The sequence below is a fragment of the Ruditapes philippinarum genome, unplaced genomic scaffold, assembly GCF_026571515.1.
Source record: "Ruditapes philippinarum isolate M1 unplaced genomic scaffold, ASM2657151v2 ctg10118_1_1_1_1, whole genome shotgun sequence".
NCBI lineage: Eukaryota > Metazoa > Mollusca > Bivalvia > Venerida > Veneridae > Ruditapes > Ruditapes philippinarum.
Window position 1 is genome coordinate 500 of NW_026858818.1, and position 72,089 is coordinate 72,588.

The 72,089-nt window shown below is 32.2% G+C and overlaps 2 long non-coding RNA genes and 1 pseudogene across 2 annotated transcripts; 2 read left to right on the plus strand and 1 right to left on the minus strand.

Annotated features, from left to right (window-relative positions):
• Window positions 1-22,528: 22,528 nt before the first annotated feature.
• LOC132754368 (uncharacterized) lies at window positions 22,529-36,376 on the minus strand. Its single transcript, XR_009629076.1, has 3 exons — window positions 36,228-36,376; window positions 30,772-30,853; window positions 22,529-24,932 (listed from the first exon to the last, which is right to left on the minus strand). It is a non-coding gene; the product is annotated as an uncharacterized LOC132754368 (long non-coding RNA).
• A 202-nt stretch (window positions 36,377-36,578) lies between these two features.
• On the plus strand, window positions 36,579-49,188 carry LOC132754369 (uncharacterized). The gene is made up of 3 exons (XR_009629077.1): window positions 36,579-36,710; window positions 43,593-43,685; window positions 46,416-49,188. It is a non-coding gene; the product is annotated as an uncharacterized LOC132754369 (long non-coding RNA).
• Window positions 49,189-58,618: 9,430 nt separating this feature from the next.
• LOC132754370 (uncharacterized) lies at window positions 58,619-69,463 on the plus strand (annotated as a pseudogene).
• The last annotated feature ends 2,626 nt before the right edge of the window (window positions 69,464-72,089 follow it).

The window sequence follows — 72,089 nt, forward strand, 5'->3', positions numbered from 1 at the left end:
ATTGAGCTGTGTGAGTGTCTAAACATTAAATGCATATATCTTACAGTAACAAATACTGTCCCTCTTTTAACCTTCCATTAGACTTTACTATATAACTAACTGCATATATATCAAGTGTTAAAGATGTTATCCTTTCTCTGTTTTAATATATGTACATGAGCACCTATATGCATAGCTTTAATTTTCAACCTTTTCACCAATGGTTATTTTATTAAAAATTTATATACAAACACATGGAAAATCATAATAAGTTTCACATACATTGTAGTGTTTAGAAGATTCCTGTAGCAGAATAGAATACCTGTAGGTATGTACTAACTGAACAAACTAGAAAAGTCCAGTCTAAGGTATATAAAGCCATTATTTTTTTTATAAATACTCACTTCTCAGGGCCTCTATGCTTTTGATGACCTTACAACTGTTAAAATTTTGCAATAAAAATAGTAAGTATTTAATGACTAAGATAAACAGAAAAGAACACCTTATTTAGTAGACATGAGTTACTTCCCAAACCTGAAACCCAAAAGAACACCCTAAGCAGCAAAATTATGAAATGTTGCAGGCTCAGTTTTTTTAAGCCATGCAAATAATGGTCAAGTATTCATTAAAAGTTACATGGCCATGTGACAGCAGTAATTGAAGAAAATCGGATAGCTTTCAACATCCGGAAACTGGTACACTTTGTAAAACCAATCATTTTGTGCAATAGATAAACGTAATATGGATAAAATCAATAGGATAATCGTTTACAACAGTTCCATTATCTATCCTTATACTCATTTGCAGGTGAACGTTCTTCTTGTAGGAAAATGTTAACAATATATAAATGAATGAAAAAGAATACGGCATCAATGTAGACCACACTAAACGATATTCGAAATTCGGGATTTAGTATTGCCAATAAAGCTAAGGGACAAGCTGTTAAACTGAGCCTGCAACTTTGTGAAAAAATATCACAATGCACATGCTTTTTACATAAAGTTATTAAATACAAATATAACAACATTTTAACGAATCAAAATAAAACTAATTAACACAACATGACATTAACTGATAATAACAACAGCTCCTTCCATAGGCCAAAATAAAAAGCATTCCATAAGAGACGACGCCGCTCACCGGCGTCGCCAATCATAATGTTTCTCAAAATAATCAGTCTATTTTTATTATTTTATTATCAATGAATGGTAGATATTTTTATTGTCTTTCAAGAGCATAAATGCCTGTTACTGTGCCGCTATGATAATGTGAGAGTGACGTTGCATTTTTTGTGTACACAAAAGTTTACAATCTTTGTCTGAATAGGTAAAACAGGGTATTTAGAAGTGAATATGATTCAAAATCAGAAATAGAATTTGAAAAGTCTCGATGGCAAAGTTGGTTAAGTCACTAGGATGCCATACAAATTAAATTGTATCATGAGTTCGAGCCACACAAGTTGTCAAACCTTTTTTTCCCTTTTCTTTCCCTATTTTTATTTTTACATGAGATGCAAATTAATTGGAATATAAAGGCAGTTTTGTTATAATTTCGAATAATTTATATATACCGGAAATAATAATTTTTATTCTGTGCAGTGTGTAATATATATTAGTAGTACCTTCGCAGTGCATAATTTTTTCGTGCCAACTTAACTATGGTTGAAACAATTTATGTACATGTATGCATTCCGTATCAGGTTGCACCAAATTGCTAGATAAAGCAACATTTAAAAACAAAAGTGAAATGAGAAATTAATAGAAAATAATACAGCACCTATAATATTTACAAGGAAAAAAGATATTATTACTCGATTGATAATTATACAGAAATGTTTGGGATCGAACCTAGCTGTCTTGCATTGATATGTAACTAGAAATTTACCAGACAATTTTACCTATTGCGTTACGCTGACAGTTGGTAAATTTGTCGATATTTTAATTTATAAGGCAAGCCTTATTAACACAATATGAGAACTGTTTTAAACCGTTAAAGTGGACTTGACCACCGCGTCACTAAATAATTATCCTAAACGCACAGTACCTTCTTATACATATGCATTGTAAACAAACAAACAAACAAACAAACATCAAATAGATAAATACAGAATCCCTAAAGAACGCCCAACACGACAAAATTGAAAATGTTTCAGGCTCGGTTTGATTGAGCCTGTTCATGGACGGTACTGGAAAGTGCAAGTTACCGTCCACGCCCCCTAGCACCGGCTTAAGCAGAATTCAACATTAAAACGTGAAATAGTAAAATTTTGAATTTAGAAACATCCGCAGATGTGTTCATACGGCGGTTATCATGGAACCTTCAATGTGACACTTCCGTGCCATTCCATGAAAAGCGGCGTATGGCCCCTAAGTAATAAAAAGCGTGTGCCCTAAACGAGAAAACAATGGGCGGAACTAAATAAAATGGAATTTTGAAAGGGGATCAGAGGTTATGAAGCCTGCGTATCACAGATAAGACGTCAAAAGACAAATTTAAAAAGCAGGCAACATATCCTAAGGTGATTCAACATTATTCAAGAAGGAATATTGGAACCACCCAAGTAGAAAATGTCGAAAAGTTGAAACTAAAAATACCACAAGCACAACAATAATGTCGTGCTGAACGATCTTCAAGGATCGAAAATATAACATCATTGATTAAATGTACGGGGCGACTTTTTACAGCCGCCACACGGCACATATAACACGGATATGATCATAAAATAGATAAATACAGAATCCCTAAAGAACGCCCAACATAACAAAATTGAAAATGTTGCAGGCTCGGTTTGATTGAGCCTGTTCATGGACGGTACTGGAAAGTGCAAGTTACCGTCCACGGCCCCTAGCACTGGCTTAAGCAGAATTCAACATTTAAACGTGAAATAGTAAAATTTTGAATTTAGAAACATCCGCAGATGTGTTCATGCGGCGGTTATCATGGAACCTTCAATGTGACACTTCCGTGCCATTCCATGAAAAGCGGCGTATGGTCCCTAAGTAATAACAAGCGTGTGCCCTAAACGAGAAAACAATGGGCGGAACTAAATAAAATTGAAGACATACATCAAATTACGCAATTTTATCAAGTTACATAACCTTTAAAAAGAATGATCTTGTCTTTTGACAAACAATATGAAGAAATCAAAGAAACAGAAATAAACGTTTGCTCTTATGCTTTACGCTGCATGTAAATAACAACAAAATATATCTATTGTCTGTCCCATCAAATTTGAACATTCCATTTTTTATTTAATATGATAGTAAAATCATTTAAATTAATGTCATGTTTACCCTGACGTCAATATCTCTAGGCATATTTTTCTCTTTTTTTCATAAAATCAGTAATATGGTCAAAATTTTAAAATTATATTTTTTCCCGTTGACTTACGTTGTAACCTGACGTGACGTCCATTTCAAAATGGCGGCGCCCATATAGACGTCATTTAGGGTTCGTCTCACAATTAACGTGAATTCTAACACGACCCGCATTTTTCCCTATTGAACATAGAAGAACCGAAAGTGTGTGTTATTATGCTATAAAATCACTGTTTGACGTTCTATATTTAGACATGTGACGTAATCATTATACACGTGACGTAACCACTAAAAATGTGACGCGCTGACAATGAGTACGGAAACAAATCAGACGCAATTTAGCTAATTAACATGTACGGCAGCATTTATTTGTTGATGTCGTGTTAGAATCGAAATAATATATCCAAATCGATGATTTTATTGCTTGATAACATCACTGTTTGTCGTTCGGATGCGCATCATTATATCACTCGGGCTACGCCCTCGTGATATAATTCCCCGCATCCGAACTCCAAACAGTGATGTTATTGAGCAATAAAATCACAGTTTGGGATATATTATTTCTTAAATGTACTCGGTAATTTTTAAAAAAAATATATTATTATTTACTTACTGATCAATAATTAAATGTTATCATTAAAATGAAAAATGACAACAAAGTTGGTGTCAAAAAGGCAATTTTACTAGATGTAGCAAACCATTATTTAAAATATAATCAAAATTATTTGAAGTGAAAATATCAGTAAGCTTTATAAATTCAATTCTAACACACAAAGATTTAATTAATTACCATGATATACTGTCGTAATTTATATTTTTAAGAGAAAAAAGGACAATGAAGTGATTTGATTAGATAGCTTTTCAATCAAGCGCGTATCTTGAATACCGCAACGCGTCGTAGGGGGCGGGAACACTAGTCTAGCTAGAAGACTATAAAAATGATTCTTCGCTATTCAATGTTCAATTTACATAATTCTGTAGTTGTCTGAATTCTGTCCATAAGTGTGTATCACGTCTATTCAAAAATAAATAAATTGACAAGGTTCGACGGGATACAAAAATATGTTACCTTTCTTATTCCGGGTGCGATGTTCGCTAAAACTCTCCGTAGGTTTCAACTTTCACAAGAAATCGCCAACAAATACTAGTACTACATTATCATGCAAATCTGACAAAAAATATAAAGAAAGGAAAACTGATTCACCATACGTTCAGCATTGGTTTGCTTGTTACCACAGTGTCTACTTTGAATAAGTAACTCCCTCGCTAACGAGAGAACACAGACTCACGTTCAAGGAAAATGTACATTATAAGAATATAATATTATGCTTTCTAGTTTAAGCAATCACTTTCAGCTCGTAAATACAGATTTAACCTCGTCTCACAATTCAACAAAATGTCCAGAAATACCGGCAGTGATTTGAAATTATTAAAAGTAATTTTGAATTGGCGACAATACGTGTTTTTTGTAGACTCAAAATACATATAATAATTTTGTTAATATGAAGGGTAGATCGAGTCAAAGAGAAACAGCGAGTGACGTTCTCAATAATTTTAGCCTTCCTTAATTTTGAAAATATTCAGTGAAAAAACAATAGATCTAGCATATTTTTCGCGGGAGAAAAATATCGCGTTTTGTATATTTTGTAGCTAAAAGTGTAGGATTTACAGAAGTCTTGAACAACGAGGTAATATATAGGGACATCATTTCTGAGAAATATATAAAATAGTTTAAAAATATAAAATCAAAACGAATGTTATATGTAATTAATGGAAGAAGTATTGTAACGTAACTGTTGTAGATTCATGTCATTAAGTTTGTTTAAAATTATTTTTAAATAGAACTATTATCAAAAGTTTTATATTATTAATATATGAATTGAAGGTGTATTTTTTACAGTTAAGTTGCAAAATCTGGGTATACAAGAATTATTTTAAATGCCATCAAGGCAAGTTTATCTCAACGCTTAAAGTTATCTATTTGAGGTTACATAGATTCTATGCATAACCGCCCTCTGTCAATGCCGCAACTGGAATCATCCATATAAAGCGCGAGGCATTCTTGTTACATTCTTGCATTGTACTTAAACTCCTGCAACATTCCTTTTCTTATTAAAAGTGCTATATAATATACATGGCCATCACGTTTAAAGCATAGCACAATATATGGTATCATAGTACAAAATGAAGACAAGGAAACGAGGAATTGCCGATTTGACGTTTATTGTCCACGAATTATTCACATTTTCCATGCATTAACATCTGCAGAAGCCCTCAGACATTTTAAATCCCTCACTGGGCTGTCTCAGACTTTGATTTTGTCTTCTTGCCTCTGAGGATGTAAATGCATACAGAAAGGGGCATTAACCCTCTAATAGTACTTAGTCGAAATGAACAGATAAATCAGACCATTTGACCTCACATACTCTATAGATCTATAAAGCATCATAAAATAAAATTATATTTTATTTAGACTTATTATTTAAAAGAAATTTTCAATCAAATTGAACTATGCAAAATAAGATACTGCTATCTGTTTTGTTACAAAATTTTTACACTAAAATTAATGTGTCCCAAAATGCCCTTCTGTCTGTCCATAAATACCCGACGTGTCCCAAAACTGACTCCTCATGCTTTTCTGTTTAACAAGGTATATCACGTTTTTTTTGTATATGCTTATGATAGTGACTCATTATAGACAATAGTCAAACAGAGCTTAACCTAAGAATCCAATGCCAATACTGAAAAAAGCATATTTAAAATCACAGTAACAAATATACCTTAGATGTCCCAATATACCCGATATCTATAAGAAAAAATGAACTTTAAATTTTTTCATGTTTCAATTGGTCTTTTATAAGACAATTGTTTGGTGTTTTTTGTATCTCACAATGCCTTAGCGTGAATTTAACAGTGGAATATACTGAAAACTATGATAAAAATGTAAACAAAAGTGTTGTTTCTTCCTTTCCACTGATACATGCCTTTTGGAGTGTGCGTTTTTAAACAGTGAAGAAAATATTTTTTTAAAAAATAAGATCTTTCAAAGTTTGAAGTTTTCTGGCAGATAATTGGCCATATTGGCCAAAATAATGTATAATAAAAGTGGTTTATAAAGATGCCGTAATTGATGGATGATTTTTTGAAAAAATTAAAACGTTAAAAAAATTTTGCCGCAAAACATACGTTACTGATGCTACAGGAACTGATGAAAATGTAAAGAGGTAGACTTGTGTCTAGTCCAACTAATTGTACTGCGCGACGAGATATTGTGCTATTTTCGTGTCTGGGCAATATCTCGTTAAAGCGATATTCTGCCCCAGAACGAAAATATCTCAGAATCAAGCTTTGGCACATCAATATATTTTGACTAACTTGTGTCAAGCAGTTAAAGCTTCCCTCAATAAGAAGTTATGTGTTGAGAAATTGTTATAATTGCTCAAGACTGTGTCCAAATCTGCATTGAAAAGTGGTCAGAAATGTACGTTACCGAAACGAACGTTACCGCAATTTAAAAATATTCACTACACTTAAAATATGATACCTTAGGTAAGAAAATTTATATTGAGAGAAGAGTTTTGTAACATCAAAGCCTAAATAAATATTGCATTGTGTCACTGTGGATATAATTTAAGGTAAATTCATGTTTGATATACGATATCACAATATATATTAGAAAACATTTTATGTATATAAACATATATCTACTGAAAACATTCTGCTGGATTTTTAGATGTGATAGCATGTTATTTTCGCAATGTAAACAAAATTAAGGTAGTAGTGGAAAGTATGTTTCTGCTTAAAAGTACCATGAAATGTACGTTACTGTTGGTAACATACATTTCAAAACTAGTATTAGAAATTTCAATGAAGAGTATCTCCTGAATTCTTAAAAAATACTTCATGAATATGTTTTTCATCTACAAAAGTTGGGACTAGTACAATATGTGGTTGTTTAAGTTGAACAGTTGTGATGATATTGAACATTTTTAATCTTTTCTTTAGCATCTGCACACACAAATGTGCATTGTGTATGAACTATAAAGGTCTGCAAAACAATGATTTCTCACTTACATTAACATCAACAACAAGTAACGTACATTTCAATTGTAGTAACGTACATTTCAGAGACCAAAATTAAGGGCTGAGATTAAAAAGGCTACAGGTAGAGAACAAGAGCTGAAAGATACCGAAAGTTAACTTTTGAAAGAGCGTTATTGAAGAATTACACATTACAGAATCCGAAATATTTGACTAACAGAGCGAGAAATGAAAGAAACAATGTTTCATAAAATAAAAGCAAACAATATTTCAAATAAGCAATGTTTCATATAAAGTAAATTATTTTTTCCAGAATTTACCTTATTGTGTACAAAACACTGGAATATGTTGTAAAGCAACAAAATAATAAAAGTTAATGTGTCCCACTTCTAAAGCAGTTATATTTACATGCATTTCACAAATGTGATTTTGGTAATCATAATGTCTTAAAACATGCACATTTCTAATGAAAGATATTAACAGGACTTTCGACGAATCATCTTCAAATGTTACTTGCAAAGTTGCACATAAAATTGAAGTTTGCGATAGTAAAGCATGTTTTTATTATTTTTTAACACATAAAAATGCAGCAAATTTATCAATTACACCATAATGGGGCACAAAACATTTCTGGTTTGTAGATCTAGTGACGTTTATGAAGTTCATACAGTAGGGATTCTATTCATCTTAAAAGTAATTCTAGATCTACTCTGTGTGACTCGGTGTTCTTGTTGCTTATTTTACAAAAGTTTTCCATAATGCATTGCAACTAAACTGTTACATCTTGTAGATCCAGATTTGTAAAATAATCGTGAAACGACCCCGAGAACCTCATGTATATTTTAGAAACATGACACGTCCTTTCTCCCGTTCATCTTCAAATGAAGAGTACTTCGCCAATGGCTACGGAAAATAAACAACATAGATTTACCATAGAGAAACCAAAATTTGCTTTCACAAGAAAAGTAGACACTTTAGAGTAAAATCCTGAAAAATCTCGAGGGTGACTTTTTTTTAATTTACAAAAAAGTTTTATTTTTTATTCAACGTCGTTGTGTTAATTCATACCAGGAAAAGTTCATTTCCATTTTTAATGGGACGGACTATAGTTCATATAATTACAAATAAAATCTACAGGTATATATTGATTAAAACAAAAATATGCATCATGTGTACATGTATATGTGCATATCTGACAATGTTGTCTTTTGATTATTTAAATTCATAACAGTCAAATTAAAACAAAATATTATAAAAATAAATTACATATTTTTTATATCATTGTTGATATACATTAATTGGGACGGTATCACTGTGTAGTCGCTGTCTTTCAATAACTTGTCCCTCTACTTTTGTTTGAATCCCACCATCAGGGCATTTTGATTTGTTTCGTGTGAGAACGCTATTCAGCCAGTTTACGTAAGATCAGTTGTTGTACTCAGGTGCCTGTTTGAGCCTGACATAGTGTAAAGCTGGAAAGTCGACATATGACCTTTGCAATGCCAGTGTGACTACACCAAAAATATACCCTTTATCACATTCTCATATACAGCATCACACAGAAAGTGTTCTCACCTTGAGCAATTATTCATAGTTTACTGTCGTGCTATAAGTGATAACTTTTTTTTAAAAAAGGACAACGTACATATAGTTGAACATTATCATACAAATAGTGGAGGTTTAACATACAATTTCGTTCATAAACAGATGAAATGCTATAAAGCATGTAGAAAATGTGTGAAAGTGTTGAACAATCTTAGTAAATTATGATGCATTAGAAGAAAAATTTCACATAACGATGCGCAACAAGTTGATTTATGAATAAATTATTCACATTCAACTAGTTGAAAAATGTCATTAGGACGTATTAAAGTAGACGTTAATAATCTTTTTGGAAACATTTAAACTTTAAAATGAATTACAAACGTAGAAAAATGGACAGCAAATAGTGCTTTCTGATTGGTACAATCTGTATCTGAGTGAGTAAAGATAGATCGTTGGATGACTTGTCCCTAACATATGTAGCATTGATATCTTCTTCTAAATTACACTATTCTCATAATTATCTTTTAACCGGTGCCCAGGTGGTAAGTGGATGATAGTATATATTACTCTGCTTTGAACTTTCAAATGTCCAACTTTTCCTATTTGTTATGTAATAGGGTATGTAAGTCTCGTCATGTGACTTGCGAGATTTCACGATATTTTGCATTTCCGGGTACAAACAAATATCAACAACATTGCTAATCTATCTTGGGTAATACTTGTATGCCGGTAAGAAAGTAAAACTTACACGGAAAAGCAATGGATATGTGGAAATTGGCAGAGTTTTTTTTATTTTGTAACGAAATGCAAATGGTTTCATCTTGTGAACAAGTATCAATGAAAGACACCGTATAATCTTCAGGTGGGTGTGTCATTTCGAATTCAGTTTATCGCAATAAATGCTGTAATATTTTCATTTTTCTATGTAAATCTAATAAATTTGTTATTTGATACAAATTATTCGCATCTAACTTCAGACTGGTGGATTTGATTTTATCAATTTTCTATAGCGCAACCTGATTATCTCTCAGAAATATAATGCTTTTCACTTTTCTTGTGCAAGAAAAAGCAAAGGAACATTGTATAGTGGAATATCGACAGGTGAGGTGTAAAATAAATCCAATAAAACACGTACCCCATTTGATTTGTACTTTTTGTTCAGAGAGCAGTCGAATATATTTCTTCTTTTTTTTAACATAAACTTGTAATAAATTTTTAACATAAACATAAACATTTGATAAAATCAATAATATGCATATTATTTATTACCGTCCAAATGAGATATTTTGCACATCAGCTCTCAACCACACCTTTGAACATTTCGACATTTTGAACGAAAAATAGTGAACCCTTTGTGCAACTTTTTTTGTACTTTTCTTTTTCTTCTTTCTTTTCTATTATTCTGAATGATATTATTCGCATGTAATTGGTGTTTAGTCTGTATGATTGTAAATATAATTGTCAAAATATCGGAATCATAAAAGTAAATACCTTCTCAGATAGGAATAATCGACTTATGCCATGACATGATAACTAATTCACATTTACTCCGCCTAATACGTTATAACCGTCTCCTTAACTATTAAACATTTTGGTGTAAATTTCAAAATATATATTAACTGAATAGTGAAAAATGGCGGCTAGAATCAAACGGCACAGATGTGTCTGCTGGTCTTGGTCTGCACTGGTCACATGGACCGCTAGCAGGCTCAAAATGAAGATACTAGTGTTTAAATGAAAAATTTCGAACTTGAAATTCTTATTTAAAGGAACTCCACTGAGGTCAAAATGCCTAAAATATATAATTTTAATTTCTTACAAAGATCATCTGGGGGACTTAAATGTATTTGTATTTTTTGCTATTCTTAACCGAATTTGAGTGGAAAGCGTTGCAACCTTTTTTCAATTTTGACTCATTCTTCACAATAAGAATAATTGTTCTGAATAAACGGAGTGAGCGAACGATCTGAAATTTTACACATATTTGATTGGTCTAAGCCTTAATCAAATGAAACATTAATCTCGAAAAAATCATTTGCAGTTCCGTCATGTCAAATCACTTCAGTAGAGTCCCTTTAAATAAAATGGTACTCCAGTACTAAGTGACAAACCGATCTTTATATTTGCATAAATATACGTTTTATATATAGCAAATAACACAAAGCTGATTGTTAATTATATATATATTGGTTGACTGTATTATAAATATATTTATTTTATCATGCAATTAAATAAAATTATCATTTGACAAGTGCACGAATATTTATTTTTTCCAAATTGATTTATTATTGTTAAAATAGGTTAAAATTTAGTAATTTGTCTTTCGATTGACTTTCATGATTTGAATACATAGCAAAGTACATTTGAATTACCGATACATTTATCTTACAGGGACTTTTCAAAATATATCTTAATGGATTTTTTCTGAAGGTTTTCTTGTCTTTTTTAAAATACACCGGAAAGAGTTTCTAAAAAAGCTTTCAAGCTTACTACTCAATCCGTACTATTTATTATTTGTCATTTATCATGTAAATGTAATACTTATAAATAAAAATATTGTTTAAACTAAAATACATCGTTGACTAGTGTACTGAGAACTCAATATCTCAAACACAAATATTTCCTCACTAAACTCAGATCGACAGTCCTCAGAGTTACAATATTCAAACATATTAAAACATATGAACCACTCCTTGATTAAACTAAGATATAAAAAAAAGCCTGATTCGTATAATGGTAACATGTTTTTCCTGATGAATAATTACATAATAAAAACTATAAAACAATAAAAATACAAGTGATATAGGTTAGTGTGCCCTGATTGATGGAAAACACTTGTGTATATGTTATTTTTATGATACAATGTAAAATATTCAGAAAGTAAGGATTTTTTATATATTATATCATGCCAAATTACCTCGTCAAACAAGAATATTTGAAATATCACTTTGTTCAATGATGAGAAACACGGTTTATCATAATTCGTGTCTGAATATGACATAGTAAGATATGCGAAAAGATATATAAATACAGTCTGAAAAGAAAACATACATATAATTCATAAAAAAAATACATAAATTAGGTCAAAGTTTTAAAGATAGACTATGCTCATCCTTAAGTGAAATAGTTTAATCACAGAAATTTATTTTTATCAATGAAATTCTTACTGAATGTGTCTTATAAGAATAAAAGAATGAATAAACTATGTATTGGAAGCCGTGTCCCGTATTACATGGGCAAGTATAAATATGGTCTCTTCTTTAAAAAAACTGCCAGGCTTTTGAATGACACTATATCATCTTAAGTGTGTAAGATTTTAAATGTAACATATCTACTTTTTTGAAGTCAAAACATGTTTATTTTATATTTACAAAGATACTGTGTATCACTTATCAATATTTTCTTATATCAAATTTGAGCGTACGTAGAATACCTTAAACATATTTTAATACTTAACCTTCATTTGACCAGGATCTAGGTCCGATTGCATATATTCGTGCAGACTGACAAGGTTCTTTACTGTTCGTAGCTTAGGTTTTATATTTTATATAAAAATTCTTTAGAACTTTCATTTAGAATCAGTGCAGTTCTATTATACACCTTTAAGGAGGCCAATGTTAAAATACTCAATAGTCTTCAACCTAGTTAAAGCAACACGTCTCAAGATTTATACTTAGTTTCATGACAATTTTGAAAATGAATTTAAAAGTAAAATTGTTGTGATGCAACCAAAAGGAAGCAATTTACACATTATAAACAGCACTCACAACCCATGTTAACTACCAAAATGAGGCCAAAATATTTTTTTAAAAATAGCCTTAAGTGCGTTAGTAACGCTGTATAAATACGGTAAATAATACTGCAAAAAATATAAATCGAACATAACAGGCAAACTATAAATCAATTCTGGGACCTTTTTACTTACCCTAAAATATGTGTACATTTTTCTCAGTTATGATTTTAATGAAATATTTTGGCTCATTTGGAGGTATGCAGCTTTAAGAAATTATTCTCGATGTGCATATAAATTGTATCTTTTTATGTTATTGCAGGATTGATCATAATTATAGATATTTTTATACACAACATTAAATTTAAACCACGTCAGCTTCAAATCTACATGACATAGCATTGTTTAATATATGAAAAGTAATGAAAAGATGCGATGGTAAAAAAAAAGGAAACAAGACTGGTTATATAATTAGTGACCGACGACAAATCTAAGTTAAACGTTGTAAAAAGCTTCCTAAAAGCAAAAATGTGAATGTATATGAACACAATAAAAAAGTTGGGCTTCAAAACAAAATGAGCCGCGTCACGACAAAACCAACATAATCGATTTGCGACCAGCATGGATCCAGACCAGCCTTCGCATCCGCGCAGTCTAATCAGGATCCATGCTGTTCGCTTACAAACCCTATTACAAGTAGAGCAACTGATAGCGAACAGCATGGATCCTGATCAGACTGCGCGGATGCGCAGGCTGGTCTTGATCTATGCTGGTCGCAAACCCATTATGTTGGTTTTGTCGTGACGCGGCTCAAATAATTCACATCATTAAGCACAAAAATGTATAATTTCCCCTGTATTTAATTAAACGTCAAAGGTCCTGTAACTCCATTTTTAATGGTTTTATATATTATAAATATAATGCTCAAAAGACGATTTAGCAATATTGTAAGTTCCAAAAAGCATTATTTGTAAAGAAATTGCATAATTTACATTTATGTATTTTCTATAAAGTCTAGGTAAAATCTTTCAATAAGATATGAATGCATAAATTTTAATGATTACATACAAGTGTGGTAACAACTTTAAATACAACATACCCGGAAAACTTTTAAAACCCCCGTTAAATTTAATATAAGCTGTTTCAATGTTGGGTAATTATGAAATGACCTACAGCTTACAATGACAGCAATGGCAGCCAGGTCGGTGAAAGAATTGTTAAAACACTTACGAAGAAAAAGTTCAGAAAAACAGCCAAGGCTTGCAAAATATAATTTTGGGAGGGGTTTAATCTAATGTTGCAGGAACTTGTTGCCCAACCAATTTGCTTGTTTAGGAAATAGATATCAATTCTGAGTGCATTGCTGTAGAATAATGCACGGTTTGAGTTCAAATGCGTAGTAATATAATCACGAAGGCCGATAGGCCTGAGTGATTAATTACAAAGCATTTGAACGGAAAACGTTCATTATTATAATTATTATAAAAGACATTCTTTAAAGGCTTTCCAGTTGGTTGAAAAAAAAACTGTCGTTAAATCTACCGTGTGTAGAAACATTTTGAGAGTAACGAATTTTGAAAACGTTGATACAACTTTGTTTGTTTATTTTATTTTCCGTGTATAATTTTCCAAGCGAAATACAAATTATTAAAAGTGAAATAAATGTACTGTAAAACTTAACTCGTTTGCGACATTAAAATAGCGTACTTGATTTTGATTGTTTTGCACGTTCTGTTTGACGCTAAATTGTGATGTCACGTAAACAACACTTTAAACGTCTGTACAGCGGCGTTAACGACTGAATTAAAGATATTGGTGTTCGGATTCATTTTCTTAGTTAGACCATTTTCTTTCATTCTAGATAGTTTTCACAACAAAATTCGACAAAAAATTGTTTTTATTCATCACAATTTTCAAACAAAATGGCGCCCTCAATGTGAAAATACATAACGGCGAAATGATTTTTTAGAATAATGCACGCTTCGGGGCCCTTTTTTGTTTAAAATAGGAAAAAAAGTCCCCCATTTGTGGGGTTAAAAGTTATAATAAAATTCCCTTCATTTATATGAAGTTTTCATTTTAAAATGCTGCAATTAAAAATATGTTTTTTAAATAAAACCAAAATTTTAAAAAAATTTTATTCAAATTAAGGTAAACCTACCAAAAACATTAAATTATACAAAAAAAACGGAAAAAACCCGGAAATGGGCGTAAACACAGAAACACCCAATTTAAAGAATTGCTGATTTTTATTTCAATAATAAACAAAATATCTAAAATTTTTAACCTCCCGATGTTTTTTGAGATGAGGGAACCCCTTTTAAAAAGTGTTTTATTTGAATATCACAACTCAATTTTTTAAACGAACCAATTAAAGGAATTTAAAAATAATTTTTATTTGTTTTGTACAAATCTTGAGAACACTTGCTCTAAAATTTCATTAATCATTTTAAACGTGTTAATATATCAAGTAAAAACGATATAGATTAATCTCGTTCCAAAATAAAAAGGGATTGTCCAATCAGTCCCTCTTTTTAGCCTTAAAATAGGGTTTTTGGGTGTAAATATTGGAGTTATTTTTCACAAATACAAATACAAAAAAGAACAAGTGACTCTTTTTTCATTCAATTTTATTAAAAATTTGACTTAAAACATTGAATAAATACATATAACAAACATTTTGTTCGATCGATCGAACAAATATATATATTTTGTTCGATCGATCGAACAAAAAGGGCAACCTTCTTATAACTTTATTTGTTCGATCGATCGAACAAAATTTCTTTTCATTACCAAAACTTGTTGAATCAAATGTAATTTAAAAAAAACATTTTGTTCGATCGATCGAACAAAAATGTTCAAACACTGTATTTGAAAATTTCTCTCCATTCTGTACTAAAAAAATTAGCTTTTTGTTCGATCGATCGAACAAATATATATTTTGTTCGATCGATCGAACAAAATTTTTTTGATTTTCAAAACTAGTCAAACAAATAAAAATTTAAAATAAATATTTTGTTCGATCGATCGAACAAAACTGTTCAAACAGTTTATTGAAATTTTCTCTCTCAAACTGTTCTAAAAACACAAAAGATTTTGTTCGATCGATCGAACAAAATTTCTTTTCATTACCAAAACTTGTTAAATCAAATGAAATTTAAAACAAACATTTTGTTCGATCGATCGAACAAAAATGTTCAAACACTGTATTTGAAAATTTCATTCCAAATCTCTACTAAAAAAATTAACATTTTGTTCGATCGATCGAACAAATATATATTTTGTTCGATCGATCGAACAAAACTGTTCAAACGCTGCATTGAAAAATTTCTCTCTCAAACTGTACCAAAAAAACCCCAAAATATTTTGTTCGATCGACCAAACAAAATTTCTTTTCATTACCAAAACTTGTTAAATCAAATGAAATTTAAAACAAACATTTTGTTCGATCGATCGAACAAAAATGTTCAAACAATGAATTTGAAAATTTCTCTCTCAATCTGTAACAAAAAAATTAACATTTTGTTCGATCGATCGAACAAAATTTTTTTCATTTCCAAAACTGGTCAAATAAATGAAAAATTTAAAATAAATATTTTGTTCGATCCAATGTACAAAACTGTTCAAACACTGCATTGAAAAATTTCTCTCTCAAACTGTACCAAAAAAAACCCAAAATATTTTGTTCGATCGACCGAACAAAATTTCTTTTCATTACCAAAACTTGTTAAATCAAATGAAATTTAAAACAAACATTTTGTTCGATCGATCGAACAAAAATGTTCAAACAATGTATTTGAAAATTTCTCTCTCAATCTGTACTAAAAAAATTAACATTTTGTTCGATCGATCGAACAAAATTTTTTTCATTTCCAAAACTGGTCAAATAAATGAAAAATTTAAAATAAATATTTTGTTCGATCGATCGAACAAAACTGTTCAAACACTGCATTGAAAAATTTCTCTCTCAAACTGTACCAAAAAAAACCCCCAAAATATTTTGTTCCATCGACCGAACAAAATTTCTTTTCATTACCAAAACTTGTTAAATCAAATGAAATTTACAACAAACATTTTGTTCGATCGATCGAACAAAAATGTTGAAACACTGTATTTGAAAATTTCATTCCAAATCTGTACTAAAAAAATTAACATTTTGTTCGATCGATCGAACAAAATTTTTTTCATTTCTAAAGCTGGTCAAATAAATGAAAAATTTAAAATAACTATTTTGTTCGATCGATCGAACAAAACTGTTCAAACACTGTATTGAAATTTTCTCTCTCAAACTGTACTAAAACAAGAGGGCCATGATGGCCCTGAGGTCGCTCACCTGTATATAGGCCCCCCACCCCCAGGCCAATTTTTACCCAAGGGCTTTTATTTGTTTATTTGAACAGACTTGGTAGACACCCATAAGAAGATGTTTCATGCTAAACATTTAAGTTCTTGCTCATTGGGTTTTTTAAAAGAAGATTTTTAAAGTTTTTACTATACACATATAGTTAAAAACAATGACACCCCTGGGGCAGGGCCAGTTTTGACCCCCAGGCTTTTATTTGAACAAACTTTGTAGATATTGTAGATATTTACTTAAAGATCTTTCATGCTTAATATCTAAACTCTAGCTATTTGGGTTTTTTCAAAGAAGATTTTTAAGTTTTTGCTATTCACATATAAGGAAAATCAATGACGTCCCCCCCCCCCCTGGCGGGGCCAGTTTTTACGCCAGGGCTTTTATTTGAACAAACTTGGTAGACACTCATAAGAAGATGTTTCATGCTAAATATCTTAGCTCTAGCTCTTTGGGTTCTTTAAAAGAAGATTTTTTAAGTTTTTACTATATGCATATAGGGAAAATCTATGACCCCCCCCCGGGGCGAGGTCAATTTTGACCCCAGGGCTTTTATTTGAACAAACTTGGTAGACATTCACAAGAAGACGTTTCATGCCAAATATCTAAGCTCTAGCTCTTACGGTTCTTTAAAAGAAGATTTTTAAGTTTTTACTATATGCATATAGGGAAAATCAATGACCCTCGGGGCGGGGCCAATTTTGACCCAGGGCTTTAATTTGAACAAACTTGGTAGACACTCACTAGGAGATGTTTCATGCTTAATATCTTAGCTCTAGCTCTTAGGGTTCTTTAAAAGAAGATTTTTAAGTTTTTACTATATGCATATAGGGAAAATCAATGACCCCTGGGGCGGGGCCAATTTTGACCCCAGGGCTTTTATTTGAACAAACTTGGTAGATACTCACTAGAAGATGTTTCATGCCAAATATCTTAGCTCTAGCTCTTGAGGTTTTTAAAAAGAAGACTTTTTAAGTTTTTACTATATGCATATAGGGAAAATCAATGACCCCCTGGGGCAGGGCCAATTTTGACCCCAGGGCTTTTATTTGAACAAACTTGGTAGACACTCACTAGAAGATGTTTCATGCCAAATATCCAAGCTCTAGCTCTTAGGGTTGTTTAAAAGAAGATATTTAATGATTTTTGTTTCGGTTGCCCATGGCAACCAGAGTTCTGCATGGAATTAAATTCTTTGAACAATTTTTCAAGGTGACCACCAAAGGAACATTCCTGTGAAGTTTGGATGAAATTGGCTCAGTGGTTTATGAGGAGATGTCATTTAAAGCAAAAGTTTACGGACGGACGACGGACAAAAAGCGATCACAAAAGCTCATCCTGTCATTTTGTGACAGGTGAGCTAAAAATGAAAACACATGTGCCTTGCCAAGGACATTTTCTGATCAACCAAATAATAATGAAAACACATGTGCCTTGCCAAGGACATTTTGTGGTCAACCAAATAATAATGAAAACACATGTGCCTTGCCAAGGACATTTTGTGGTCAACCAAATAATAATGAAAACACATGTGCCTTTCATATAGTTGTTAAACCAAATTGCCCTTGGAAGCATGTGCCTTTCTTACCAAATAATCATGGTTTAAACCCTGTGTCATGAAAACGGCTAAAAACTTATAAGTCCAATCAACATCTTTCATTCTTGCCACTGAATTAATGAAAATATATTTTTCAGATATGACATTAACAGTTTAAAAATACCTCTGGTGCTTCAACTAGGGGTGGCAACTTTGCTGTACATATTGACTCTCCGAGAACTGATACAATTGGATACATCGATCCGTTTGGTTTTAGCTTTTCATCAGGGTTTTTAGGTGGTTGCTGAAAAAATAAAATAAAGGTCAAGGAGTGCAGACGTATTGTAAAATATTAATTAAAACAAGAGGGCCATGATGGCCCTGAGGTCGCTCACCTGTATATAGCCCCCCCCCCCCCCCCCCCCGGCCCAATTTTTACCCAAGGGCTTTTATTTGTTTATTTGAACAGACTTGGTAGACACCCATAAGAAGATGTTTCATGCAAAACATCTAAGTTCTAGCTCATTAGGTTTTTTAAAAGAAGATTTTTTAAGTTTTTATTATACACATATAGTTAAAAACAATGACACCCCTCGGGCAGGGCCAGTTTTGACCCCTGGGCTTTTATTTGAACAAACTTTGTAGATATTTACTTAAAGATGTTTCATGCTTAATATCTAAACTCTAGCTATTTGGGTTTTTTCAAAGAAGATTTTTAAGTTTTTGCTATACACATATAAGGAAAATCAATGACCCCCGGGGCGGGGCCAGTTTTGACCCCAGGGCTTTTATTTGAACATACTTGGTAGACACCCATTAGAGCATGTCTCATGCTAAATATCTTAGCTCTAGCTCTTTGGGTTCTTTAAAAGAAGATTTTTTAAGTTTTTACTATATGCATATAGGGAAAATCAATAACCCCTTGGGCGGGGCCAATTTTGACCCCAGGGCTTTTATTTGAACAAACTTGGTAGACATTCACTAGAAGATGTTTCATGCCAAATATCTAAGCTCTAGCTCTTACGGTTCTTTAAAAGAAGATTTTTTAAGTTTTTACTATATGCATATAGGGCAAATCAATGACCCCCCGGTGCCGGGCCAATTTAGACCCCAGGGCTTTTATTTGAACAAACTTGGTAGACATTCACTAGAAGATGTTTCATGCCAAATATCTTAGCTCTAGCGCTTTCGGTTCTTGAAAAGAAGATTTTTTAAGTTTTTACTAATATGCATATAGGGAAAATAAATGACCCACTGGGGCAGGGCCAATTTGGACCCCAGGGCTTTTATTTGAACAAACTTGGTAGACATTCACTAGAAGATGTTTCATGCCAAATATCTAAGCTCTAGCTCTTACAGTTCTTTAAAAGAAGATTTTTTTAACTTTTTACTATATGCATATAGGAAAAATCAATGACCCCCTGGGGCGGGGCCAATTTTGACCCCAGGGCTTTTATTTGAACAAACTTGGTAGACATTCACTAGAAGATGTTTTATGCCAAATATCTAAGCTCTAGCTGTGACGGTTCTTTAAAAGAAGATTTTTTAAGTTTTTACTATATGCATATAGGGAAAATCAATGACCAACCCAGGGCGGGGCCAATTTTGACCCCAGGGCTTTTATTTGAACAAACTTGGTAGACATTCACTAGAAGATGTTTCATGCCAAATATCTAAGCTCTAGCTCTTAAAGTTCATTAAAAGAAGATTTTTTAAGTTTTTACTATATGCATATAGGGAAAATCAATGACCCCCCAGGGCGGGGCCAATTTTGACCCCAGGGCTTATATTTGAACAAACTTGGTAGACATTCACTAGAAGATGTTTTATGCCAAATATCTTAGCTCTAGCTCTTTGGGTTCTTTAAAAGAAGATTTTTTAAGTTTTTACTATATGCATATAGGGAAAATCAATGACCCCCTGGGGCTGGGCCAATTTTTGACCCCTGGGCTTTTATTTGAACAAACTTGGTAGACATTCACTAGAAGATGTTTCATGCCAAATATCTAAGCTCTAGCTCTTAAAGTTCATTAAAAGAAGATTTTTTAAGTTTTTACTATATGCATATAGGGAAAATCAATGACCCCCTGGGGCGGGGCCAATTTTGACCCCAGGGCTTTTATTTGAACAAACTTGGTAGACACTCACTAGAAGATGTTCCATGCCAAATACCTTAGCTCTAGCTCTTACGGTTCTTTAAAAGAAGATTCTTTAAGTTTTTACTATATGCATATAGGGAAAATCAATGACCCCCCGGGGCGGGGCCAATTTTAACCCCAGGGCTTTTATTTGAACAAACTTGGTAGACACTCATTAGAAGATGTTTCATGCCAAATATCTAAGCTCTAGCTCTTAGGGTTGTTTAAAAGAAGATATTTAAAGATTTTTCTTTCGGTTGCCATGGCAACCAGAGTTCTGCATGGAATTAAATTCTTTGAACAATTTTTAAAGGTGACCACCAAAGGAACATTCCTGTGAAGTTTGGATGAAATTGGCTCAGTGGTTTATGAGGAGATGTCATTTAAAGCAAAAGTTTACGGACGGACGACGGACGCCGGACGGACGACGGACGGACGGACGGACGGACGCCGGACGAAAAGCGATCACAAAAGCTCACCCTGTCACTTTGTGACAGGTGAGCTAAAAACAAAAAATTTTGTTCGATCGATCGAACAAAATTTCTTTTCATTACCAAAACTTGTTAAATCAAATGAAATTTAAAACAAACATTTTGTTCGATCGATCGAACAAAAATGTTCAAACACTGTATTTGAAAATTTCATTCCAAATCTGTACTAAAAAAATTAACATTTTGTTCGATCGATCGAACAAAATTTCTTTTCATTTCCAAAACTGGTCAAATAAATGAAAAATTTAAAATAAATATTTTGTTCGATCGATCGAACAAAACTGTTTAAACACTGTATTGAAAAATTTCTCTCTCAAACTGTACAAAAAAAAAACCCTAAAAGATTTTGTTTGATCAACCGAACAAAATTTCTTTTCATTACCAAAACTTGTTAAATCAAATAAAATTTAAAACAAACATTTTGTTCGATTGATCAAACAAAATTTTCAAACACTGTATTTGAAAATTTCTCTCTCAATCTGTACTAAAAAAATTAACATTTTGTTCGATCGATCGAACAAAATTTCTTTTAATTTCAAAACCTGGTTAAGAAATGAAAAATTTTAAATATTTTGTTCGATCGATCGAACAAAACTGTTCAAATACAGTATTGGAAAATTTCTCTCTCAAACTGTACAAAAAAATTTAACATTTTGTTCGATCGATAGAACAAATATATATTTTGTTTGAGCAATCAAACAAAAAGGGCAAACATTTTATTTCTTTTTTCGACTAATCGAACAAAATTTCTTTTCATTAAATCAAATGAAAAATTTAAAATAAAGATTTTGTTTGATTGATCGAACAAAACTGTTCAAACATTGTATTGGAAAATTTCTCTCTCAAATTGTACTAAAAATACCAAAACATTTCGTTCGATCGACCGAACAAAATTTCTTTTCATTACCAAAACTTGTTAAATCAAATGAAATTTTTAAAAAACAAACATTTAGTTTGAACGATTAAACAAATATATATTTTTCGATCTAACAAATGGGTCAAACATCTTATTTCTTTGTTTGATTAATTAACTCAATTGATCTATAAAATTGATCGTTTGTTTGGTCAAATGAACAAAAAAAATCTGATAAAAACTCAGGTATAATAAGAATCCCCCTTTGGATTGAACAAAATGCTATACATAAGCATATTTCATTTGGTAGAAAAAACATGTTACATCCAATAAATAATGTAAAAAACCATTTTATTCAAGTGATAAAAAATCGGGTATAAGAATTCCTCTATAAGACATTTTGTATGGTTGATCAAACAAAAATGCTATACAAAACTTTAAAGCATATTTGATTAGATAAAAAAACATGTTGCATGCCATGAAAACATGAAATTATCATTGTTCAGTCAATCAAACAAACAAATTCTGAAATAAATAAATAAAGTCAATCGAACAAAAAAGATATACAAAAGCATATTTCATAAGGTAGAAAAAAAACATCCAATGAAAATATAAAATTGACATTTTGTACAGTCAATTGAACAAAAAATTCAGATAAAAATTCAAACAAGAGTGCCAAGATGGCCCTTATATCGCTCATATTATTACAAATGCTCAATCCCATTTAATTTGGACTGTGTGACCTATTTTTTGAACACAGATAACCAGGGCTTCCATAAAGTCCCAAAATTTGGAAGTCAGAGACTGCAAAATATCTAACATTAGAAGTCACATTATATAGGTAAAGAAGGAAAAGCATTACATTATGGAAGTCACAAGCCAAAATCAAAGAGTAAATAACTCCCAAACTTCCATTAATGGAAGTCCTGCAGATGGAAGACCAATATTCAAACTTGACCAAGAAATCACCAAATCGACCTTTCTGACCAATTTTAGGATTTTTGGATCACAACACTTGAACAGTAGCCTCAACGGTGTAAACAAGGGTTTTCTGTATAAGGGCTGTGTGACCTAGTTTCTGAACACAAGTGACCCATAGTCTAATTTGACCTGGAAATCATCAAAACAACCATTCTGACCAATTTCAAGGATATTTGGACTGGAACAGTAGCCCCTAGAGTTTTAACAAGGTTTTCCAATAATTACACCGTATGACTTATTTTTTTTTACCCAAGGTGACCCATATTCGAACTTGATCTAGAAATCACTCTTAATGACCTATTTCCAAGATATTTGGTTCAAAACAGTAGCCTCTAGAGTGTAAGAAAGGTATTTTTTCCATATCTGGAGTGTGTTACCAAGTTTTTTTACCCCAGATGACCCATATTCAATAATTGAAACTTGATCTAGAAATCATCAATTTTGACCCCAGGGCTATAATTTGATTAATTTTGTAGTGTTTTATTAGATGATGTTATGATCAAATTATCTAAGGTCTAGGCCTGACACTTTCAGGGGAGAAGATTTTTAAAGATTTCATTTCAAAAATCTATTTTTAGCCCTCCTGTCCCAGATGTTCAATTGAGAAGAACCATTTAAACAATTTTAGAAGAGCATCATGATAGCAACATCACCTGTCTCATCGAACTCATGCGAGCAATTACCTAGACAAGCATCCTGACAAGTTTGATAACAATTGAGCCAACAAGAGCTGTCACCCAAGTGACAAATGCCCCCGAAAAGGTTTCTTAAGCATGCAGGTTTTATGAAAAGAAAAGAGAATGAAAGTAACTAATTGTTGAATATTGTTCTTGATAGCATGAACCTTCAAAATATAAGTGTGTTCAATTGAGAAGAACCATTTAAACAATTTTAGTAGAGCATCATGATAGGAACATCACCTTTCTCATAGAACTCATCCGAGCAATTACCTAGACAAGCATCTTGATCAAGTTTGATGACAATTGAAGTAACAAGAGCTGTCACTCAAGTGACGAATGCCCCAGAAAAGGTTTCTTAAGCATGCAGGTATTATGAAAAGAAAAGAGAATGAAAGTAACTTATTGTTGAATATTGTTCTTGATAGAACCTTCAAAATATAAGTGTGACCTTGACCTTTGAAGAAGGGACGTGGTTCTTGAACGTGACAAAATGTTGTTATGAGATAGACAATTGTGTGCCAAATTATTTCAAAATCCCTCTATGCATGACAAAGTTACAGTCTGGACATGGTTGTTGTGTAAGTGGGGACACACAAACATTCATGAGCCTTAGGCGTGACACGGTCTTGATGTGGTAGACATTTGTGTCAACTTGTTTTAAAATCTCTCCATGTATGACAAAGTTACAGTCCGGACACGAATTAAGTGGGGATGCACAGATGGACAGACGGACGGTGCGATTATATTATGCCTCCCTTGGGGGGGGGGGGGGCATAAAAAACAAGAGCTGTCAGTAGGACAGCAACGCTCGACTATTCTTAGTGCTTGATAGTAAAAAAAAATAAAGCTTCAGCAAATCATTTCTGCACAATGAGATATATCCATCTACAATGAATTAAGTTTCACTAACATGTTGATATCTCCAGTGGGTCACAGGATAGACAGATGAACATTCTGACGTCAGTATACCAAACTTAGTTGTTCAGGGTTTATGGAAACATAATGATTCCAAGTGTGTTATAGCACAACAGTGTTTATTCTTTCAACATGTTGCAGATGTACTATTTAGCACTGAAATTGCACCTGTCAGTGTGTGAATTACAATAACTCTCAACATCTCTTTACATCCATTCAGATATTGTCACAAAAAATATTCAGCAGCCATCTTCATTATCAAATGGAAGTTTCAACAAAACTTTTGCAAAGTTTATGCACATGTTCCATGATCCAAATAATTGTTTTTGTCCCTCTGAGATGAATAGGAAAAATCTTCTTAACAACAAAATCTGAAAGTAAAGAAAGAATAGAATGTAAACATTTGATATTTAGAAAGAGGATGTTTTGAGCATAAAAATTAATATATTTCTATTTCAGTGTATTTCATTGCTTTGAAAACTAAAAATTATGTTGTCAACAATGTATGCTAAAAACAAAGGTAGAAGAAAGTACTCAAGGGAGGTAACTCCGGTAGATCAACCTGTGAAATTACAGATGATAAATCATTGTAGGAGTTAACCTAGTATTATCATAGTTTGTTTAGGCATCTATTGACATGTTTATGCCTCGGTATAAACAAAAATATATTTTAATTTCTTTCACTGTTGTTGTTGAAACAAAAAAACATGTTTTTCACCTGCAGTTTCGTACTCAATATTTTCGTACCCAGTCTACAGTTACGGACATTTTTTTCTCAGACCAATACTTTTTTTAAGGAAAGATAAAAGAATCTTGTTTATTTTTCTTTAATTCTAATTTCAACTATGATTGTTCAAACTGGAGTACATGATAAGGTACATGCCAACAGAAATAAAGAAAGAAAATATTGACTCCTAGAATATAAAATAATTTCAGAAAGTTTGGGTGCCATATACTCTTTCATTTTGGCTTGTGACTTCAAAAATCAAATACTTTTCCTTCTTTACCTATAAAATGTGACTTCCAATATCAAAGATTTTGAAGTCTTTCACTTCCAAATTTTGAAAATGGAAGCCCTGATAATTTTGCTGTGTATCCTAAACTTGAGTTCCAGTATACTCTGGAAGTTTTACTTTACAGAGCATGTTTTGTATTGTTTCACATTATATCAGTATTTTATTTGTATAGTTTTTCTAAAAAAAAGAAATAAACAAAGAAACAAAAACAATAAGTTTAATTTTTTCATAAAAAATGCAAAATGTTTTTGACAGATTTTACCCCGTCAGTTTTTTCAGAATTTGCATTTTACCCCTCACTCAAGATTGCTAGGGGTAAAAACCCCTTGGCCAAAAAAATTATCTGGAGCTCTGAATTGGTCTATATTAAGATTAGTTCATATTTATATCACTCTTACTTTTTGTGAAAGACTAAAAGTGGGAGGTTCGGCACAGGCATAAATGATAAATTTGTTTATAGAGCTAAGCCAAGTTATTTTCACTGAAACAATATTTACAGTCAGGTTATAAATTATTTAACCCATTACCCGATATACACCCCTTTTAACGCCTTTTTCACCCCCCCCCCCTTTTGTTGTCTCAAATGGTGAAAAAATGCCTTATTTAGGGCCCCCAACACTTTTGTTTGTGAAATGTTGTTTATAAAAGTGACCACTTTTTCGTCCAAGATACATCAGGGGGTTGCCAGAAGGGGGATGTGCCTCTTTCTGTTTGGGGGTTTGAAGGGGGGCGAAAGCACTTTGAAATCAATTTAGATTGAAAAAATCAACACAAAATTCTGTCTAATGTATCTTTTTAGCACTGCCACATTTTGCAGCAATTATACAAGTATTTATTTATTAACTGTGATTGAAATATCCAGTTCTTGAAGGTTTTGTTTGATTTGATTGGGTTTTACTTCACATCAACACAGTATAGGTCATATCGCAACATTCCAGCTTTACTGGTGGAGGAAGACCTCAGGTGCCCCTCCGTGCATTATTTCAGGCACAAACGGTACAAGTAGAACCACCGATGTTCAGTAAGCTAGCTGGATAGCTTCCTCACATGAAACAAGAGGGCCATGATGGCCCTGAAGTAGCTCACCTGTATATAGGCCCCCGTAGCGGGGCCAGTTTAAACCCCAGGGCTTTTATTTGAACAAACTTGGTAGACACCCATTAGAAGATGTTTCAAGCTAAACATCTATTTAGGTCTAGCTGGTCAAGTTTTTTCTTTACATATATAGTTAAAACAATGACACACCTGGGGCAGGGCCAGTTTGGACCCAAGGGCTTTTATTTGAACAATCTTTGTAGACACTTACTAGAAAATGTTTCATGCTTAATATCTGAACTCTAGCTATTCTGATTTTTCAAAGAAGATTTTTAAGTTTTTGCTATACACATATAAGGAAAATCAATGACCCCGGGGGTTGGGCCAATTTTGACCCCAGGGCTTTTATTTGAACAAACTTTGTAGACACTTACTAGAAGATGTTTCATGCTTAATATCTAAACTCTAGCTATTTGGGTTTTTTCAAAGAAGATTTTTAAGTTTTTGCTATACACATATAAGGAAAATCAATGTCCCCTGAGGCGGGGCCAATTTTGACCCCAGGGCTTTTATTTGAACAAACTTTGTAGAAACTCATTAGAAGATGCTTCGTGCTTAATATTTAAACTCTAGCTATTTGAGTTTTTTCAAAGAAGATTTTTTTAAGTTTTTGTTATACACAATTTTGACCCCAGGGCTCTTATTTGAACAAACTTGGTAGACATCCATTAGAACATGTTTCATGCTAAATATCTTAGCTCTAGCTATTTGGGTTCTTGAAAAGAAGATTTGTTTAAGTTTTTACTATATGCAAATAGGGAAAATCAATGAATCCCTGGGGCGAGGCCAATTTTTCACCCCAGGGCTTTTAATTGAACAAACTTGGTAGACACCCATTAGAAGATGTTTCATGGTAAATTTCTTAGCTCTAGCTCTTTGGGTTCTTTAAAAAAAATTTTTAAGTTTTTACTATATGCATATAGGGAAAATCAATGACCCCCTGGGGCAGGGCCAATTTTGACCCCAGGGCTTTTATTTGAACAAACTTGGTAGACACTTACTAGAAGATGTTTTATGCCAAATATCTAAGCTCTAGCTCTTTGGGTTTTTCGAAAGAAGATATTTAAAGCTTTTTTCTTTTGGTTGCCATGGCAACCAGAGTTCTGCATGGAATTAAATTCTTTGAACAATTTTCAAAGGTGACCACCAAAGGAACATTCCTGTGAAGTTTGGATGAAATTGGCTGAGTGGTTTATGAGGAGATGTCTTTTAAAGTAAAATATTACGGACGCCGGACGGACGGACGCCGGACGAAAAGCGATCACAAAAGCTCACCCTGTCACTTTGTGACGGGTACGCTAAAAATCCCAGTCAACGACTGTAACCACTTGGCCATGAACAACCCATTTCTTGAAGGTAACTGCTTCTATCCAAGATATGATCTGAGAAGTGGTCAATTAAACAAGAGGGCCATGATGGCCCTGGGGTCCCTCACCTGTACATAGTCCCCCAGGGCGGGGCCAGTTAAAACCAAAGGGCTTTTATTTGAACAAACTTGGAAGACACCCATTAGAAGATGTTTCATGATGTTAAGTTTTTACTATACACAAATAATGAAAAACTTTTGCCACCCCCCCCCCAACCCCCTGGCAGGGCCAATTTTAACCGAAGGGCTTTTATTTGAACAAACTTGGTATACACCCATTAGAACATGTTTCATGCTAAATATCTTAGCTCTAGCTCTTTGGGTTCTTTAAAAGAAGATTTTTAAGTTTTTAATTACTAATAATATGCAATATAGGGAAAATCAATGACCCCCTAGGGCGGGGCCAATTTTGACCCAAGGGCTTTTATTTGAACAAACTTGGTAAACATCCATCAGAACATGTTTCATGCTAAATATCTTAGCTCTAGCTCTTTGGGTTCTTTAATAGAAGATTTTTAACTTTTTACTCAATGTATATAGGGAAATTCAATGACCCCTGGGGCGGGGCCAATTTTGACCCCAGGGCTTTTATTTGAACAAATTTGGTAGACACCCATTAGAAGATGTTTCATGCTAAATATCTGAGCTCTAGCTCTTTGGGTTCTTTAAAAGAATTTTTTTTAAGTTTTTACTATATGCATATAGGGAAATTCAATGACCCCCTGGGGCGGGGCCAATTTTGACCCCAGGGCTTTTATTTGAACAATCTTGGTAGACACTCACTAGAAGATGTTTCATGCCAAATATCTAAGCTCTAGCTCTTTGGGTTCTTTAAGAGAAATTTTTTAAAGTTTTTACTATATGCATATAGGGAAAATCAATGACCCCCTGGGGCTGGGCCAATTTTGACCCAAGGGCTTTTATTTGAACAAACTTGGTAGACATCCATAAGAACATGTTTCATGCCAAATATCTAAGCTCTAGCTCTTTGGGTTTTTTAGAAGAAGATTTTTTAAGTTTTTACTATATGCATATAAGGAAAATCAATGACCCCCTGGGGTGGGACCAATTTTGACCCCAGGGCTTTTATTTGAACAATTTGGTAGACACTCATTAGAAGATGTTTCATGCTTAATATCTTAGGTCTAGCTCTTTGGGTTCTTTATAAGAAGATTTTTTTAAAGTTTTTACTATATGCATATAGGGAAAATCAATGACCCCCTGGGGCGGGGCCAATTTTGACCCCAGGGATTTTATTTGAACAATCTGGTAGACACTCACTAGAAGATGTTTCATGCCAAATATCTAAGCTCTAGCTCTTTGGGTTTTCTAGAAGAAGATGTTTAAAGTTTTTTCTTTTGGTTGCCATGGCAACCAGAGTTCTCCATGGAATGGAATTCTTTGAACAACTTTGTTAAGGCTTCACACAAGGAACATCCCTGTGAAGTTTCATTATGATCTGCCTTATGGTTTCAGAGGAGATGTCGTTTGAAAAGTGTGAACGGACAACGGACGACGTACGACAGACGACGTCGTGTACGACGGACGAAGAGTGATCCTAATAGCTCACCCTGAGCATATGCTCAGGTGAGCTAAAAATGCATGTTGATTGTGGTCCAAAGTAATTCTGTTACAGTAGTAATTGGAACAATTATACATGTAGCTGTCTCATCCAAGGAGGATATTAAATTTAAAGAAGTGAGTTCATATATTTGCAGGCAATGGGGTGTGAATGGCTGAAATGGACTTTGAAAGCACTCCATGCAATGCATTGTCTAAGGCCATCCTTAAAAAAATGTTTGTTTGCAGTAACGCGACCGACTCACAAAATTTGCCCCTACTCAAAATTTTTTTTCATGGTCTGGATAAAAAAATTTTTTTTGGAATCAGAAAATTATGCCTTGTGCTTTGTTTTCATTCTTTAAAGATTAATAGAAGAAATAAAATGTAAGTCTTATTAAATTAGAATTCAGTTATCAATTTATTAATTGTTACCAGATTATCAAAGCATATATTGTCCAGCATTTTGAAATTCCATGTTTATTTGGGAGTACAGTTCAATAAAAAAAAAAAATCGACCTACCTACCCACCTTGGAAATTCTAGGTTGGGTTACTGCAAACAAACATTTTTTTAAGGATGGCCTAAGTACTAACATTGCCTGCATGAACCAATTCATGTTGATTTTTATCCTATCATGCACACAGAAATTAAAACATGTACAGTAGAACTTCTATGAGTCTAACTTTGATAAGTCGATTTTCTCCATGTGTCAAAGTAAAATGTAAGCCCTGAAGCTGCACAGATGATTTCCACAAGTGTAAATTACACAGTGTTATGTTCTAAAAGTCTTTGTATGCGTTTAAATATATGAAAGTAAAGTGCTTTAATTGTTACCATTAAAATTGCCGTAGTAGTATAAATTGAAAGGGGCTGTTTGAATTAGTTAACAGTAAGAACTATTTTCATTTGAGAACTTCCGTGACCTGGTGTCAGGATATATTTATACTATAAACTGGTTAAGTTCTTGTTATACATGTACCTTTTGTAACTTGCTTGTAAGTGTAAACGGATCAAAATTTTTATTTTTAAATTGAGGCAGAGTCAAAATCCTGATGTATAGAAGTTTTTCACTCAAGTCCCTTCAACTTCAAATTACCAAAGTTCTACTGTACTTTAAAATTCCTTAAACACCACATCAACTTTGTACTTGACTGTCAAAATTTTTACTTACATTTCCTTCTTTTGTTTTAATTATAATCAACAGTCTCCTCTATCACATCTATTTTTCTTGACTGAGTCAACAGGCTTAGACCCTGAAATTTAAAGCAAGTATTTCTAAACTATTGTACTAAAATCTGATTCCAACAAACTAATTTAATTTTTAATTGTGTTATTTATTTTAGGAAAATAATAATAAGGGTAAATAAATACAGATAAATGCTAAACCTGCTCAATTTCTAAAATGGACTTTGTCTAGCTTTCAATTTTGGGATTTAATGTTTGTCAGCTAACAATAAAGCCTGTCTGTTTACTGGTAGTATTTTAAGGTCAGTCACCTTCGGATCCACTAAACCAGCAGATTGCTATACTGAGTGGAAAAAATACAAAATTCCACACCCCTGGATTTTGCTTTTTAAGTAATATTAAAGTATTAATTCATTTACTTTTCATTAAACTTTTTAAGCCTCTGTATGTATTTCATAGAAATTAGATGGAAATATCTATCAATGGTTTATTAAGAGGATTTCATCAAGTCGAGAGGTATGAAAATAAATATTTCACAAGTGGCAATAGCAACTAGTGAAATATGATAATTTTCATACTACAAGATGAAAATAAATCCTGTATTAATAGAAAAAAAACTTGCTCAATTTCTATTTATTTTAATTTATTATATATACTTAATTTTTCTCTTTTTTTAACTTCATGAATAGGAAAAATTCCGTTTTAATTTTGTGTAGTGGCTCAGATATAAGAAGAAAGTAGTCCAGCAAGACACCAGCAAAATTATTGTGAACAATTATGGCAAGTATTTACAAAATTCCTTCATAGATAAGAAAGTTATGGACCGTACACGACATATACCCTAAAATAGACAATGTTGACCTCGAATGAGCAAGTGCGACCTTAACCCTGGAGGTAGGGGTCTGGTTGTTGTGCATGACACATCGTCTTATTATAATTAACATTTGTGCCAAGTTATTTCAAATTCTTTTCATAAATGACAAAGTTATGGTCCAGACACGAAAGTGTGACGGACGGACAGACAGACGGAGCCTATTTCTATATCCCCTTTTAATCTTTGAAAAGGCGGAGGACAATTACAGTTACCTCAGAGAACTTTAAAAATAAACAATGCCTGGGGAATTCTAGTTTGAATGCCCATGTCCAATAATTGACACCCTATTCCTGATCAATAAATTATTTTGAACAATATATTTGCAGACAACACAGAAGAGAAAAGGTTCGTTCAGGAAGCTCTATTTCTTTGGTAAAATCAACTCAACATCTCTTAGTCTTACTCACAGGTGCTTGAAACAAACTTTTTAAAGTTTTATATGGGCTATATAGATCTAAAATAATAAGATATCTTAATATACATATACAGACCGATTATGTAAAATATTTGATTATGTGACTCAGCGCCTGTGGTAAAGTAAAAGAGCAACATCGAAAACATGGCTATGCTGGACAGGTCACAGGTGCTAGTGGCATTGATTTGACCTAAAATGTGTTTGACCTTGTTATTTATACAATAAAATATCAATATATTAAAAAAAAAAAAAAAAAAAAAAAAAAAATTTTTTTTTTCACTGTTATATTATTTATATATAGACAAGGTATGCAACATTCAGGCACGAAAATTATGGGTACGCCGGTTACCTGTGTTAAAATTTTTCACCGGGCGGTAATATCGTCGGATTTTTGCATGGAATCAATGCAAAATATATTTTTCTATTACAATTTACTATTTACAGATCCCCAATTAACCGCTAGTTAATGTTTTAAAGCCCGAAAGTAAGAAATCACCCAGGTCCGAAAGATGAGACCGTCATGACATGTACATTTTTATAAGAATCTTACACCGGCTGCCGGTACAGACCAGAATATCTAGCTCGAGGGTAACTGTTTACGGCGGTAACGAGGCTCTGCCGAGTTTCCGCTTAACAGTTACCCGAGAGCTAGATATTCCCGTCTGTACCAACAGCCGGTGTTTGATTCTTTTTCTTGCATATTAGTCATGTCAATTATTTTCGGAACAGAAATTATGAAAACTGATATTCTCATTACGCACTTTTTTCTTATAGTAGCGTATGAACTTACAACTTCATTCATAACGGAAAAATGACGTCATCCTTAGAACGCGATTCATTCATAAAAGGCACGCGTCAATGACGTCATTTAAAGCACGCGATTTGTCTTACATGGGGGGTGTAAGACAGAGTTTTCTAGCACCGGTGTAAACGGTAGATAATCCTGTCTGAGATGCAAGAAAAGCTGGTATTTACGCTTGAAATACAGTTGACTCTCAATATGTCAAAATCGCTTTACTCAAAATTCCGCGTTAGTCGAAGTATTTCTAAAGTCCCGTCAAATTTCCTTCTTTATCTTTGTATTTTAACTCCGCAAATTTTGACTTACCGAGACTCCTGTTTAGTCGAAAAGAAAATTTGGTCCCGTCAATTAAAGTCCAACATATTTTCATCTCAATTAGTCAAATTGGAAAACAGCCGACTGATCATAGGTCGGCAACATCAAGGTGAAATGTTGTCTCTTGTGATTCACACGTTCCATAGAAATTTTAATTGCCGGTCATCATGTATTATTAACACTTCGTAAAAGTGGCTTTAATTGGTTTCAGGACTTTATTGGTTTTAACGGTTAGATAACAAAATTAAGACGCGTGCCAGTCTGACAGGTGTTAGACAAAAAACAGCTTCGGTATTGATGTGTGTTATCAACGTAAATGACATTTGTATAATTAATGTTCCGTCATATTGCATACATTAATATGTACTTCCGGTTCACGATAGTTGCTACTTTCGTTTTCGTCCGATGATCAATTCACTTCAAATATTAGATAATTTGTTGTTGAAATAAAAGTGTTATTGTGCTTTTATTGTAATGATACGTCATGAGTGCTTATTATAAACATGTGCTTTACTGATGAATACTGACAAACTTGCATTTATGTCATTGCTACGAATGTTTGTGTTTATGTTTCACTATTAATATACATGTATTAAATCATATATTTTTGTTTATAATTTGTAGTTGTAAGTGATTTACCATCATTTCAACGGTTAAATTTTGTAGCATTACCGCTATCAACAATAATAAACCTAATTATTTGTACATTCAATCAGGCACATGTATATACATGTACGAATGTCAACGTAATGGCGGCAGATCCACCTTACTCGAATTCCGTTTCTCTCGAAGTAAAATGCCCAGTCCCTTGGATTTCGAGTTACCGAGAGTTAACTGTACATCAACAAAGAGATCAAACGGGTCGAACTCACATGCAAACAACTGGATTTTACATACTTTCAAATGGTTTTATCCTCCACGAGTCGAACTTAGTCCTATGAGCCTGTATTTAAAGAAAAATCCTACATGTATACGATATTTTTAGAAAGTAATTCCTACCGGAAGTATTCTCCGGCTTCCGTTTCACATACATTGACAAAGAGCGGAACAGGGAACCAAGCACGATTTGCGGGAGAACACTTCCGATTTAGGAATTACCTTATACATGTAGAATATTTCTTAAAATACGGGCACATAGGACTTAGTGCCGCTCGTGGAGGATAAAACCATTTAAAAGTATGTAAAATCCAGTTGTTTGCATGTGAGTTCGACCCATTTGATCTCTTTGTTGATGTATTTCAAGCATAAATACCAGCTTAAAATGTACATGTCATGACGGTCTCATCTTTCGGACCTGGGTGATTTCTTACTTTCGGGCTTTAAAACTTTAACTAGCGGTTAATTGGGGATCTGTAAATAGTAAATTGTAATAGAAAAATATATTGTGCATTGATTCCATGCTAGTACGACTAGCCAGGACACACTGTATTGGCTAGCCGTACGGCACTTTTCAAAATTATATGGAAGTTGAAAATGCATTTGTTATTTTGTGTCTTTAAACAACGATTTTAATCAAATCTCCGCATTTGTCCTAGTGTGTTCACTTTAATAAAGATGCTACGCAATTTTGCACAAAAAAATAAATACGAGTAAGCGTTGTATAATCTATCTTAATAAAATTGAATGTCAAAGTTGCATGTTATAACGTCCTTAATTTTCATGCTTATGAATTGTATGAAAGATGAATTGTTAAATCTGTTAATTAAGCACATGGATCGAATAAATAATGATCGGAGGGAAGTAAATAAATAAATAAAAAGAATATTAAAAAAAACGGTGAAAAGGAAAAATAATTTAGTAATGCAAACTTTTCTTAACAAACTTCTATACCGGCGGTAATTGACGCAATTATCAGAGCCCAGCAACAATTTTTTTCGGTGTTTTTTTTTTTTTCAGTTTAAAAATTAAACTTAATGAAACAACAATAGATTATTATCAAATTTTGTAAACTAATTCAATTCATGTTGTTTAACTGCAACCAAACGCTATTTTTTCTCGACGTCTTGAGATGACAAAGTAAATTATTTACTGTAGCCAACACATCGATCTAAAAAGTAAACATTCTTGACTAAAACCCTCGCTTAAAGTCATAAATAACATATGCACTTTCGCCTTCAATATATATTTTTGAAAAGTGCCGTACGGCTAGCCAATACAGTGTGTCCTGGCTAGTTGTACGTGACTCACGTACGGCTAGAACTTTTGGCTAGCCGTACGGGCCCGTACGGCTAGCCACTTCCTAGTTTAATCAAACAATGTTGACAGTGACATAAGACATCTTTTCATTGTAAAATTACATGACTGAATGTTTCGATTTTCACGTGCATGAACAACTAACTTTCCTTACCTGATAATTAAATTGTGTTAGATTTTTCAATATCAAGGAAATGATTAGGAGTAGCTATTTATTGTGAGATATTTATAAACATTGAAGTTAACATTAAATGCAACAAGTACAATGTATCTAATTGTTGATGATTTTGGTAAAGATTTTATCTTTTACGTAAAATATATAAGAGGTATCGTAAATCTTTCAAGGTACTTGAATTGGCGTTCAAATTCATGAAAATTGTCATTTATGATTATTATAACTATGAAATTTTAATATACCGGTTTAAAACACAGTATTCTGGGGCCAATTTGGTAAAGGGCCGAAACGTCTTGGGTAATTTGGGACCGATATGTCTAGGGGCCGAAACGTCTCGAAATCGGTCAAACACATTTTAGGTCAAATCAATGCCACTAGCACCTGTGGGACAGGTATCTAACATTGATCTGTCAAAGTTTTGTACGATCCGTAGACAGATTTTTATCTTATTTGTTAAAAAAGAAAAAGTGCGATTTGGGCCTCCAGAATATTTAAATGGTACGTTATGGTACGTAATCTCCAAAAATGGTTCGTAAAATCCAGGTACGTTTCCTCCATGACCACGAAACCATTAGTATTTGTTGACATAAAAATAATAAACTCGCCAAAAACTACGTTTTCGTTCTTCCCTAACTCTAATTATGTTAATGATAAGAAACAATGCTTACCTTCGGCCTTCCTCATCATAAAAACTCCTTTTGAAGTTTATTATATATCCGACACAAAAGCTTTTTATCTACCATCTACCGAGAATGCCCTGTCCTGCTAATAATGTGGCAATGGCACTTAATGACGCAAAAAAGTGGACGACTTCATTTTTCGAGCACTTGAAGGGGTGTTCGGTCTAATTACAATATGTTTACAAACGTTTAAATGATATTTCTTATAAATCAACATTTCAATTATTCATAACCGATAGATAAGATAATTTAATTCTTCTATAAAAGAATAGTACTGTCACGAAAATTGTGTCTTGCATACCGAGTACCTGACTCCCCCGTGTAAGCGTATCGACTTGACCGTCGCCGCCAAAACTCTTTGAACTGCCTGTGTAGTTTAATTACACACAAAGCTGCGGTTAAACTGGTAAAATAGACGCGATGGTTAGAATCGCTGTCATTTATACATGCGGGTTGTTTCTTCAAGACTTGGTGAGTAATTTTGCATCTAATAACTTTTTAAATGAAATTGATTGCAAACATGCTTTTAAATACCATCTAGAATAAATAAAATATGTATTTATGAAACCTTCAGTGGACCCGTTTTAAACGGAATACATTATTTATATCTTAAAACTTAACAAATTGTACTGTCGTTTCTAACCATGAAAGTGAATTGGTTTACTTTTTTTCCCAGACAAATGTACCATTTGATGTACTGGTTTAGACCACTGATCTTTGATCATTCACACACTTCGTTTTTCCAGAATAAGTAATTGTAAAAAATAGCCCAAAATGAAAATCATTTAAACACTTTTCACTCAAATCTGGCTTAAAGAAAAGCATAATAAAAGATTTTCAATTTATTTATTTATTTTCATTCAATTTCATATATATGAAGTATATTTCATAATTATCTTTGCATATATTTCTGTTTAAAGTGCCCCAGCTCATTTATTTAAGACATTTAAATGTATTGTTTTTTTTTTATATTTTTTTATTGGCTTTTAAACCTCAGTGAAGTCCCTTTAATATTCAAATGGAAACAACAAGAAAAGGAAGTAATATTACAGATTTTGTTACTGTTAGAGATCTACATAATTTCTGTTGATAGTAATATAATATTGTATACGGCTTTTTAAATAACATTTGATTACTTTATCATTTTTACTCTTTTTTTTGTAAAATTGAATATTTCTATCAATGTACATGCAATATCATTTTTAGTTTTTATGTTGAAAATGGTAGAAATGAAAATATTTTATTGATATTATTATAATAACCAGGTAATTTTACTGAAAAACTAAATGGACTGGAGTAAATATTTTAACTAATTATACAAATAAGTTGATCTACATTTTTAAATGAATAAAGTATGAATAGTTTCTGATAATTTTAGAGAATTGGAATCTATGCGCTTGAAATTTAGGTTATAGGTATAATGATGTAAGTTATGTACATGTATAAATAAAAAAAGTTCTGTTCTGATAATAAAAAGTTGGTCCTTTACTTTTTGAATTACAATGATTTAGTAACCCTTAATTCTCAAACTGCTATTGACAATGACATATTAGCTATGATGAAAAAATGTTTTTTTCTTGAGGTATTGAGCTGTATATGCATATTAAACAATTTGGCTTGTATTTTATGACTTTCCCAAAAGTCCATGGTATAAGTTGCCAAAGGGTGATATACAAGCACCCAGTCAGTTAAATAAACACTGACCAGCCAATAAACAACTTCACACTCTAAACCATATAATATTAAAACATCAACATTTAAGTGCAAAAAGGAAGACTGTGTATTTTAAGTTTCAGAGTACACCTAATTAGCAATGAAAATAAAAATATGTTTTTCTTGTGAATTGAAAGCAAATTTTAAAGTGTTTAATTTGCCTCTAGTTAGAAAATTATATATATATTTAATAAAAACAGAAAAACATAATTATATCACTGATGTAATTCAGATCCGTGATTATATTTATCTTTAAAATGATCCAAATGAGTTTTCAAATTGAAGTTTGAACTTTGGACCATAATAGAATGTATTTAAGTGACCAATAGATGTTATAGGTGTTCCATGTATATAAATAGATATTAGAAAAATTAGCAAAAAAATCTTTTTGATCATGTTGTTGCATTTATGTGACCTGATTCTAAATAAAAGTATTTGTTGTTGTTGTTGATAAAATGCCATAACTTGATTTGTACATTTGACTGCAGTGAAAACCCAAAATTAATTTTTTGCTAATCTGTGTATTTTGAAGATATTCCAGGTATAGTTATTAGTATGTATACTGTTGTAGAAGAAATGCAGCAGATAAGTTTACACATTGACTTAAGATTTAAAACCTGTTTTTAAAAATAAAACATAAAAATTCATGTAGTTATTAATTTTACTGTTACAGTAAATTTTTAAAGCAATGATAATAAACAAAATTAATTATCCATGAGAAAAAGGTTATATATAACAGAAAGTACAAAAGGGAAGTTATTCTATAAAGCAAATGTGCCCCAAATTTTTTTGTGATAGCATTACCCAAAATAAAGATACAGACATTTTTATACCCTAAAAATGTCCAATTTTACATGTAATGTGTTAGCATCTGTTTTTTTGGTGTTTTTAGAATTAACACCACTATTATCTGTTTTAATTTATCACTTAAATTTTTTTACATGCACATAGAAAATTTAATAACCTTTCCAGTGATATATAATACTTGGTATACATCATCCTGGTTTTTATCGTTAAGATGATTTTAGTAAAATCAGACTTTTGTAATGCATCAGTTTTTTCAAAATTAAGTTGTTAAGCAAACAAGTATACCTTTAAGCAATTACAAATAAAATAGTACTTTATTGTCTCAATCTAATGAACTATGAATTAAAAACATATGTTAAGTGTTTTCAATTCAAATTTTCAAACATTTTTACCAAAATAGGCATTTTAGTGGTAAAAAAAATTTTGTGATGAAAAAACTGTAACATCCGTCCCCCTCTCATTAAATATCCAATTATAAAACAATACTCATAAAAAACAATGCTTGTGGTGCTTAATGATAGCCTTACAATGAAAATGTTATAAAAAATGCCAATTTCTATGTTTATGAGAAAAAAAATACAATAATGTAAAAGTTGTCTGTAACATCCGTCCCCGTAACATCCGTCCCCCTATATAAGATGCTTATTAAATCTCACATAAACTGTAACTGGAAAGGGAATTTTACACTAAAACACAAAAGTTACAATGAAAAATGAAGAAATAACAGAAATAAAGCACTGAAATGATGTATTTATAAAAAAAATATTATTTGTGAACACGAAATTCCTTAATTTTGAAAAAAAAAATAGTATTTTTTGCTCTGATAACAAAATTATTTACTTTGAAATAAAATTTATATTTTATTTTTTAACATCAAGTGGACCTATGAGTTTATTAAGATAATATTTAAGCTTATATGAATTTATAACAAATATAATCTTTTGTTATTCTGTGTTTACAAACTAAGGGTACAGAAGGGGACGGATGTTACAGAATTTAACTAAAAATTCTTTTTACAGTAATACTAAACTTATCTTGTTCTTATGATGCATGAAAGAGAAGTAGTAAGCTTTGCAACTGTATAGGAATGTTTCACACAACAAATAAAATACTATTTAAAAAAAAACTAGAAGAAACAAACACAAAATCCATAACAGGATAATTATATAGCAAGAGGTGCCAAAGATAGAGATGTTGAAAGTATCTTTGTGATTAAAATTGGTCAATTGTTAAAACATAAATTCTTAAGCCTTAAATAGTTAACAAACCATGTATCCTAGCCCCTCATAAAACAGTGGGATATGGATCCTAACTCCATACACACAGAAGGGGCTTGCACTTTATTGGAAGTTAACGAGCTGTATATTGGGAGCTGTGTATATTGGGAAGTGTGATATATTACAAAACAGTAGGGGGTGCCAATTAAGGGTGATATATATTATGCTTAAAACAGTGGGAAATACTACCATATCTGTTTCAAGAATGTCTGTCATTAAGTAATAAAGTTGAAGATCATTTAAGTCAAAGGATTTATTGAACTTCAAAATTTTATAGGCTAAATATGTAGTCACTGAAAAATAAACAAATAAAAAAATATAATTCAACACCCTGATTAAAACTTTTAGATTTTTTTTCCCCCGAAAAAAACTCAAGCACATATTTTCATACAATTTGGCCCATTTAATTATTGTTAATAAAGTGAAAGAAACATGTAAGTAAAGGATAAGGTAAGAATTCCTGTAATGAAAAAGTTAGAATAATTGTGAAAATTATTCTGTAATATAAACCCATCGCAAATTATTTTGCACCTATAAATTTTATTGAATGACAAATTAATTCATTAAGTTAAAGCAGTTCATGTACACTGAAATATTTACACAGAGAATTATTAAAAGTTAGAAATAATGAGATTATGATACTGAATCATAATGAAATCTTTGGATAATGCTGCTAACATACCACATTAATTTACTTAAAATTTCATCAAATCGATCGAACTTAATTGCAGCAATTTAAAATCTTATAATTTTTAATGAAAATTTTTAATTGTGTATATAATTTATGTATTTAGTAATGAGAAATTCAAGCTTGCATATGTTTCAATCTGAAAACTTATTTACTTCACACTGTATCATATCTTTTACAAATATAAATTTTATTATTTAACTAATTTAAAAGAATTTTGTAAATAATTTCATGTATAGGTATGACATTTTCTTTTTAATGTTAATGCATTATCTGGAAACAAAGATTCTTTTGTTTAATTAGCAATGTTTTTATTTTATTCCAAACATATCAATGTTCATTCAAATGTAAGATAAATGGAAGAAAACTAAGTCCTGATGCAACTTTTCATTGTGAAACGCAAATAGTAAGAAACTCCATAATTGCCGGGTATGTTTCTACATGTTTCTCATAATTTGTTCAATTATTTTACATTTATTGTACTGTACAAAGCATATACTCTTATAAATTATATTACTTTAAAATAAAACCAAAAAAAAGTATGAACTATGAGCTTTAAACATCTATTGTAACATCCGTCCCCCAAAAAATGCAACATTTTTGGGTTATCTGACAAGAAATACACAAAAGAAAGTCCTATAATTTCTATTGTTTTATAAGAAATGAGTTTGCATATTTGATTTAAGTATGATTTGGTGTACCTATCCTTGTTTTATTTCTCTCTGTTTCTAACATGTTGGAAAATTTCATTTTGTGCGAAAAATACTGAAAATTTGAAAGCAAATATTTTTATATCTAAGATGAATTTTCTGGAATTTTTTTTGTAACATTAATCAGAACACATAATGTTTTAATAAAATAAAGAGAAATAATACAATTTTTATTATAAACTGAAAGATATTCAGACTTTTAGTATATCTTTGTAACATCCGTCCCCTACCCACACAGTCCGCAAGAGATGTAATATTTTGAAAAAGGTATCCAAAAAGTTATCCTTTCTTTCCAAAAATATTGTCATAGACACCCTAAGGTACTTAAAAAGAGCAAATATTGTCTTGTATGTTTAACTTTATTTTTTGACTTAGATGCTAACACAATTGGCCCATTTACTGTGCAACAGGCAATTTACATTCATATAATTAACATATTTCTAATCAATATAGAATTGTTTTAGCAATATTAAAACTGTTTATTAAAAACTAGATTTATATTCACAAATTCAAAAATGTAGCTAAACACTGGATTCCGGTACTTTATGTACACAGCTCTGGGGAATTCACCTAAAGGGCCTGTAGTAATTTGGTAACTACCTGTATGTTTTTGTTATTTTTAGCTCATTTGCACAAAGTGACAGGGTGAGCTTTTGTGATCGCTTTTCGTCCGGCGTCCGTCTGGCGTCTTTTACTTTAAATGACATCTTCTCATAAACCACTGAGCAAATTTCATCCAAACTTCACAGGAATGTTCCTTTGGTGGTCACCTTTGAAAATTGTTCAAAGAATTTAATTCCATGCAGAACTCTGGTTGCCATGGCAACCAAAAGAAAAAACTTTAAACATCTTCTTCTAAACCCAAAGAGCTAGAGCTAAGATATTTACAAATGTAGCATGAAACATGTTCTACTGGATGTCTACCAAGTTTGTTCAAATAAGAGCCCTGGGGTCAAAATTGGCCCGCCCTGGGGGTCATTGATTTTCCTTATATGTGTATAGCAAAAACTATAAAATCTTTTTTGAATAAAATCAAATAGCTAGAGTTTAGATACTTAAAGCCTGAAACATCTTCTAGTGAGTGTCTACAAAGTTTGTTCAAATAAAAGCCCTGGGGTCAAAATTAGCCCCGCCCTGGGGGACATTGATTTTCCTTATAATTTATGTGAATAGCAAAAACTTAAAAATCTTCTTTGAAAAAACCCGAATAGCTAGAGTTTAGATATTAAGTATGAAACATTTTCTAGTAAGTGTCTACAAAGATTTTTCAAATAAAAGCCCTTGGGTCAAAACTGACCCTGCCCCAGGTGTGTCATTGTTTTTAACTATATGTGTAAAGAAAAAAACTTGACCAGCTAGATCTTAGATGTTAAGCATGAAATATCTTCTAATGGGTGTCTACCAAGTTTGTTCAAATAAAAGCCCTGGGGTTTAAACTGGCCTCGCTCCAGGGGCCTATATACAGGTGAGCGACTTCAGGGCCATCATGGCCCTCTTGTTTTGGATTAAAGTGTAATAAAACAATTATTTATTTGTAAGAAAATAATTAAATATCTGACTGTATGAATAATTCAATACAAAAAAATAAAGTAAATACATAAGTTTCTGCAGAAAATTTCTCTATCTATTATGGCAGTTGCAACAACAACTGTTTTAATTTTACAGACTTTTATTATAAATAACCTTTTTTGTGGAAAATTTGCAATAGATAGTACAGGAACATTAATAATTTTCAAACACATAAGTTTTTCCACCATAAACCATAAAATAATAATTGAAAAAATGGAAATATCACATGTTAGTTGTGTTATAAATGTAATTCATTGGATGTACTTCCCCAGAGCTAAATCCGTAACATACCGGAAAACAGTGTTTAGCTAGGTTTTCGAAAAGGACAATTAATATGGTCAGCACTCAGTAATACAATGCAGCATGACCATGCAGTAATGTGTTATCATATTAAGGTAAACCCAAACAGTCTTTAGAAATATACCCTTTAACAAACAATCTATAGAATTATACAATAATCATTTTTTACTTTTCTATTATTTTTACATACTACATTTTAATTAACAGTTAATTGGATAGTTGGCATCTTATTATAGTCTTATGGCTTTTAGACTAGAAAAACTAAATTCTTGTTACTTAAAAATTACAGGGTCTAATCCAGTAAACTACTTGTAAGCAAGATAAACAGGTACAGAATATGAACGAGAAGACTGGTGATGATAACAAGACAACAAAAGAAAATGTAAGTAGCTTCACTTTGGTTTTACGGCACACCTACAAAGTATAGTTAGGTCATATGGCGACATTCCAGCTTTACTCGGTGCATTATTTCAGGCACAAATGGGCACCTCAGTAGAACCACCGAAGATCCGTAAGCTAGCTGAATTTTTATTATTAGCTTCCTCACAACGTCCTTGTTGGGATTCGAACCCACAGCGGTAAGGGGCAAGTGGTTTGAAGACGACAATTACCACTTGGCCTAAGACGCCTTTTATGTAACTTAAATGTATATCTTAATATCTACATGAAATTCTGGTTACTTCTGAACAGACATTTTGTGCATGGGACATTACTCCTGCATGCATGAAAGAATTTTTTTTTTAAATTAGTTAATGCAGCCACCTAGCCTGGGTTCCAGTCTGTTTTTTTATGTGCTTGTGTTCATCAAATTGACAAACATTAGGTTAGTGTTTTTGTTTCGCCTTGAAAAAGGCGACATATAGGGGTTACTTTTGTCAGCCTCGTAGTCCGCATCATTGTCGGCGTCCCCTTAAGCTTGTCCAGAGCATAAGTCAGTCATTATAAGTCGGAATGACTTCAAACTTGGTATGCATGCTTCTTATATTTGACCCGAAGTGCAGTGCATATGAACCGGTACTCTGCACTTCTTAATTTTTGAGTTATTGCCCTTTGTTAATTATCATACTTTATTTTTGTCTAGGCCATTTCTCCTAATGTATAAAAGCTATGGACTTGAAACTTCATGATAGGATGATAGATCTCATTAAGAAGAAGTGCAGTGCACAAGAACCGGTACTCTGCATTTCTTATTTTTTGAGTTATTGCCCTTTTATTATTTTAAATACTTTATTTTTATCCGGGCCATTTCTCCGAAAGTATAAAAGCTATGGACTTGAAACATCATAGAATGATAGATCACATTAAGAAGAAGTGCACTGCACAAAATCCGGTACTCTGCATTTCTTAATTTTTGAGTTATTGCCCTTTGTTTATTTTCATACTTTATTTTTATCCATGCCATTTCTCCTCAAGTATAAAACTATGGACATGAAACTTCATAGGATGATAGATCTCATTAAGAAAAAGTGCAGTGCACAAGAAAGGGTACTCTGCATTTCTTATTTTTTGAGTTACAGCCCTTTGTTAATTTTCATACTTTATTTGTGTCCAGGCCATTTTTCCTAAAGTATAAAAGCTATGGACATGAAAATTCTTAGGATGATAGATCTCATTAAGACGAAATGCAGTGCACAAGAACTGGTACCCTGCATTTCTTAATTTTTGAGTTATTGCCCTTTGTTAATTTTCATACTTTATTTTTGTCCATGCCATTTCTCCTAAAGTATAAAAGCTATGGTCTTTAAACTTCGTAGTATAATAGATCTCATTAAGAATAAGTGCAGTGTACAAGAATCGGTACTTTGCACTTCTTATTTTTGAGTTTACCCTTTATTAATTTTCGTACTTTATTTTTGTCTAGGCCATTTCTCATAAATTATAAAAAAAACTATGGACTTGAAACTTCATAGGATGATAGATCTTTTTCATAAGAAAAGCAGTGCACAGAAACTGCTGCTCTGCACTTCTTTTTTTTGAGTTATTGCCCTTTGTTGATTTCCATAGTTCATTTTTGTCCTGGCCATTTCTCCTAAACTGTATTGTTCACAAGGCGACACATCCGACTCGCGGAGTTCTAGTTATGCCCCCCACAAAGTGGGGAGCATATAGCGTTGCACTTGTCTGTCCGTCCGTACGTCTGTCAGACGTAACCAAATAGGGTTAGGAGGCCATCTAACAGTAAACAGAACAAAAGAGAACAATAGAGTTCATTCTGTAACAAAAGAATAAGGGGCCATGGCCCTCTATTAAACAAAAGAAAATAACAAAAGAAATGGCCCTTTAGTCCATTGAAGTGGCATGGACATATGTCTGTCCGTCCGTACGTCTGTCTGTACGTCCTGAAATCTTGTGAACGCAACTCCTCTTAAACCGGATGGCAGATTTTGCTTAAACTTTTAGGGATGAACAACCTTAATGTGTAGATGGTAGTGAAGGAAGGAATTTTTGCTGCGACCAAATTAAACAGAATTATAGCCCTTTGTTGATTTTTTCACTATATACTATGTAGAAATTTTGTGAACGCAACTCCTCTTAAACCGGATGGCAGATTTTGCTTAAACTTCCAGGGATGAACGACCTTAATGTGTAGATGGTAGTAAAGGAAGGAATTTTTGCTGCAACCAAATTTAAGAGAATTATGGCCCTTTGTTGATTTTTTCACTATATACCATATAAAAAATTTGTGAACGCAACTCCTCTTAAACCAGATGGCAGATTTTGCTTAAACTTCCAGGGATGAATGACCTTAATGTGTAGATGGAAGTAAAGTAAAGAATTTTTGCTGCGACCAAATTTAAGAGAATTATGGCCCTTTGTTGATTTTTTCACTATATACCATATACATGTATAAAAAAACAAAAACGAAGCGAAAAAGGCCTAATGCATTCCGCCTTGTATTTGGGCTACGGCCATGAGACTTGCAGGCTGTGTAGTATGTACATGTATGTTGTCAGTGGGGTCATCCGTGTCCTTTGGACACAGTTCTAGTTTAAGACATGTATCTGTATCTTTTTCAAAGTCCCAAAATTTTAAATGGAATATAAATTATTAAATGAATTAAGTGATAGATATATGCAAATAATGAAATGATCAAATTCTGGTTTATTTTCAGATGTTGTTGTTGTTAAGAAGATTTTTTCCTGTTCCTCGCAGAAGGGGCAGAAACATACTTGGATGGAAAATGTGCATAAACTTTGCATAAGTTTTGTTGAAACTTCAATTGATAATGAAGAATGCTGCAAAATATTGTTTGTTACAATATTTGAATGACTGTAAGAGATGTTGAGTGATTGGTATTCACACAGGTGCTGTGTTAGTGCAAAACAATGCAAGCATATGTTGAATGAACACACAAGATTGTGCCATACCATAAGGGAGCAGTATGTTCCGGATATTCTATTTGTATAAACCCAACACAACTACAATGTAATGTGGATATATACTAGAATCAGATTGTCTGTCTGTCTGTTTGTCTACCCATTGGAGATACTGAATTAACTTGTTAGATAGATCATGTATGTTATTGTTGTGGAAAGTAGTTCCTAGCAACTATATCTCTATTGCCTGTTGCAATTTGAAAAGAAGATTTTGTTTAATAGATGAAACTGGCTAGGTGTTACTATTTCAGCATTAGTATGATGTTAGATCATATATTACATGTACATCAATTTTTATATGCCCATTTGAAAAACAAGACATACAATGGGAACCTGGTTGGCAGGCAGTGTCATATTTTGTAAGCATTGTATTTTGGACGTCACAAACCAAAATCAAGGAGTAAATGACTCCCAAACTTCCACTAAAAGAAGCCCTGCCCATGCAGGGATTTTAATGAAACTTCATAGAAATTCTCACCAGATGAAAGGTCAAGGTCACACTTAGAAAACATTGATAAATGCTTATTAGGAGCAAAACGTGCGTCAATATCACTTCCCAAAAATGTTCACCATTGTGAGGCATAGCGTCACATGCTTAAGTCCAGTCCTTGTGGTCAAGGTCACATACAGAGGTTAAAGTTCAGATAAAAGTATTGAATGTGTAAAGGAACCATTTCGTCATCATTTGTTGAGGGATTGTTACACATATGGTCATTATCATGACTATGGCTGTGACACATGTATGTAATTTTGTTCAATATATGCAAGGTCTTGAAGGCCACTAAAGATGATAAAATATCCAGATTTTCACTGGAACATCTATATTCTCCTACATGCATGAAATAATTTTTTATAACATGTTTTTTCTATCTGATGAAATATGCTTTTGTATAGCATTTTGTTCGATCCAAAAAGGGATTCTTATAATACCAGATATAATTTTATCAGATTTTTTTTTGGTTCTTTCGACAAAACAACCGGTCAATTTTAATAGATTGAGTTCAACAGGTTTTTCTATCTCTTGCAATATGCTTTGGTATAGCAATTTTCTTTCATCAACTGAACAAAATGCCTATACCGGATTTTCTATCTGAATTTTTTTGTTCGGTAAACCAAACAAAATATCAATTTTTTTCATTGGATACAACATGTTTTTTCTATCCATTGAAAATTTAATGTTCTTTTGTATAGCATTTTTGGGGCATTTTTGTTCGATCAACTGAACAAAATGTCTTAAACAGGTATTTTCATTAGATGCAAAATTTTAAGATTGACTATTCGCAGAATAATGAGAGCTATTGTAGTCACCCCGGCGTCCACGTCGGCATTAGTTAAAGTTTTTGTAAAGTCAAATATCTCAATAATTGCTTGAGATACTCAATTGAAACTTACAATACTTATTTATAGTAACATTATTATGATTGTACATCAGAATGACAAGTTGGATAACTCTGCCTACAATAATTACAGAATTATGCCCCTTTTTAACTTAGAAATTTTGGTCAAAGTTTTTTATAAAGTCAAATATCTCAATTATTGCTTGAGAGATTCAATTGAAATTTAAAATACTTTTTCAAAGTAACAATGTACATCAGTCTGCAAAGTTGCATAACTCTGCCTGCAATATTTGCAGAATTATTTGCCCCTTAGAAACTTAGAAATTTGGTTAAAGGTCTTCAAAGATATTTACTTGAAACTTTACACATGTACTTAGGGTCATAATTGAAGGTCACATCTCAAGATTCATTACTCTGCCATGTATTTTTACTAAATTATGCTCCCTTTCATGCTAAAAAAATCTTTTTTTCTTGGTTAAGTTTAACATGCAAGTTTTTGCATATCTCTGAAACTATTAAAGATACAAACTTGAAACTTCATATGTATATTTGTGGTTATATATAATGATCACTGAACAGCACTCATATCTGTGTCATGTATTTAGGCTGATTTATCTCCCCCTTTTTACTTAGTCTCTTGGTTAATGTTTACATGTAAGTTTTACATATCTCAATAACTATCAGAGATTTTGATTTGAAACTTCACATATGCATGAAGGGTCTCAATTGTATGTCTCTGACCAAGTTCCATAACTCTATCTTGCATTTAGGCTGATTTATCTCCCTATTTCTACTTAGTCTCTTGGTTAATGTTTACATGCAAGTTTTACATATCTCAATAACTATAATATTAAAGATATTTATTTAAAACTTCACATATGCATTTAGGGTCATAATTGTAGGTCACTGACCAAGATCCATAATTCTATCTTGCATTTAGGCTGATTTTTCTCCCCTTTTTATGCTCCCCGAAGGGAGAGCATATAGTCGCCACCTTGTCAGTCTGTCCGTCCGTTGTCTTGTCCGTAGCATAACTTGAAATCCTTTGAGATAATTTGTTTAAACTTCATACAGTGGTAGAGGGCATTGAGGGGGAGTGCAGTGTCAAAGAACCATAACTCTGTTTGCCCGGTTTTTGAATAATCTCCCCTTTTAGAAAAATCTTGTCCGGGAGATATTTTATTTTTGTGAAAAAGTAAGTTATCAAATCTAAAGATAATTTGCTGCAATATTCCTTCCAAATGTTAACATAGTATTCATCATAAAAAGCACCAAAGACTTTAAGTAAAAATTAAATTAAGATAGACAGACTCAATAAATCTTTACCCTAAAATATCCTTATTAAAATCTTTTATTACTTTGTATTTATTTACTAGTAAAAGAGCAAAATAAACACTATTAATTAATTTCTTCTATTCTAAAAAATCCCATTTCAAGTGAAAAAAGTGATATTGTTTATTATAAGCACCATAAAAAGTTGTTATTTACTTTGGTTTAAATTGAACAGAGGTGTGAAGGTGTGAAAGGCAACAGAAGACTGTTGTGTTTTAAATAAAAGATGTTTGCATTGTATTTATACAGTTGACTGGTTACAAAACAGTTAGATATGACATGAATTTATGTTGTAAATATTGTTTGTAAAAAGTATGTTAAAACTATAAAGTTGTAAATATGTTATGTTAACTTTAAAGCAGCACGCCTCCAGAGTCCAGATTCATCCGAATTTTCATGAAAATTTTGAAAAGTATTTAAAGGTAAAATATTGTTAAATGAACAAAGATAGTACTTGACACATTACAATCGGCACTTAAAATCCACGTTAATTACCAAAAAGAGGTCAAATTAATCATGCATAAATAGCCCCTACTCCGTTAGTAACGCAGTAGAAATATGGTGATAAATACTACAAAATACAGTCATTAATTGCACATAAGATATAAATCTTTAATTTGTTTACTTTTGTCAAAGTTTTAGTAATTTTTTTCCAAGTTTAAATTTTCTTGAAATATTTTGAGTCATCTGGAGGCATGCAGCTTTAAAGTAAATTATGATTTTATTTCTTTGCTGAATAATATTTGCAATTATTTGTTTGACGCTGTATTTATTCAAACTTTGATGAATATATAAAAGTAATGGTACTGATACTTAATTACTTCACCAAAAAAAAGTACTGGTACTGCAGTACCGAGCTAAAATCTAGTACTGGTACTGGTAATGGTACTGCATAATTTGCCAAGTACTGGTACTGGTACTTAAGTACTACACCCTTAGTACTGATGCAGCTCTGTCCGGGACATAACTCTAAAACTATAAGAGATATCAACATGAAACTTTGTAGGTAAAATAGATCTCAATGGGAAGATGTGCAGTGCACAAGAACGATAACTCTATTTTGCCTGATTTTTTGAATAATCTCCCCTATTAGAAAAATCTTGTCCGGGACATAACTCTAAAACTACAAGAGATATCAACATGAAACTTTGTAGGTCAATAGATCTCAATGGGTAGATGTGCAGTGCATAATAATCATAACTCTTTTTTGCCTCATTTTGGAGTTATTGCCATTTGTTAATTTTAACACTTTGAACTTTGTCCGGAACATAACGCTAAAACTGTAAGAGATATCAACATGAAACATTGTAGGTAGATAGATTTCATTGAGTAAAAGTGCAGTACAGAAAAAAAACATCACTCTGTTTTGCACAAATTGTGAATTATCTCCCCTTTTAAAAAAATCTTGTCCAGGAAATAACTCTCTTTTTTACCTAATTTTGTAGTTATTGCCCTTTGTTAATTTTAACACTTTGATCTTTGTCCGGAACATAACTCTAAAACTGTAAGAGCTATCAACATGAAACATTGTAGGTGGATAGATCTCATTGAGATAAAGTGCAGTACAGAAAAAAAAAACATAACTGTTTTGCCCAATTTGTGAATTAATCTCTCCTTTAAAAAAATCTTGTCCAGGAAATAACTCTAAAACTACAAGAGATAAGATGTGCAGTGCATAAGAACTTGAACTTCACCTTGCCAACTTTTGTAGTTATTGCCCTTTGTTCATTTTTACATTTTGAACTTTGTATGGGACATAACTCAGAAACCATAAGAGGTATCAACAAAAAACTTTGTAGGTTGATTGATTGCATTGATAAGAAGTGCAATGCAAAGAACAGTTACTCTGCCTTGCCTTATTTTTGAATTATTGCACTTTGAAATTTTTCCAGGGACATAACTTTAAAACTACAAGAGGTGTACTTTCCTGTGTCCAAAACCTATTTTGGGAGCATCACCCGGCTCAAACAGGGCTCTTGTTCAACTTAGAAATTCATGGTAAAGTTTTGTTTGTAAGCTTTGTAAGCTGTTATCTCCATAACTACTGAAGGGTTTGTGCCTTTTTTGGACAATTTATGCATTCATAATAATAAAGCAGTGATTTACTTGATAAAACATCTTAATAAAACGCCTTTGTACCTTTTCTGTCAATTTTATGTATTCATAGGTTAGCATTATTATACTCAATAAAACACCCTTGTGACAACTTTTTCAAATAGTCGAGCCTTACTGTTCTTGTTTTCTATTTAATGAAATGTGCTTTTTGTGTAGCATTTTTGTTACATCTTTTCTCTTTTTTTTTTGATGTATCAAACAAAATGTTTATTTTGAATTTTTTATTTGATTTAACAAGTTTTGGTAATGAAAACAATTTTGTTCGGTAATCGAACAAACTAATAAGATGTTTGCCTGTTTTGTTTGATGGAAAAAAATATCGATTCTGAAATCCAATGAAAACAAATATATATTATCTTCTTTTTTTTCAATCGGTATTTTGTTTGATTGGTCCTTTAATGTTTATCTTAAATTTTTTATTTGATATAACAAGTTTTGGAAATGAAAAGAAATCTTGAAACAAACAAACTAATAAGATGTTTGCCCTTTTTGTTTGATCGATTGAACAAAATGTTTCTTTTAAATTTTTCATTTAGTTTAACCAGTTATGGAAATATAAAGAAATTTTGTTTGATCAAGTCTTTGTAATGAAATGAAATTTTGTTTGGTCGACTGAATAAACAGGTTTTAAGATGTTTTGTTTTTTTGTTATTAGCTCACCTGTCGATCAAACAAAGAAAAAAGATGTTTGCCCTTTTTGTACAAAATCGAACAAAATATATATTTGTTTAGTACAGATTGAGAGAGAAATTTTCCAATACAGTGTTTGAACATTTTTGTTCGATCTTTCGAACAAAATGTTTGTTTTAAATTTCATTTGATTTAACAAGTTTTGGTAATGAAAAGAAAATTTGTTCGATCGATCGAACAAAATCTTTTTGTGTTTTTAGTACAGTTTGAGAGAGAAAATTTCAATACACTGTTTAAACAGTTTTGTTCGATCGATCGAACAAAATATTTATTTTAAATTTTTATTTATTTGACCAGTTTTTGGAAATCAAAAAAATTTTTGTAAAAAAATATATATTTGTTCGATCGATCGAACAAAATTTTAATTTTTTTAGTACAGATTGAGAGAGAAATTTTCAAATACAGTGTTTGAACATTTTTGTTCGATCGATCGAACAAAATGTTTGTTTTAAATTCCATTTGATTTAACAAGTTTTGGTAATGAAACAAAATTTTTGTTCGGTCGATCGAACAAAATCTTTTAGGGTTTTTTTTTTTTTACAGTTTGAGAGAGAAATTTTTCAATACAGTGTTTGAACAGTTTTGTTCGATCGATCGAACAAAATGTTAATTTTTTTAGTACAGATTTGGAATGAAATTTTCAAATACAGTGTTTGAACAAATTTTGTTCGATCGATCAAACAAAATGTTTGTTTTAAATTTCATTTGATTTAACAAGTTTTGGTAATGAAAAGAAATTTTGTTCGATCGATCGAACAAAATCCTTTGTTTTTTTAGTACAATTTGAGAGAGAAAATTTCAATACAGTGTTTGAACAGTTTTGTTCGATCGATCGAACAAAATATTTATTTTAAATTTTTCATTTATTTGACCAGCTTTGGAAATGAAAAAAATTTTGTTCGATCGATCGAACAAAATACATATTTGTTCGATCGATCGAACAAAATTTTAATTTTTTTTAGTACAGATTGAGAGAGAAATTTTCAAATACAGTGTTTGAACATTTTTGTTCGATCGATCGAACAAAATGTTTGTTTTAAATTTCATTTGATTTAACAAGTTTTGGTAATGAAAAGAAATTTTGTTCGATCGATCGAACAAAATCTTTTGTGTTTTTAGTACAGTTTGAGAGAGAAAATTTCAATACACTGTTTGAACAGTTTTGTTCGATCGATCGAACAAAATATTTATTTTAAATTTTTATTTATTTGACCAGTTTTGGAAATCAAAAAAATTTTGTAAAAAATATATATTTGTTCGATCGATCGAACAAAATTTTAATTTTTTTAGTACAGATTGAGAGAGAAATTTTCAAATACAGTGTTTGAACATTTTTGTTCGATCGATCGAACAAAATGTTTGTTTTAAATCTCATTTGATTCAGCAAGTTTTGGTAATGAAAAGAAATTTTGTTCGATCGATCGAACAAATAAAGTTATAAGAAGGTTGCCCTTTTTGTTCGATCGATCGAACAAAATATATATATTTGTTCGATCGATCGAACAAAATGTTTGTTATATGTATTTATTCAATGTTTTAAGTCAAATTTTTAATAAAATTGAATGAAAAAAAGAGTCACTTGTTCTTTTTTGTATTCGTATTTGTGAAAAATAACTCCAATATTTACACCCAAAAACCCTATTTTAAGGCTAAAAAGAGGGACTGATTGGACAATCCCTTTTTATTTTGGAACGAGATATTAGTAAAAACATACAGCAGGTAGTTTAGATGTCGATAGCAGTTGTATGTTAATTTATTCAAAATGTCTGACCAACATCCAACCGCAGAAAACATAATCAATCTCTAGATGTTGAAATTTTCTGGATTAAAACACATTGTTTCCATCTTTTAAATCATTTTACTTTTAAAGGTTATCAAATAACAAAACTTTATGTCCAATGTTTTGCAGATCACAACAGATGTGACAAAAAACAAGGAGATCAAAGGAAGAACAAAATGGACATGCATTGTACCAAGGGCATTATCCTATTGCGTTGTGTCCTCTAACGAAGGTTGTAAAGCATATTGTTGGGGAATTGCACTTATTAACATATTAGACAATATAGTTGTCAGAAAATTGTCACCAAACACCATAGCGAATGTTTCGTTAGATGTTGCGTTATATGTGTATCGTGCAATGAGGTTGAAAAGAAATCCAGACAGGGTAGACAAACGGTCTAAGAATGAAGAAAACTTCACGTGTCTTTCTGTATTTTGTGCTGTATTTTCATCGCATTGATTAGTCATCGGTAGAAACCGGCGACTATATTTGTAACAGTTTATAATTATATCTATGGTAGGAGAAGGCCTTAAAATCTGAATAAAAAAGCAAATAAATTACTGAACAATTTAGGACCACAATTATGTTTCATAATCTTAAAAATTCATAAATAAAGTAATGTTGCTAAATGAAATGAAATATACAAATATTGACATCTTAAAAAGCAACATTACAATTTTCATAAAACGAATTAATAACGTATCCCTATGGACCAGTCATTGAATTTAGGGATACTTTTACTTTTTTTCTAAGTGTCAAGCGTTGCTATTTTATGACTGATAAATCATGAATGATATTTGAAATGACACATTTGAATTATTTGGTTGTTTATATCTTATGAGACCTATTATATTTCATTATTTTATCTAATTATAAACAAATTCTCCCTGTTCTATTGTAAGAATCACGTGACTACACGTTGTATGTTAGTGTTATAGAATCTATTTATAGTAACATATTGCTGATTGCTCCGCGCCCACAGGCGCGGATCTATTTGTGTTTACTATTTTTTTTGTCCATGGGCCCGGATTTGAGCAATAAACAGTGGCGTAGCCACTATTAGGCCATGTAGGCACGGGCCTACAAGTTAGTCAAGAAAGTAACATTTTCAAAAGTCCCAAAACTACAATAAAACAGGCTACAGTGGAGTTGGTAGTGGGTTCAAGCTGTATAGTCGAATCAAGTGCGTGTGCATGATTTACCATCCTCAATAAAGTATGCATCTAATCAAATTCATATTTAAACATTATTGTTTTGATAATTTTTCTTGAACATACTTTGGAACGCGCATTTTGCTCTTTTTAATCTGAACTTGTTTTTGGCTTCCGGGGGCTAAGCCCCCAGACCCCCTTTTATGTGCCTACAAGTTGAAAAAAGCTGGCTACGCCCCTGATAAATCCTTTCGATTTACAGCTAAAAGTAAATCCGCATTCAAGAACTCCTTTCGATTTCTATATTGGTTTCCCCGTCGGTGATTCGCAGCATGTCATATTAACGAATGAGAACCGGAAAGCAGTTCTGCTGTTACATAAATTCGAAAGCTATAAATAGCTATAAATGTTCTGATTTTATAAATTTGTTATTTCCCTTTTTAGTAGTACATGAAATAATAATTTGTTTCATTTTGAATTACATTTACACACAGATCAAGTATACTATTAGTGATTGAATTTGTCAATATAATGAAGATTTCAGGCATAAGATTTTAACAATTTTGCTTTTGATAAATATTTTTAATTTATATTTATGAAATCAAATGTTTAATAATAACATGTTGATATATTGGTTGTTTTGAAATGATTAAACTTTAGTATATAAGGTTACATTTCATTAGCGTCATTGGTACAGCATACCACTTTGTGAAAAAGAAAAAAAGTTAATGGTATGACTGGTGACTTGTTGGGGGTCCGTACTCGACAGCGAAAGCTGCATTTTGTAGCCTTTCGAGCGGATGGACCCTCATTAAGGTGGTTCCGCTTTGTAAGCCATGTTTGTTTTCACAAAGTCTGTCCAAAGTGAAAGTAGGCTAAAATTCATATAACAACAAAGCTCACATTGTTATATGATGAGCCATTTGCAAGTACACTTCCAGTTCTATGTTTTAAAGACTATTTTAAACAAAAATAAAAATGATAACAATAAGAAATTTACCTTGAATGGGCAACATTTCTGAAGACCAAAAACATTCTGTTGCAAAGTTTTATGCACATTTCATGAATGGCAAAGTCCAGTTTAAAGTCTATTTTAGTGCCAACAAATGCTATTTTTTGCAGAAAATACAAAAAACCTTAAAAAACATAAATCTTAGGAAAGTAGTTTATCTGACCTTGAAAAAACATGGCCTTCATGACATGTGTAAAAAAGTAGTACCATGAAAATAAACATCATTTACCTATTTCTTGTGTACATGACAAACAGAAACACTTCACTGTTACACATAAAAGGTTAGATTTTAAAGTTTGATTGTGTTTTCATTTTAATTGTAGTTCATAAGGCTATAAATGATGATTGTTTTCTTGCACTACTTTTTTACAAAAAATAATGGAGGCCATGTGCTTAGAAGGACATGAGATACTGAATTATTTGGAGTTAAGTTTTGAAAGATTTTTGTATTTGCTGCAAAAAATAGCTTTTGTTGGCACTAAAACAGACTTTAAAAAGGATTTTGCCATTCATGAAATGTGCATAAAACTTTGCAACATAATGTTTTTGGTCTTCAGAAATGTAGCACATTCAAGGTAAATATTCTTATTGTTATCATGTTTATTTTTGTTTATAATTGTCCTTAAAATATAAACCTGGAAGTGTATTTTCAAATGGTTCATCATTTTACAATAAGAGCTTTCTTGTTATATGAATTTTGGCCTACTTTCACCTTGGACAGACTTTAGTGAAAACAAACATGGCTGACAAAGCGGAATCACCTTAAGCATAGGCTATAGATAGATATCATGACAACAACAGAAACTTTGATCTGCAGTTTGAACATGAAGTGTAATGTTTTTTATGAATGGTTTTAAAGCAATTCAACAAAAAATATATATTGATCTCCCAATAAATTAATTAACAATAGTTTTTTTTTATATATATTACCAATGTCAAATAGCTTTCATATCTTTGTCTCGCACGAATATGACGTTAGTGAATTTCCTCATACCTACCTAAAATTAAGGTAACAGTCTTCTATTATATTGATAAATACTGTATCACCATGTTACGCGTGTATAACAAACAAAAAAATTCCTGAATTTGGTCTTTTTGAAATTCATCCTTATTTTTTCATTCCAGAGTGTGTTCTACTTTCAGAATTGAAAGAAACCATTTCTTTTAATTCGACATGAAAAAATGCATGTAATATTACTATATTATAATATTACGCCCTTTTGTTACTATTTGTATATTTGTTACAATTATAACAGATATGATATTTTTATCATCTTCTGTTACTGTCTACAGTAGTGACACAAAGAGAACAGTCAGTACAGCCATGTCACATAACATTTACAAGTCTTGTAAGTCTTGTTTGTATTCAATGGACTTACTTTCCTTACCAGGTAGGCATCAGTGAAAGCATTTTTGTATTTTCTGACCGAAAGCTGACATTCAATCTCTGACACAGAATTTCACGACAAACCTAACAACAAGTAGTTCTCAAAACAGCTTAAAACTAGCGATTTAAAAGAGAGAAATATTTTTATTTTGTTACAAGTATCCAACAAATTACAACGCATTCAAAGTTTAAAAGTAGCGTTGTCTTATAGACATGTCAATAAATGCACAATCACAAATTACGCAGATGAATTTGATTTTAATCAATGGAAATGCTATTTTTAGCGATGTCGATTACCGAATACTACACAAATAAATCGGACTGCCGAGTAGTGGAATATATAGATTCTACATGTCGGACTGTTTCGGCGACAAGATTTTCACTAAATTATTTACTTCAATTTTTAACAACAGGTTTATCCTGAACAAAATACCTCGAAATTAGTAAGGATTACAACACCGGAATGCAATGGAAGTTCTACATTTAGAATGACTAGATTTTATTCAGGCAACGTTTATATAACTTCTCCGTGGTGCAGGGGTAACGCGCTCGTCTTGTGTGTGAGAGGTCTGGTGTTCAAATCCCAGTAGAGGCAATTTTTTAAAAAAAATTCTTTTTTAAGTATCTTTGTTAAGAAAGTAGCCATGATATGCATAGATAAAGTGTGACTGTCATAAAAATGAAAATAAATGATTTTTTGATGTTACTCTACTGTAGTTATGCAAAATTCCGTATGTATCAAACTCTGGTGCCTTGCAAGATGAATTATAGTATATAAAAATAAACTTATACAGGAAAATACATACAGATATACAGTACAATTAAGATTGCAAAGATCAGAAAATACCACAGAGCTTGCAGCCCTTTGATTTATATTAAATATCTTTCCCCTCTTTTTAATTATGGACAGTGCATAAGATAAGTATAATTATGCAAAAAAATGGTTTACAAAACATTCGGAAAAAATCTACAATAGTACTTTATCTGAATATAACATGACCTGTGCGTAGGAATAATTTGGTAAGGTATCTGTTATGAGCACATTTTTTTGCGCGGAGCTTCTCAATTGCTGCATTGCAGCAACATTTGTACTTGTAAGATATACAAGTAACTTGTGATTAGTTTGAAAACGGTATGGCGCGTGATTAGATGCATATGTATAAATAATAACAAAGTTATATTTAATTAATCAGTTTCATATGTTTTATCATTAGAAAAGTCTGTATACAATGTACTCATAATTTGCACATCAAAGAATTAAATAAGTTTTCAAAACCTTTTAATTTTTTCTTGGTAAAGGGTTAAACTTGGCCCTCAATAGTTTAGTTTAGGTTGAACATCACAAAATAGATTTATGCGAAAGAGGCACATTTATTGAAATAAATAGTGGTGATCGTCGTCTTCGTTATATTCTGTCTATTTCCGTCGCGCAGGTTACCAAAACGGTATGACGGATGAATTAGAACCATAATAAAGAAAACTGATAAAATATCTTTTTGTTAATATTTTATCGAACTGAAAGGCAATTATACGTTTACTTTATCGTATGTTACGACAGGAATATTGATTTCAACTAAATAATTTATTTTTTCGTTGGCGCAAAAAAAAATATATGCAGATACCACTTTTACGGTAGAATTGCATTGTTTCATGCAATAATTAAAACATATATATTTTCAAATATTCGATGACCGTTGATTAATTGGCGGTAATTATCGGATTCTAAACTATACAAAACGGATTTAACGTTATATGTATAAGATAGAATTACAAGTAGAATTACAAGAATATCACTCGCCTTACAAAATTAATCAAAATTATGAAATAAAAAAAATGCTAGAAATGAAACACGATTTATCAACTTATGTTTCATATAGTTAACAGAAATAATAAAAAAGATAGTTTTATGAAAACTGCAAAAGGGATTTTCAAAGATTCGAACTTGGCCTACTAGGTCACAACTTCGTCCTACTTACCGCCTGTAGGCCATCGAGCAATATTAATTGATTTAATATCGAGATCTGTACTATCAATGAAATCTTTAGGATAAATCATAATAAGTTACGTAAACTAACGAAACACCTCTCGAAAATTAATGAGTCTCAGGTCAATATTGCCAGACAATACTTGCTTATTTAATAATCATAGCAGTTCCTTGACAATATTGCTAAGCAAGTTTGCTTTATATATGATGTTTTATTGTGAATAAACAATTACTCAACATATTGTTCCTCTTTTCTTTATACTTGAACCATTAATTAAACTGATATTTTCTTATATTTATGATAATACAGTCATTTTCTATCCGGCGACTTGATGCTTTAGCATCAAAATCTCTACTTGTATGTATAGTTCTAAACATCATCAATATTGACTGGACTCTAACCGATACAAAAAATGGAATATAGTTATTGTGGTGGTATTAGGTGTATTACAAGGTTCAGTGTTAGAGTTTCCAGTTCAAACTATCGCAACACTAATCATTGGTGGAGAACGGCGAGAAAATAAGCGTGTGCTTTGTGATCGATTGAAGGTTATTTTGAATTACAATCTTCTGGCAACAAGTTAAGACGATAATTTAGAATGTATAGAAACAATGTATATGGCTTATGTAGGAAACTTGAGTCCGAATGTGTCAGCCGTACTTGTAAGTGCAACAAATGATGATGACCTACGGGAATATGAATTACAAATCCGAGATACCTACCGTGCTATTCTCTACGACGATCTTTACCGCGAAGGACTTGCCTTTGCAAAGGGCGAATATGATCTTGTTGATCCAATCCATCTTCATAACGTTTGGGCAATGTATGTTGACATCGAGAAAGACACTTTCATAACGGAATATTTGGAAGATATATGTGACAGATATGCCCGAGAATTTATGGTTGTCCATCGGGTAAGTCGTGTCCTAAGAAAATGTGAACAGTATCAGGATTTGATGCTTCTTTCGGAAGGCGAATTTGAAGCATTTTCATACTGTGATTGTAACTGGTACGGAAAATGTGCACGAGAATTTGGTGAACCTTTGTTCCACTCTAGTGAGGATGTTTCGAATATTTTAGAACGGAAGTTTGATTACACTCTCGTGTTAAAGGCAGACACGGGTGTACCACGCGGTGGTGTTTTTGAACTTTTGCAAATAGCAGCTGATCATCCGGAAAGGGGTATCATCCTACTATCGATAAAGCTTCACTGCTCAAAAGATGATACAATGTTTATGCATCTTGAATCAATGCGACAAGCCATTTATGAGCCAATGACAAATGCCAGTACGGCTTTATTCAATCAATCGTCATATTTCGGTAAAGCATTGATAAAGAATAAACTGTACATTGATTACGTTATAGGAACTAAAGATAACTTGATAGAAAGATGTTGATGTTCTCAGCCATGATACTTTTGAGGCAGCTCTATTGAAACCATTGTACGCAGGTAGTACATATTTACTTGAAGCTCCAAGTCATAATTATGTCACGTGGAATATACGCGAACGAAGATGGAACAGAGGTGAAATCCTGCTGGCAATGTATTTTTGGAAGAATGGTTTTGGTAAACCAATGAGATGGATTCAGAAACGATTACAAAGATCAAAATTCAATAAAACCAAAGTGAAAACCGAATCAAAACTGGATTTTATCACATCATATATTGCTCATTCCGCTTTAAGGCAGATGTTGATGAAACCGGCCCTTCTTTTGTACATCCTTTTGCACATTAGTGTTCATCTCAGATACAGATACGCTTCGATCATAATAGTTATGTTTAGTGTGTTAGTTTTTCCAAAATTCGCAACCTGTAACCGAGAAAACTACAAATATGTGATATTAGAAACAATGGCTTCCATTTTGCAATTCACACCGGAAGCATTAGTCGGATGTGTTCGGATATGGCGAGCATTATATGCAAATATCTCGCTTAATGCAAAATGGGTCCCACAGAGAGCTGTTGAGGAGGAATTCAAAATCTCAAATCCTTTCGTGTCTAGTTTTAAACACTTGTGGGGCTATTCTCTGTTTGCTTTAGTTTCGGGTATTTTAGTTATACTATTTTTAGAACGTGCTATGTTAGTTCTCGTCATGTTAATAACACTACTTTTACTTCCATTGTACACGGGGTTTACGTCTTTGACGCCAGGATTTAAATGTTGTAAACCAAAGAAATCTAAACTAAGCAAGTTGTATGGAGATAGTATCACTCAGAACAGCTGGGAAGTTGACGATAACGGTTTAACAACAATATCGTCTGGAGATACGTACAGAAGTTTAGGAAAACTTGATAACGAAGGTGTTAAATTTGATAATGTTTGTAAGGATTCTCTTTTGTCTACTTCTGCTGGATCAACAAGCACATCGTTCGAGGACACCAATAAATTCGGAAAGAAAGTTCTTACAGGAGCCACAAAATCCTGGTCAGCTGAAGTTGAACGCTTGATTGAAATAGGCGAGGGAAGTGGATATATTTTGCCAAAGACAAACAAAAGTAGGCGAAGCAGTAAACTTAGCAGTAGAATTAATGGAAGGATACTACTTCATCGCGCACCTGCTGAATGCTCCCACTTGGACCATTTTTTTCGTCGACTCAAAGGTAAAATACAAGTTTATTATAAGAAAACGTAAGAGTATTAAAAAATCATGTAGCGCACCAAAGAATGGCTACAGTACTTGAGATTATTGTAAAAAAAGTTTATAGATTCATTGCCTGGTTTAAGCCTGAAAACGGGATAAGTGTTTTTCCCTGAATGCTCCCACTCGGACTTTTCCCAAAACATATATGAAATAAGGTTGAAAACCTTCTTGAAAATTATTTTAACGTACCGGAACATAAACCGAGTCATGTTTACCCATTATTCTATATTCGTTTCAAATATTTCTATTCAGGAGTCAGGTTTTCTTCTTTTTCTCCCGAAACATATAAAAAATAAGGTTGAAAACCTTCTTGAAAAATACTTTTTATGTACCGGAATATAAACCGAGTCATGTTTACACATTTTTCTAAATTAGTGTCAAATATTTCTATTTAAAGTCCGTTGTTCTATGTTTTTTTATTTATAAAAGTGGAAAATGCTACCACTCGGACTCGATTTCAGAGATGCTCCCACTCGGACCCAAATATGTACATTTTGAAAGCACATTGCTGTGTTAAGTTTTTATGGATTATTCTCACAATGTTTACACCATTTTGTCAATAACTCCTGTGTTTGGCAACATTTACTTTTCCTCCTTTTTACAGAGATCACTTCTTTGATTCTGAAGAATGACGTCGTTGGGTAGGAACAAAGTACCATGATAAAGTTTTAACTGACAGGATCACTATACAAAAAGGCGCGCTTGGCTTATGTATGATATGAAGGGATGATTCAAAATTATTGCCAACAAAAAAGCTACGACTATAAGACTTTAAATGGACAGTTTAATCCCAAGAATAAATTAAGTTTTGTTTAGATGTTAAAAAATGGTGGTGTTTTATAAAGAAGTCTTTATGCATTGTTTAGTACTATACTGGATTAGGATTCTGTTGGACTCGAACACATATTAGAGGCCTGCATTTATTCAATATTTGCTGTCTTTAATATCTTGTTAATAATTAAAAACCCAAAGATTTGCGTGTTTGTTAAACTTGTGATTTATATTTCAAAACATTATAATGGTACTTTTTACTTTATGAACATAAAGAAGTCAATATCTATCGGTTGATTTGAATAGTTTATTAAAAAACAACATGTAAATCTTTTTTTTTCAAGAACTGGTTAAAAAGTCAATGTACTGCCATACCATATGGCACATAAAGCATGCATCACAATTATTGACAACTTTGACAATTTTAATTATAAAAGTTATCATATGTACGTATTTTTGCCTAACATTATAAAATCAAAATAAATAAGAAAACAAAGATCACAGTTATTTCTTTATCACAGTCCTTACCATATCTTGGTAATTAAAGATCCTGTAAGTTATATTTCAGGTTGTTACCAATTGCAATTTTATATATATGTATATAAATATGCTTCTAAGACAATTTTCAAACATTAAGGAATATGTAAAATACGTACTGCAAATGCTTGTCCATATTATATGTAATCATTAAAATAGACATGTACATGCATTCATTTCTTATTGAAGAATTCAACTTACACTTAATGAAAAATATATTTCTAACTACCTCCCTTTATGAAATGTAAATTGTGTATTATCTTTACAAATAATGCTTTAATGAGCATTATATTTATGAAATAAAACCATAGAAACATGATTTCAGGATATTTAAATGACGTTAAAATAATAACAATCATACAAGAAGGAATCACAGACAGTAAAATCCCCCGCCGAAAAGGAGGAAATACATTTCATAGGGGAAAAAACATTTCATAGAGGTAGTAACCCTTACGTAAAAATTCCAAGTAATGACACTCGTGAAAATTAATGAAAAATTATAGCCTAGACATAATAAATCATGACGAAAATAACACTCCCATAAAAAAACAAAGAAAATACAACAAAGAAGCATTAAGTGAACACTTCTGGTCCTTATGCTCTGCTATTCACTTCTATTTAACACGTTCAATATAAAGTTTCAAGTTTATATCTCAAATACCTTTAGAGGTATGGTCCTTGCAAAATCATAGTGAATACAAGAGCAATAACTCCAAAACTGGAGAGTTGTCATTCTTGTTTGTGGTATTTTACTTTATTGAAATCTATCCTCCAGCGAAGTTTCAGATGAATTGATCCTTTATGACACATGGTCCAAAAATTAACGCAAAAACTGAACAAAAGACAATTACTTCGAAGAGCTATTATTCTTGTGTTTTTAAGAGTATTCCTCTTCGCTGAGATATCAGCTATGCCGTGTCAAAATATCCTGCAATGTGCTTCCTTACGTCGCAATGTGGTTTATACCTTTTCCCATACTGGTCATAAACACAAATACTTTCTGCAAAACAAAATATGGAACAGAATTAGTGCATTTATTCCATCTTGCTTTATGATATTGGGACTTACATTATGCTTGCTTCTATACTTCTTTATGACAATGAAAACCTGCGTTTTGCTGAACTCAATCATGTCTTATGATTACTGAATGCACTTTCATGTAATTGCAACCTTATGTGTTCTCTACTAAACCATCAAACTCACATATTTTAATATGCTATATGTTTAATTGCATCTTTATTAAGGACAACGTATTATGTTTGGTGTTTAAGATAACATTCTTTGCTTGTTCTTGATATAACTATATGTAACATGGTAAGTTTCTGTCAGTACCTTTAATTTGCTATAAATCTGCCACTTATATTGTCGACATTATGTCACAATAAATCATTAATTTTGATCAATAATTGGCGAATTTGATGTGTCTTAGCTTTCATATGCTTCAATATATTCACTGATTACAAATATAATGCAATACATGATCACTGCGCATCGACAACAAAGATGACAACGATAGCGATATTATAGTCGCATGTGAAAGTACGCACTAAGCAGTTGGCAGTAAGCATAATGCGAGTTGCAATAATTTGTGTTAATATTATGACAGCAGGTGTCGCTTTGTCGGTACATCTCGTTATTTTCCGGATGATCCCGTATTTTGGCACGTTGAGTAAACAAAGTTACGTCTCCTTTATACAGGGGCGTATACAGAACAGTGTTAGTTGGAGCCTGACATGTAAAGGGAAAATTTACTCAAAAACAAGAGAACACGATGCGACAGACGAAAAGTGCGTGTTTTTGAAGATTCCGCCAGCATGTGGAAAAAAAAGGTTATAGATTTCTCTAATACCTCATCCTACAAGTGGCAACTCACCTCTTATACAATTGTTTACACTTCTTTTTGAGCGTGTGTGATAGTCGTATGAGCAATAGTGAAATTGAATATTAAGATATACTATGCTCAAACTTACGGTGGCACAAAGGTGACATGTGTGTGTTTTTATTTATCTCGTGCGCACGAGATACTGTGTCGTGGCCACGGGTTACTAAGTCGTGGCCATGAGATAGTTAAGTCGTGGGAACGAGATACTATGTTGTGGCCACGAGTTATTAAGTCGTGACCACGAGATAATTAAGTCGTGGGAACGAGATGACTAAGTCGTGGCCACGTTATAAATATGTCGTTGGAACAAGTTACTATATCGTGGCCACGAGAAAGTATAGTCGTGGCCACGAGAAAGTTAAGTCGTGCGAACGGGTTAATAACCAATCAAATTACACTATTTATATGAATTTTCCTAACAAGGATGCCCCTACTTCTCCTGTCCGTAAAAGTGCCATATATACAAGTTATTGATTGGTCAAAGATTGAGCGTCATTGTGATCCTGATTTCTGACCAAATTGCCTAAAAATCATTAGGTGTCATCAACTGATCTTTTTAGGTTATATAAACTACGGCTTATTCTTTCTAAATCATTCATCAGACAAGGATTTTACATGAAGTGTCATGTTTATCTGACCCGTGACCTCAAACACCCTTATAGGATATCTACTGTCCATGGGCAATGTCCCTACCCAATAAAATAAACCAGGACTAAGTCCCTCTCAAGTTATGGTATAAACAATGTTAACAGGCCGTTGTACGTACAAAATGACCAATTCTACCATAGAATTGTCCCAACAAAGGGCTATAACTAAGTCAAAATTAATGTCTGATTTATGGGCCTTATAATCCTAAAGACAAGTATCAAGTTCAAAGTGAACACTTCAGTATTTTCAAAGATTAATGTTGCACGTAAATCTTTAAACAGAAATTTTCTAAGCTTAGAAAATCATGGTGTAATCTGATTTAATTATCTCGTCTGCACGACATAGTTATCTCGTTCCCACGACTTAAACGACTTAGTAACTCGTGGTCACGACTTAGTACAGTACAAACTTGATTTTTTTCTGTAAAATTAAATAAATATAACTTGGCTTCACACGAATATTGTGCTTTAAATCCTTTACACTGTGAATATACATGTATAGTGTTATTACAAAAAAATATATGGAGGTTTCTTTTAAAGACGGACACAACTTTACTTGACCTGTAATAAGGAAAGCATTATGTGTATGTGTTTTTATTTAAATAAAACATATTTAGTAAGAATTTTATAGATTTCAATAAATTTCTGTGATAAAAATATGTTACTGAAAGATTTGCATAGTATATCATTAAGCACAAATGTATGTGAATGTGGTGGTATGTGCGGGGCGTTTGATCTATAATCAGACACACATATGCCCAACATTTGAGCCGCGTCACGACAAAATCAACATAATAGGTTTGCGACCAGCATGGATCCAGACCAGCCTGCGCGTCCGCACAGTCTGATCAGGATCCATGCTGTTCGCTTTACAACTCTTTTACAAGTAGAGAAACCGATAGCGAACAGCATGGATCCTGATCAGACTGCGCGGACGCGCAGGCTGGACTGGATCCATGCTGGTCGCAAAGACATTGGTTGTTGGTTTTGTGGTGACGCGGCTCATTTGCAATTGACTATGCACATGTTACAAAAATAAACAACTTCCTTCTTTCCTCATTATACATTTATATCTTAATGTGTTACATACTTATTCGCCACTATTAGTGACTCTGAGACATTTATTAAGTTAAAAGGCCAATAATTTTTGTTTTTTAATGTCCAAGTCATTAGATAAAGACCTTCGCAGTACCTATAGGCAGGTGCTTAACAACTGGATGACAGCATAATAAGGAGTATACCACTAAGAAGACCATTGCATGAAACTGACACGTATATATTCCATCCCAGCTCATGAACGTATATTTGGGGGTAGGTGCAGCCATATAGCCAGGGCCTGAATCCGCCACTGTAACGTGTACGTGTAACTGCCCCATTGAATAACTGTTTACGAGCATGTTTTTTCTATTAGACTGTATACATATATAAAATTATATTGCATAATCCTTTATTACTTGTATTTATATTCTTTCAACTGCAATTTATGTATTATAAGCGCTTAATACGCATTTATATATACATGTACGCAGTATCTATACGGAAAATTCCGATGACAGGCGAATCGTGGAAAAATTCCGTTGATATCGATAACAGAGTTCTCGCCCCTTAACAGTTCACAAATCGCTAGACATAGTTTAAATTGTTTATCATAATGTAAGATGATCAAACATAATCCACAAAGCCTCAGACACCGAGCTTTATTAAGCAATAATGGATATAAGCGAAAGTTAATAGTAATCACGCCATGCGAGCTATAAATCAAATAAGTCACATTTTAACAAAATCTATCAGGGAACAAAAAATGGTCAATTTTAAATGACTTCTACATAAAAGTAATCAAAAAAACAACAACAAAAAAACTAAACCGTAAATGGTTTGTATAGAGCATGAAGAAAGGTAGCTTATACATAAAGGTATATGACGTAAACATTTTAGTATTCCAAATGGCTTGATCCAGTTTAATAGTTATCGCTTGATGAAAGAATTGGTCACAGCGAAATGTTTGAATGAAATAATGAAAAATGAAATCCAGCATAATGCAAAGTTTAAATATCATAAAGTAAGATGTAATCAAGCATAATGCAAGTTCTAATGTCATGTAGCAAGATAGAATTAAGCATAATGCAAGTTCCAATGTCATCAAGCAAGATGGAATCAAGCATAATGCAAGTTCCAATGTCATCAAGCAAGATGGAATTAAGCATAATGCAAGTTCCAATGTCATCAAGCAAGATAGAATAAATGCATTAATTCTGTTCCATAACAAAACGTTATTATATTTTTAAAATATATAATCAATTAGTTTCTAATTTCAGCGACTCTATATAATGAGGAATTCTTTCAACACAACCTTTTTCTTATTCTTAGGCCGATAAGTGATCCTCTAGGAAGACATTTAATAAAGTATGTCACAACTTTAGTGATCTAAATATTAGTATCGTATTTTAAAAATGCTGTTTCATTGAATTCTAATTATATGAATATATGAACGTGATTATAAAGATATTTTTGAAAAATAATAATATCTTAACACAGCACTGTGCTTTCAAAATTTGTATATATTTAGGTCCGAGTGGGAGCATCTTTAAAGTTGAGTCCGAGTGGTAGCATTTTCCATTTTTTTTTAAAAAGAATTAAGAAAAACTGACTCCTGAATAGAAATATTTGAAACGAATATAGAATAATGGGTAAACATGACTCGGTTTATGTTCCGGTACGTTAAAATAATTTTCAAGAAGGTTTTCAACCTTATTTCATATATGTTTTGGGAAAAGTCCGAGTGGGAGCATTCAGAGAAAAGCACTTATCCCGTTTTCAGGCTTAAACCAGGCAATGAATCTATAAACTATTTTTACAATTATCTCAAGTACTATAGCCATTCTTTGGTGCACTACATGATTTTTTAATACTCTTACGTTTTCTTATAATAAACTTGTATTTAACCATTGAGTCGACGAAAAAATGGTCCAAGTGGGAGCAATCAGCAGGTGCGCGATGACGTAGTATCCTACCATTGAGAACGTATACCTGTACTACTTATGACTACAGTGATCTCCGAGAAGATAAATACGTGACGATAATAAATGTGACGTCACCAAAGTCTTCGATTGATAAAGAAATTGTTAGGGAATCACATTCACCACATTGCTTCTCTTCTATATCAAGTAGAAAATCTAATCCAAACGTTATCTCAGGAACTTTGTCATCAAGTAAGAATGGCTACGAAACAATAGATACACGAAGAAGTAAAGGTTACGAAACTATAAGGGATATAGATCAAAATAAACGAGAGCACATCTGGTATGAAAATAACATTACATATGTCGCAGTAAGCGGTCTTAATTTAAATAACAGTGAAACGGATGGGTTGCCAAAAGATTTTAAGATTCGGCGGAATCTCAACGGAAAACCTGTTTTATGTGAAGACGAAGCGCAATCAGAAAGCAGCGGCAGCACGGTAGAAAAACTGTATCAAAATATTGGTTTAATGAAACAGTTTACTGGCAATCAGTAAATTCAATATGAAAACCAAAATATTGGTTTAATGAAACTGTTTACTCGCAATCAGTAAATTCAATATGAAAACCAAAATATTGGTTTAATGAAACTGTTTACTCGCAATCAGTAAATTCAATATGAAAACCAAAATATTTGTTTAATGAAACTGTTTACTTGCAATCAGTAAATTCAATATGAAAACCAAAATATTTGTTTAATAAAACAGTTTACTGGCAATCAGTAAATTCAATATGAAAACCAAAATATTTGTTATCAGGAAACGATCAAAATGGTGCTTTTACTTTAAAACACAAGTCTGTCATTGATTACGTTATTTCATCGGCTTATTGTTTTGAGTATACTGAGTATTTTAATGTTATTGAAACGGACCCTTTACTGTCAGACGGACATAGTTTATTAAGTATAGTAATAGGTGCTTCCGTCCCACCTGAACCGATTCAACAAACTAAAAGTGAAACACAACATATACATTGGCAAAATGATAAACTTACACAATACCGTAATAACATAGACTTGACACGCTTGCAACGCATTACTGAACAACTTAACTCCTCCCCACAGTCACAACAAACAGTTGACTATATTACACACCAGGTAAGCGACCTACTTTCTACTGCGGCAAACACTACTTTCTCACAAAAATCTCGTGCGCGTAGTAAATTTTATAATAAAGGCCTTGGTTTGGTCCCGATTGTCATCGAGCTAGAAAACATTATCACCGCGTTAAGAAAAGGTATCAACAATTCCCTAGTGATTACAATAAGCGTCTATTAAATAAGGCTAGCAAGTCTTATAAACGTATTATATATCGTTATGTGCAACAATATAAACATAAAAGGTCAATTTATCTTAGATCTTTGCAAACAAATAATCCTAAGTCGTACTGGAACTTTTTAAATAAATTAAATCCAAAGCCTTCTAACAACAAGATGCCAAGCATGCACGATTTTTACAATTATTTTAAGAATGCAAATACGGGCTCCTTGTCCTCTAGTGCAAATCCAATGCAACAAAATAATTTTAACGAAGAAATAAATTCCCAAATCACCACGAACGAAATAATAAGAAACATAAATTGTCTTAAGAATGGTAAAGCCTGCAGTCCTGTCGATAATATACTTAACGAATACATAAAAAATACACAGGATATTTTTTTACCGATTTACACAAAACTTTTTAACATTGTTTTAGACACAGGTTATATGCCCTCATCATGGCTTAATGGAGTTATCGTTCCATTATTCAAAAACAAAGGTGATCCAAAAGAACCATCCAATTATAGGCCCATAACTTTACTTAGTTGTCTTGGGAAATTGTTTACCTCAATACTTAACTGCAGATTAACTAAATATTTAGAATCTAATAATATTCTTAATGTAAATCAGGCTGGCTTTCGAAAAGGATTTTCTTGTCAGGATCATATTTTTACCCTTCATTCAATAATCAACATCTTGAAACATAAGAAGAAAAAATTGTTTTGCGCATTTATAGATTTTTCTGCGGCATTTGATAAAGTAAATAGGACTAGTCTTTGGCTAAAGTTGTTAAATTCTAACATCAATGGTAAGGTTCTAAAAGTCATTCAAAATATGTATAGTAACATTAAATCTTGTGTTTCCCTTAATGGTGAATTGTCCCCCTTTTTTGCATGCATGAATGGAGTCCGTCAAGGTGAGAATCTGTCGCCTCTTTTGTTCGCTCTTTTTCTTAACGATTTACAGACATGTATTGAAGATTCAGGTGGCATCGGTGTAAAACTTGAAGACGATGTAAATGAATCTAATTGGCTTAAACTTTTAGTCTTTTTGTATGCTGATGACACCGTTATTATTTCAGATGACCCAACGGATTTCCAAATATGTCTGAACGCTTTTAATTCTTATTGTAGAGAATGGGATCTTACAGTGAACCTGAACAAAACAAAAGTTATTGTGTTCGGTTGTCGGTCTGTTCGTAACTACGAATTCAAACTTGGTGATAATATTCTCGATTTTTCTGATACATATCATTATCTAGGAATTAAATTTTCAAGTACCGGGTCATTTCTTAATGCCCGCAAACACATAGTTGAGCATTCAAAAAAGCAATGTTTTTACTTTTCTCTAAAATTAGAAATGCTGACTTACCAATTGACTTGAGCATAAAATTATTCGATCACACCGTCTTACCGATTCTAACATATGGCTCAGAAAGTTTTGGCTTCGAAAACTTAGATATGTTAGAATCAGTTCATAACGATTTTTTGCGCAAACTATTAAACGCCCGTAGAAGTACACCTATTTATATATTACACGGTGAATTGGGAAGGTATCCTATCTCAGTTGTAGTTAAAAGCAGGATGATAGGATTTTGGACACGCTTACTATCTGGTGACCATAACAAGTTATCGTTAAACTTTATACATATATGGTAAATCGTCAAACCGCAACTTTTAAATGGACCTCGTACATTAAGAGAATACTTGATTTAGCTGGCCGTTCATACCTGTGGTTAAATCAATTTTATACAAATATACCGTTAAATACACGTGCATTGGTAAAACTCACGTTAATAGATCAGTACAAGCAACAATGGTACGGGAATTTGCAATCTTCTAATAAAGGCAAAATATATAATTCATT